At 38.7% G+C, this 72089-nt stretch overlaps 1 protein-coding gene and 1 long non-coding RNA gene across 3 annotated transcripts in view; both read right to left on the bottom strand.

Moving 5' to 3' along the window:
* Window positions 1-26802: 26802 nt before the first annotated feature.
* On the bottom strand, window positions 26803-39762 carry LOC108037931 (transcriptional activator cubitus interruptus). Of its 2 annotated transcripts, none has more exons than XM_017114603.2 (6): window positions 39255-39761; window positions 31139-31515; window positions 30421-31073; window positions 29849-30361; window positions 29617-29781; window positions 26803-29561 (listed from the first exon to the last, which is right to left on the bottom strand). In XM_017114603.2, the coding sequence occupies exons 1-6, from the start codon at window positions 39290-39292 to the stop codon at window positions 27126-27128; spliced, it is 4182 nt and encodes a 1393-aa protein (XP_016970092.1). In that variant the 5' UTR covers window positions 39293-39761; the 3' UTR covers window positions 26803-27125. The 2 variants fall into 2 exon arrangements, with proteins under 2 accessions (XP_016970092.1, XP_016970093.1); XM_017114604.2 differs by having other exon boundaries at window positions 29381-29561; window positions 29617-29714; window positions 39255-39762.
* A 31473-nt stretch (window positions 39763-71235) lies between these two features.
* Window positions 71236-72089, bottom strand: part of LOC108037930 — a 2168-nt gene continuing 1314 nt past the window's right edge. Inside the window, exons 2-4 of the long non-coding RNA XR_001768911.2 lie at window positions 71999-72089; window positions 71581-71881; window positions 71236-71525 (exon numbers count right to left, since the gene is read on the bottom strand). The exon at window positions 71999-72089 is cut by the window's right edge and continues 100 nt beyond it. This is a non-coding gene — a long non-coding RNA (uncharacterized LOC108037930). The remainder of the gene's footprint in view (window positions 71526-71580; window positions 71882-71998) is intronic.

The raw sequence follows: 72089 nt of genomic DNA, 5'->3' as shown, positions 1-72089 counted from the left end.
GAAAGAGGATTTCGCCAAAATAGGAGCCAAGTTAGGCATCACTTTGGAGGGAAGAACGGATGACATGAGGAAAGCCCTCTCAGAGTACCTAACGAGGAAAAAGGATGACCCAGGAGTAGCAAAGATCTGGGCTGAGCTGGAAGAGAAATACGACGATAAGCCAGGCCCAACAATCAAGTTGCTGAACCCTGACGCCGAGGAGCTCATAGCAAGTCTTGGAGTGGACAGCATGAAGGAAGCTGGCAGGAGTCGAAACGCAAGCCAAGAAAGAAAATCAGGGCAGCAATGACCTAGCACACCAGATTACGCCAAAGTCGCAAAGCAAGTGAGAGAATGGTCGTTCAAATTCGATGGCACAGAGAAGCCACTGGAATTTCTAGAACAGGTGGAGTGGTCCGCGAACACGTACGGTCTGAACCTAAACATGATCCCACGTGCAATGCCAGAGCTGTTGCAAGGCAAAGCTCTGAAATGGTTTATTTCAAACAATAAACATTGGAGGACATGGGGAGATTTCAGCGAAAGTTTCCAGACGTACTTTCTACCGAGAGGGTTCTTCTCGAAGTTGGCAGACAAGGTGAAACAGCGGAAACAAGGTTTCAGGGAACCGTTCAAAGATTACATGGTGGACATGCAGACTTTGATGAGGCCACTCGGGTACTCGCCAAAGGAGACCCTAGAAATAATCAAGGACAACTGCACACCAGACCTGAGAATTTCACTAAGAACGTACAAAGTGGATGATCTGGATACATTAATGATCCTGGCTGACGAGTACGAAGAACTGGACAAAGAGCGAGAAGAATTCGTTCACGAACACAAGTTCTCTCGAAACAAAATCGCAGCACCACCACAAACTACATGCAGGAGATGCGAAGACAGCACGGTAAACCAAACACCGTCCTACGGCCAGTGGACACCGGCCAATTTAACACAACAAAGGCAGCCAACGAACACATTATGGAGGCCACCAAACACCACTCAGGTAGCACGCAACCCAATGCCAAGACCCACCAACGCACAGACCCACATAATAAACCCACAGGAGGCATGTCGCCGTTGTGGAGGACACGACCACTGGGCACGAGGATGCAGAAACCAAAGAGTACTGTTCTGCTGAGTGTGCGGCAAGGTTGGCATCAGGAGCGTAGAGTGCTGCCAAGAAGCGGGAAATGGGCAGCGATCCCAGTCGCAGAGAGGCGCACAGGGGTCGCAAAGTGCCTCCTCTCCAAACTAGCTGGCAATTTGATCGAGGAAGAGCAGCAGTTATCCGCGTACGTTGAAATTGAAGGCGTCGCATACAATGCCACAGTTGACACGGGAGCTACGTCAAGTTTCATCAACGAGGAGCTAGCGGATAGACTGGCTGACAAAGGAAGGATCACAAGGACAAGACGGCAAGTTAGGTTGGCAGACGGCAGGTGCAGCAGAATAAGCTCACAGCTTGAGATCACGGTGGAATTTGGAAACAAACAATTGGAGATGAATCTGCTAATACTTCCAGGAGTAGTGGATGAACTAGTGCTGGGGTGGAATTTCCTCACGGGAGTCGGGGCGGAAATAAAATGTGCCGGGCATGAATTGCGAATACCGGCAAGAAAACGGCATAACGGATGTCTGGCGGCGGTAGATTCAGACGTAAGTGATGAAGAGGACATTGAAAAATTCCTCGACGAACAGTTAGCAGAATTCAGAACATCTACAGTGGCCGAGCACCAAATCACCATGAAAGACGACAAGCCAATCAAACAGAGGTATTATCCTAAGAACCCAAGAGTCCAAGGAGAGATCAACGCAAAGGTGGACGACTTCTTACAAATGGGCTTCATAGAACATTCAAGAAGTCCATACAGCTCGCCCATCGTAATGGTGAAAAAGAAGACGGGCAAGTGGAGGCTATGCGTTGATTTCAGACAAAGTCTATAAAAGATGCCTACCCGATGCCGCGGATTAATTATATCCTGGACCAACTCAGAGAGGCGAAATACATAAGCAGTCTAGACTTGAAAGACGGATATTGGCAAGTCCCTTTGGAGGTAAATAGTCGGCAATGGAAAGTAATGCCTTTCGGTCTACATTCAGCTTCGGCCACGTTCCAAAGGGCTCTGGATCAGGTAATCGGCCCGGAGATGTCACCATACGCGTTTGCATACCAAGATGACATCATTGTGATCGGACGCACGATGAAAGAACACGTGGAGAATCTTAAGGAAGTGTTTAGGCGCCTCAAGGAAGCAAACCTAGGACACCGCGTTACTAACGAAGGGATAGGCACAGATCCCGAGAAGGTAGCAGCCATAGCCGAACAGAGCCACCGTCGACAGTACACGAACTACGGCAATACCTAGGCGTAGCTTTATGGTATCGACGATTTGTGCCAGATTTTGCGCGGATAGTAAAGCCACTGAATGATCTTCTACGCAAAGGCACAAAGTGGATATGGACGCCGGAAGACCAACAGGCCTTCGAAGAGGTAAAGGCACGACTAGTAGCCTATCCAGTGCTGGCGTGCCCAGATTTCAAGAAAAAGTTCATCCTTCAGACGGACGCCAGTGACTATGGATTAGGTGTAATCCTGACGCAAGAGACAGAGGACGGCGAAAGGGTCATTTCATACTCAAGCCGGACTCTAAACGGCGCGGAGAAAAATTACTCCACAACAGAGAAAGAGTGCTTGGCAATCGTGTGGGCAATCAGGAAGCTGAAGCCGTACTTGGAGGGCTACCATTTTAAAGTGGTTACAGACCACATGGCTTTAAAGTGGTTAAACAGCATAGAAAGCCCGTCTGGAAGGATAGCAAGATGGGCTCTGGAGTTGCAGCAGTATGACTTCGAGATAGCGTACAGGAAAGGACAGCGTAGTGGCAGACGCCCTATCCCGACAACCGTTGCCGGAGACACTCATGGCCATAAAAGACGCATCGAAAAAACCGATCAATAGCTGCAGCTGGATCAGGAGTATGTGCGAGAAAATAAAAGCCCAACCTCAAAAGTATCCAGATTATGTAATGGAAGGCGAGTCTCTCTATAGGCACATTCCACACAGAGCAGGAAATAAAGATGTCGTGGCTTGGAAACTGTGCGTTCCGCAGGGTTTAAGACTAGCCGTACTGGAAGAAAACCATGACTCCCCATCTGCTGGTCATGTTGGGAGTAGAAGAACTATAGCACGCCTGGCAGCCCGGTACTAATGGCCAGGGATGCACAGGGACGCCAGGACCCACGTACGCAAGTGTGAAGTTTGCCTGAAATACAAGCCCAATCAGCTGCAGGCTGCAGGGAAAATGCTCACTGAGGTACCAGAGGAACCATGGGCAACAGTATGTGCGGACTTCGTCGGGCCATTGCCAAGATCAAAGCATGGAAACCAGATGATACTGGTGTTAATCGATCGGTTTTCCAAATGGACGGAAATTGTACCGCTACGAACAGCGACAGCGGAGACCCTACAGAAGGCGTTCAGAGAACGAATAATATCAAGATTCGGGGCTCCAAAGATAGTGATAACCGATAACGGGGTACAGTTCGCCAGTCGATCCTTCAAGAGATGACCGCATAGACTTAAGGCTTTTTACTATTTTTAACACCCGTTCTAAAATTACAATTTAGCCAAAAATATCTTCAAACGTCGAAAAATGGCACTTCTAAACTAAGTATCAAAAATTCCTTCGGTAAAGTTTTTCCTTAAGCTTTAACGATTAATTTGATGGTTTCACCAAAGCTCCAGCTATCTTCTAAACAAAGAAACTTAGCAAAAAGTCGATATATTATCGAATTTAAGTGTCTATAAGCATCATACGTTTTCTGCCTGCATATTGCTATCTCTCTCTGCATTTTCATACAAATTGTCAACAAATGATTCCGTCTCCCTCCCTCTCCCTCTGCCTTGAATTTCCCTCAGCTTCGTTAAAAATATGTATGGAAATTATATAAATAATATTTATACAAGCTCCAGGAACACACCAGCCGGATTTGCCAAATAGTAAAAACACTTTTATTGTAGTTATACCCGTAAAAGGGTATATTGTATTCGTGCAAAAGTATGTAGCAGCTAGAAGGAAGCGTTTCCGACCCTATAAAGTATATATATTCTTGATCAGGATCACTAGCCGAGTCGATCTAGCCATGTCCGTCTGTCCGTCTGTCTGTCCGTCTGTCTGTCCGTCTGTCTGTCCGTCTGTCTGTCCGTATGAACGCTGAGATCTCGGAAACTATAAAAGCTAGAAGATTGGCATTTTGCATGTAGATTTTAGAAGTTCCTACGCAGCGCAAGTTTGTTTCAAAATGGTGCCACGCCCCCTTTAACGCCCACAATCGCTTATATACGATTTTAAAAATTTAAATATTTCGGAAACGTAAAAATGCAGTTTTGTTGTGTTTATCTATACCTGTCGAAATGTAGAAGAAATTTTTCAAGCGGACCATTCGTTAAAAAGTTATGCGTGATCAAAGTTTCTATCTCCATCTCCATCTCCCTCGCACTCCCTTTACCTGAGTAACGGGTATCTGATAGTCGGGGCACCCGACTATAGCGTTCTCTCTTGTTTTAGTTAATTTTATTTTTCACAACCGCACGCTCTCGTTGTCTGCAAGCAAGTAAGCTACGCATGTGCAAAACAGAAAAAGGAAACAAAAATCGTTCTTAGACAGAGAGGAAGAGAACAAAGAGAAAAGAGAGCTTTGCTTCTCCCTGGGATCTTCATTGTTCATCCCCTTCCCATAAACACACAATGTGTATGCGTACAAGTGTGACTTTTGGTATTCTCAACAAGCCACCTCAAAAGTTACACTGATACAAATTAAGATATAACAAAATATAATAATAAAAGATAACGAGTATGCATATTTAAATGGTTGTAATATTTTTTTTTTTTCTTTCTTTCTTTACTCTGGGGTCTTTTTCTTTTATGATCCAGCATTTGCTGGAAAGAATTGGGGAAACCCAGTAAAACCCAATCAGATCAATCAAAACATAAATTAACAAGATTCGCTTATATAAACAGTAATGGTTAGACTAGAAATTATTTTGGTTTGATTATTGTTAAATATATATATAGTGACATATCCATAGCACCACAAACCTCTATGTACATGTCTACACACCCACTCATACATACACACCCACACATTACTTTAAGACACCCTCAGAGAAATCGAAACCTAATTGTCAACAAACCATGGAAAATTTCCATGTTATTAAAAACTCCAGACCAATAGACTAAACAATTTAAATGAGCCGCTGATCTGACTATCGGCCCTTTCCCACGACTCAGGATACTCAGATTTCGGGACCGAAGTCATAAACAAGATGAGAACAAAGAACGGTCCAAAGTACAATTATGAATGTCACTCAATAAACACTAAAGCCACTCATTAGAAAGCTCCAAAACTCAGAACCGAGGTTTAATCGTAGAAGAAGTAGGAGTTAGAGAACGAGTTCAGTTTGAGTCTTAAAACAGTTAGGACGGTGTTCTTCCAAATAACCATTGTACTAGTTGATAAATAAAAAAATTAAATAAAGTTTTTTTTTATGTAAAACTTATGGTGCAAACATTTAATTGGCGCAGTCGGTAGGATTTCAAGTGAAAGTTAAACGTCGGTTTTAAACTGGTCTTAGGGATTGTACTACACAACTAGTATATCCTGACTAGTAAGAAAATAAATCGTCGAACACACAAGTGAAATCCGCCAAAGAACTTATGTGCGAATCGTCGTGTGTAGACCAGTGAAAAATCCAATTCGGTCAATACCACTAAAAATTAAATAATTTAAAGTGAAATATTGAGAGACACATAAAACATAAAAAAAAAATCCAATTCGGTCAATACCACGAAAAAATTAAATAATTTAAAAGTGAAATATTGAAACTTTGACAAAACCAAAAATGGCAACCCCAATCCAATTATCGGAACTTCATTTGAATCAATTAATTGGTCAAGTAAAAGAGTTGCCCTATTTTGATGGCAATCCCGCCGACCTAGGTGGTTACATCGGGCGTGTCGAATACCTGTTACAATTATACCCGACCCAAGATGCCCGGCAAATACATATCATCTATGGAGCCATCGAAAGGACCATCGTAGACGGCGCCAAAGCCGTAATTTCAGAAGAAAAAAACTATGAATTGGCCATCTACAAAAGCAGCCCTAATCCGAGCGTTCAAGGACCACAGACCATACGAGGACCTTATAGCACTCATCTACAGGACAAATTATAGAGGAAGCATCAGTAAGTTTGTAGATGAACTAAGAAAGAAATCATCAACTATTATAAATAAGTTAGATTTAGAAATTGACCAAACAGATAAAACCATTTATACAGCATCATTAAACAAAACCATTACGAAATGCATAGAAAAAAACCTTCCTGATAGATTGTATAATGCTTTATCAAAAAGAGATATTTCCACAATTAACAATTTAAAAGAAACAGCAATGGTATTAGGACACTGGGATGCGGATCCCTTTGAGAACTATAGATCGGTGCGTTACGATAATCGCAGGAATTCGGGAAATACCCACCAAAATTATTATCATCAAAAGAATAATTCAAATTATTTTAAACAAATTTTAACAGTCATTCAAATTCAAATTCGTATTCAAATCCAAATCCAAATTTAAATAATTCAACAGTTCCTCAGTCCTCAGCGAATCAAAATCGCTATTATCAAGAATTTAGAAATTCTCTAGCTCAAGGCAGATCCCAAAATCCATTAAATTACCAAGCGTCAACATCAAATAATTCCCCAAATGCTCCTGTAAAAAGACAAAGAGAAAGTGAGAGCACACAGAATAGGATGGACGTAAATTTTCAGCAAATAGCCTCGGAGCCAGAAAATTCTACCCATATATCAGAGTAATCATTAAAGGTAAACTTCTTAAAGCCATGGTTGACACGGGTTCATCTATTAATATAATGAAAGAAAATTTTGGGAACTTTGAAGTCAATGATGAAAATTTAAAAGTTTATACTATAAACGGATCGATAAAATTAAATAAAAGCGTAATGATAAAACCAAGTAAAATTTGCCCAATAGAACAAAAATTTTATTTACATAAATTTTCAGACAATTATGATGTTCTAATGGGAAGAGATTATCTTAAAAACTGCAAAGCTAAAATTAATTTTGAAGATGGAACGGTAACTTTAGGTGAAGATAAACTTATAATTATGTATGGTGATGATGATAAAAAGGATAAGACCGCAGTAAAATGCCTTAATCCTATATCATCAGAGAAGAAAGGTGAAAAGGATAAGACCGCTGTAAAACGCCTTAATCCCAAATCACCAAAGAAAGAAAGGAAAAGGATAAGACCGCCTAAAAGCCTTAATCCCAAATCACCAAAGAAAAGAAAAAAACCAAAAGCCAACCCAAACAAAAGAAAAGATTGAAGAGGATGAGACCGCAATAAAATGCCTCAATCCACCCTCATCTGAGGATCAATCTTTTAACTTCGCTGTCGAAAATGAAATTCGTGAATGCAACGAATTCAGATTAGAACATTTAAACGAAGAGGAAAAAGAATGCTTGAAAAGGGTTTTATTTGAATACAAAGATATTCAGTACAAAGAAGGCGAAAATTTGACTTTCACAAGTACTATCAAGCATTCTATCCAAACCAAACATGAGGACCCTATTTATAAGAAACCTTATAAGTACCCTCAATCATTTGAAGAGGAAGTCAACAAACAAATGAACGAAATGATAGAACAGGGAATAATTCGTAAATCGAAATCTCCTTACTGTTCACCTATCTGGATGGTTCCCAAAAAAGCTGACGCTTCGGGAAAATCAAAGTTCAGGGTAGAAATAGACTACAGAAGTATGAATGAAATAACCATCAATGACAAATTTCCAATACCCAGAATGGATGAAATATTAGACAAATTGGGAAGATGTCAATATTTCACGACAATTGATTTAGCTAAAGGATTCCATCAAATTCAAATGGACCCTAAATCAATTGCCAAAACAGCATTTTCTACAAAGAATGGTCATTACGAATACACACGTATGCCGTTCGGACTTAAAAACGCCCCTGCTACTTTCCAAAGATGTATGAACAATTTACTAGAAGAATTAATTTATACAGATTGTTTAGTTTACTTAGATGATATAATAATTTTTTCCACTTCATTGGAAGAACATATTTTATCATTGAGAAAAGTATTTGGAAAGCTACGCGACGCAAATTTAAAATTACAATTAGATAAATGCGAATTCATGAAAAAAGAAACAGAATTTCTAGGTCATGTAGTTACCACCACAGGTATAAAACCAAACCCAAAAAAGATTAGTGCCATTATAAATTTTCCGATACCAAAAACTCCAAAGGAGATAAAATCATTTTTAGGACTATGTGGATTTTATAGGAAATTTATACCAAACTTTGCAAATGTAGTTAAACCTATGACCATGAAATTGAAAAAAGGTGCCACGATAAACATTAAAGAAAGATCATACATTGATGCATTTGAAAAAATGAAAGTCTTAATTACTTCCGACCCTATATTAGTTTATCCTGATTTTGATAAAACATTCTCTTTAACCACAGATGCTAGCAACATAGCTATAGGAGCAATCCTATCACAAAACCATAAACCAATATGCTATGCTAGCCGGACATTAAATGAACATGAAATTAATTATTCAACAATAGAAAAAGAACTTTTAGCAATTGTATGGGCTACTATATATTTCAGATCATATCTCTACGGCAGACCTTTTGAGATCTTAAGTGATCATAAACCTTTAGTTTGGCTAAACAATATCAAAGAACCAAATATGAAACTACAAAGATGGAAAATTAAATTAAATGAATTTGACTATCAAATAAAATATTTACCAGGAAAAGAAAACTATGTTGCCGACGCATTATCGCGGGTTAAAATAGAAGAAAACATGTTCGAAGACATCCCCGAAGAAAATTTATTAGGAAAAGATGCCAATAGTATAGATGCAACGGTGCATAGCGCAAATGAAGACAATCAGAATTATATTTCAATAACAGAACGACCAATCAATTATTATTCCCGACAAATAGAATTTATCAAAGGAAATGAAGAAACCAGAGACGTACAACACTATTTTCATAAATTAAAAATCAAAATTACTTATACAGATATGACAAATACTTTTGCGAAAGATATCATCAGAGAATATTTGTGTACAAAAAAGAGCGCAGTATATTTTCATAATGACTCAGATTTTCTTATATTCCAACAAGCTTATCTAGAAATAATAAGTCCCAATCATTTAACAAAAGTAGTGAGATGTACCAAAAGACTAGAAGACATCCTCACGTATGCAAACTTCAAAGAAAAAATATTAAAGAAACACAAAGAATTGCTACATCCAGGAATCGAGAAAACTATTAATTGGTTTAGAGAAGAATATTATTTCCCAGACTATCAGAAACTAATACAAAATATTATTAACGAATGTGAAATCTGTAACATCGCCAAAACGGAACATAGGAACACGAATTTATCTTTCGAAACTACCCCAGAAATACAAAATATAAGAGAAAAATTTGTCATAGATTTTTATATGGTAGGAAACCAGCAATTCTTGTCATGCATTGATATATACTCAAAGTTCGCCACTCTTGTTGAAGTTACAAGTAAAGATTGGTTAGAAGCTAAAAGGGCCATAATAAAAGTATTCAATGAAATGGGAAAACCACAAGAAATTAAAGCAGATAAAGATTCGACATTTATGTGTGTAGCTCTACATAATTGGTTAAATTCAGAAGGCGTCCAAATTCAAGTTACTACAAGTAAAAACGGTATATCAGATATAGAAAGGTTTCACAAAACAGTTAATGAAAAATTAAGAATAATAGGAAGCGACACAGACATCGAAAATAGGTATACTAAATTTGAATTAATTCTTTATACTTATAACCATAAAACTAAACATAATACAACAAATAGAATACCAGCTGACATATTTTTGTATGCAGGAAGTCCCGAGTATAACACACAAGAAAGAAAAGCGAAGAGGATCGACAGACTAAATGAGAAACGACATGATTTTGAAATAGACACACGATTTAAACAATCACCACTAGTAAAATCAAAAACTACAAACCCATTTAAGAAAACAGGGAATTTGAGACAGGTAGATGAAAAACATTTTGAGGAAACAAATAGAGGCAGGAAAATAACACATTATAAATCTAAATTTAAGAAGATGAAGAAAAATAATAAAAGCAAATATGACAATTCCAGGGAAGCTGAACGGAATCAACAATCTGTTTAAGATCATAATTTTCGCAATTACACTAATAACCATAACTAAAATGGCAGTGGGACAAAGCATCGAAATAAACCCGATTAAGGCTCAAAATGGATACCTCGTATTCAAAACCGGATCTATTGATATTCCAACAAATTTCGAATATCATTATTTAAGCATAAACGTAACAAAAACAGAACAAATATTTGAAAGTCTTATAAAGGAAGCCAACGAATTTAATAACATTATACAAATTCGGTATTTAGCTGTGAAACTCAAAAGAGAAATAAATGGCATTAAATTGGCCAAACATAATAAACGAGGATTATTTAACATTATTGGCAAAACTGACAAATATTTGTTTGGAACATTAGATCAAGATGATAGGGAAGAGTTAGAAATAGATAACTTATCAGAAAATGGTATACAAAATACAGATTTAAACATGATTATTGATGTAATAAATAATGGTATCGAAGTAATTAATAAGTTAAAAGAAGATGACGAAAGAGAAGAACAAGCTAGTGTCGTAATATTTAATTTACAACACTTTACAGAATATATAGAAGATATTGAGCTAGGAATGCAGTTGACACGACTTGGTATATTTAATCCGAAATTATTAAAACATGATGATTTAACTAAATTAAGTTCTGAGAAATTGTTGAAAATTAAAACTTCTACTTGGCTTAAAACAGACACAAATGAAATTTTAATAATTTCCCACATTCCTACAGATATCATTAAGGCACCACTTTTTGAAATAATTCCGTATCCAGATGATAATAATACCATTCTGACAGAAAACATATTTGAAAAATATTACCTTCACGAAGAAAAAGTATTTAATAAAGAAACAGGAAAAGTAGTATTTGACGAATGTATAAATGGCATAATAAAACAAGAATCCACAAGTTGCAAATATACTAAAACACATAAAAATTTCCAAATTAATTACGTTGAACCAAATATATTATTGACGTGGAATATCCCTAAAACACTTTTAAATCAAAATTGTATTAATAAAGAAATTTCTATCTTTGGTAATAATTTTATTAAAATTCTTAATTGTTCAGTACAACTAGATGAATTCATACTTTCAAATACTATGCTAGAATATACACAGAGCATTTATGTAAGCAACAATGTAACTAAATTAGAACCGCTATCATATATTCAAACAAAAGAAATTATAGAAACGCACACAAAATATAATAATGTATTCCAAATAATAACTGCAACCACATTTGTAATTACAATTATAAGCATTTTATTGTATCTATTCTATAAGTTCAAAAATATACCAAGAAAATTAATTGTAAAATATGTAAAACCAAAAGAAGAAACACCGAAAAACCCAGAAAATGTAAACGATCAACCTACTGTAAACATAGAGGAAAATATTTCATTATATCCAAATTTATCGTCCTGAGGACAGGCCAAATTCAAAGGTTGGGGGAGTGACATATCCATAGCACCACAAACCTCTATGTACATGTCTACACACCCACACATACATACACACCCACACATTACTTTAAGACACCCTCAGAGAAATCGAAACCTAATTGTCAACAAACCATGGAAAATTTCCATGTTATTAAAAACTCCAGACCAATAGACTAAACAATTTAAATGAGCCGCTGATCTGACTATCGGCCCTTTCCCACGACTCAGGATACTCAGATTTCGGGACCGAAGTCATAAACAAGATGAGAACAAAGAACGGTCCAAAGTACAATTATGAATGTCACTCAATAAACACTAAAGCCACTCATTAGAAAGCTCCAAAGCTCAGAACCGAGGTTTAATCGTAGAAGAAGTAGGAGTTAGAGAACGAGTTCAGTTTGAGTCTTAAAACAGTTAGGACGGTGTTCTTCCAAATAACCATTGTACTAGTTGATAAATAAAAAAAATTAAATAAAGTTTTTTTTTATGTAAAACTTATGGTGCAAACATTTAATTATATATATAATTATTTTCGTGGCTTATATAAAAATAAATTAAAAATGAGTCCAGATAAGCCAGAACTTCTTGCGGATCTTAAAAATAAGCTCAAAAAACCAGTGATGAGCATCCGCCGATTTAATGATCGAATAGAAGCCGGCCAGATTCCGATTTAAGAAGTATAACTTAATTGTCGGCGAGAGATTTTAAGTGCTTCAATTATTAAGGCAAATCAATTACAAGAACAGATCGAAGATTTAGATGATGGCGATGAGTTCGGAGAAGAGTTGAAAGAGCTTTCAATAATAACCAAGCAAAAATAATGTCGCTGTTGAATCATCTTCTGTAGCCCCAACTCGAGCTCGACTTCCGAATTTGGCATTGCCGAAATTCAGCGGCAAATATTCGCAGTTTAAGAATTTCATTAGTCTTTTCGAAACTCTTGTTCATCAAGACGACAGCATTTCCGTTATTGATAAATTCAATCACTTAATTTCTTGTCTTTCTGGTGAAGCTTTGGGAGCTATTAAGGCCTACCAAGTCACCGAGAGCAATTATGAAAAGGCTATGATCAGCCTGAAAAAAGTGTATGATAACGAATGTTTAATTTTTATGAATAATATTTCAACATTGTTTAGTCTTCCGAAAATAACGCAACAGTCAGCGTCGTCTTTAAGAAATATTATCGACACCGTAGCATATATATACGGTTCTTTGTTATCGATAGGAGACGACACCAAGATTTCGAATGCAATGTTAATCTATCTTGTTTTGAACAGAGTAGGTTCAGTGACCAACCAAAAATGGGAAGAACAATTAGATTATGAAAGGTTACCGCTTTGGTCCGAATGTTAAACCGCCGATACCAGCATTTATCCGCTGAAGAATCGACGAAACCAAAGCAAGATAAAGTTACGTCGTGCAAGCCCCATAATCGTAGCTCATTTTCTTGTTCTTCGTCCAACAGTAAATCCCAGCAAAGTTGTAGCTATTGCAATGCAGTAGACCATATCCTAGCGAACTGTGGTCCGTTTGATCGCCTTTCGGTAATGCAAAGATTTGACTTTGTAAAATCTGCTTCCTTATGCATCAATTGTATGCGAAAGGGTCACACTGTTTCGAAATGCAAATTTAATAAATGTCGAGTTTGTGACCGCTCGCATCACGTTTTACTGCATAGATATACAGTATCCGAAAATAGTTTAGTGTTTGCCACCACCCCAAGAGATTCTTTTTCCCCCATTAAATCAAGATCAGCCTTCCACGTCACATGTTATGCGTGCGACATCATTGGATAGAGTGATTTTAGCCACGTCGTCGTAAGTGTAAGAACTAAAAACGGAGAATATATTTGCCCGAGCACTTCTTGACTCTGGGTCCCAAACGAATTTTATAATAGAGGACCTTGCTCACCGCTTACAGATCCGTAAAGAGGAGTCGGGTATAAAATTTCTTGGTATTGCCGAGTCCAGTTCTCAAGTTAAGAAAAAGGTACACAATGGTGATCCGTAAAGAGGAGTCGGGTATAAAATTTCTTGGTATTGCCGAGTCCAGTTCTCAAGTTAAGAAAAAGGTACACACAATGGTGATGTCGCGTATAAATGGTAGTGAGTTCTCTTTTGGTTTTTGGATTTTGAAATCAATATCAGGATATCATCCTGACCAGTCGGTCAATATCAATGACTGGAAAATTCCAAAGAACCTACCACTAGCAGACCCCTATTTCTACAAGCCACAAAGAATAGATATCTTAATATTAGCAGAATCATTCTTCGAAATATTAGCTGTTGGACAAATTAGACAAGGTCCTGACTTTCCAACTCTGCAGAAAACACTCTTCGGCTGGGTTGTATCGGGTAGATATAAGGCATCTTCCCCTACAGAAGTTGTGAAATGTTTCAGTTGTAGTGAATAGGTTTTAGTATCTATTGACAGCACACTACAGAAGTCTTGGTCACTGGAAGAAATGCCATCTCTAAAGAAAATTCTGTCAATTCTGTATCACTTCAATGTGTTCTGAGACCACAAAGTACGTCAACCAAGTGTCCAATGTCTCTAAATGACATTTTAATGGTTGGGCCGACAATCCAAGATGAGTTGTACTCAACGTTACTGCGCTTCCGGCTGCATAGGTTCGCCCTGACCGCCGATGTAAAGAAAATGTATCGCCAAGTGATGGTGAATGAAGCAGATAGGCAGTTTCAACTTATAGTGTGAAGAAGAGACCCCTCTGAGTCCTTGAGATTATACACCATAACATATGGTACTGGACCAGCCCCGTTTTTGGCTATTCCGTGTTTAAAAAGGTTAAGTGAGTCCGTTAAACTTTCTTTTCCTAGAGCTGCTAAGGTTATTGGATCCGACTTTTATGTCGATGATATGATGACTGGTGCTGCATGCGTAGAGGAGTTTAAGACTATTAAGTCTGAAGTATCTCAGGTTCTTCAAACTGCAGGTTTTGAATTGACAAAGTGGTTTTCAAACTCACCTGACGTTACCGCATCTGAGAGCACAGTTAAATCCATACCCATCTCGGACTCAGAGTCAACTAAGGCGTTATATCGTGGTTGCCTAACGAAGATGCCTTCAAGTTCCAAATGGACACTGCTGTCATGGGTCTCCGAGCGACAAAACGGAACATACTATCGGTGACATCGAAGCTATTTGACCCCCTCGGCTTATTAAGTCCAATTGTAATTAGAGGAAAGATCCTATTTGGAAACAGCGTGGAATATGATAAAAATGACATTGTCTAAATTAGAGGAAATATCTATTCCCCGGTTTGTGCATACCGATCCGATGTCACCGGTCCAATTACATGCTTTTGCCGACGCATCCTTGAGAGCTTATGGAGCTTGCCATTACATTCGTAGCAAAACTGCAGAAGTTTATAAAATATCGCTGTTGACTTCAAAGTCTTAAGTAGCGCCGCTCAAGACTAAGACACTCCCAAGGCTTGAGTTATGTGCCGCTCACCTTCTCGCAGATCTCTGCCACAGAATCAAGCCCCTATTACGAACGAATTGTTTATTGGTCGGATTTTGAAGTTACGCTTTATTGGATCCGGTCTCATCCATCTTCATTATCCACATTCGTATCGAATAGAGTTGCGGAGATTCAAGAGTGGTCAGGTGAAGATACCTGGCGGCATGCTAAAACGAAACAGAACCCAGCAGATATTGTATCAAAACGTTGTGACGTCGACGAAATCATACAGTCAATACGGAAGATGCAAACTGGCCCCAGAATGCACACTTTGACCTAGATGCAGAAGTCCTACTACAAGAATCGAGGAAGACTGCGGTCGGACTGACCGCTGCTGTAAGAAATTTGGATTTGGTAGATGTCATCGAGGGATTTTTGTCACACCTTAAACTGCTTCGGGTATTCGTTTATATGTTCCGCTTCATAAGAAAATGCAAAGACGAAAGTATGGTATTTGAATAAACTTTGTCACCGACTGAATATAATGAAGTGTGAGAAGTTAAATAACTCCTCACAAATAAATGAGAGTTTGGAGAGTACAGCTGGTGAGAGTTTGGAGAATACAGCTGATGGGAGTTTGGAGAATACAGCTGGTGAGAGTTTGGAGAATACAACTGGTGAGAGTTTGGAGAATACCTCTGGAGAGAGTTTGGAGAGAAACGAGAAGAGAGTTTGGAGAGAACGTGTAACGGTAGAAGGCGAGTATGGTGCCGTGCGCAAAACCTAAAAAGGAGAAGCCGAGAATTAACGGGATACGCCGGCCTATATAAGCGGGCCGAGCGCAGGAAGCGGGATCAGTCGATCACAAGGAGTCAATCCAGCAAGATCAGTAGATAAGCAGAAAAACAGTGAACAAAACAAGTCAAGTCAACAGCAGGAGGAAGCAGAGCCGCGCCGAGTCAACAGGAGCAAGATCGATACATCAAGACGTTCGGGACTTAGAGTTGAAGTCTCCGAGCTGAGAAACGGGTAGCTGAGGTTCTTAAGGCATCACGCGGCTAAGTCTAGGCGCTTTGTTCTAATTCTGGTCAAGATTTGAGCTTGGCGTATTGCTCGGCAAATCCGACAGAAGTGAATAAAAAGAGTCCTTCGACAAAGAACCGTGGGCTCGGAAGGGAAGTTGTCCAGAACCAGCTGCCGTGCGAAAACAATTGCCTTGTCGAATTCCGGCGTACGCCTGAACCGGCAGGCGAAAATTGTGCAGGCCTTGGTGCGACTAGCCACGAAGGACGCGCGTCCGAACCACGGGTGTCTCGAGAGGCGTATGCGTCGAGAGCACAGTAGTTCACCACCAGAGTCCTAGACAGGCAACTAACCGAATCCCGAGAGCCAAAGACCCGCTGCACCTAGTCTCACAAGAGCACGCGGACAACGGAGCAAGAAACGACGAGCAGTCATCTCAGGCCCAGCAGTAAGCAAGCCATACTCCAACGTATCCAGTCCGCGGCTAAGAGGCGAGGGCGGAAGCGTTCGTCTTAAACCTAGCGTCCTGCCACAGGAACTGCATTGGCGGCCTTCCGGCGTATGCTTGAACCGTCGGGTAGAAACTGTGTAGGCGTCTGGTGTGACCGGCCGGGACAGATCCAGGGACAGGAGGCTGTGGCTTCGAAAGGCGTACGCTTTGAGAACCCAGTGCCTGTTCACCCTAGTCTGGGAACGGTGACGCATCCCTAGACCCTCATAGCCCCGAGGCCAAAGACAACGGAGGCGTTCCGGACCAGAGCGAAGCGAGGCAGCGGAGAGCGACGGTGGAGCAGCCATTCCCAAGTTCATCAGGAAGGCGTTGAGACAATCATCTGTCACCATTAGTCCTAGGCCGAGGGACAAGTCGGCGAATAAAGATCCTAGCATAAATATCCCAACATTCTGTGCGTTCTCACTAGACAATCGGGCGGTCACATTTATATAAATTTGGTGGGACGAACAACACACATCTACTGAGCTAGCCCCACGATACTCGTAGCGAGCAGACATACAAAATCAGTTCGTTACATCTGGCGCCCAAAACGTGATTGTCCGGTCGGTGAGAATCAGCAAATAAACAGAAAATATGGAAAGGATGGATATATCTCCTCAAGAAAGAGGATTTTGCCGAAATAGGAGCCAAGTTAGGCATCACTTTGGAGGGAAGAACGGATGACATGAGGAAAGCCCTCTCAGAGTACCTAACGAGGAAAAAGGATGACCCAGGAGTAGCAAAGATCTGGGCTGAGCTGGAAGAGAAATACGACGATAAGCCAGGCCCAACAATCAAGTTGCTGAACCCTGACGCCGAGGAGCTCATAGCAAGTCTTGGAGTGGACAGCATGAAGGAAGCTGGCAGGAGTGGAAACGCAAGCCAAGAAAGAAAATCAGGGCAGCAAAGACCTAGCACACCAGATTACGCCAAAGTCGCAAAGCAAGTGAGAGAATGGTCGTTCAAATTCGATGGCACAGAGAAGCCACTGGAATTTCTAGAACAGGTGGAGTGGTCCGCGAACGCGTACGGTCTGAACCTAAACATGATCCCACGTGCAATGCCAGAGCTGTTGCAAGGCAAAGCTCTGAAATGGTTTATTTCAAACAATAAACATTGGAGGACATGGGGAGATTTCAGCGAAAGTTTCCAGACGTACTTTCTGCCGAGAGGGTTCTTCTCGAAGTTGGCAGATAAGGTGAAACAGCGGAAACAAGGTTTCAGGGAACCGTTCAAAGATTACATGGTGGACATCCAGACTTTGATGAGGCCACTCGGGTACTCGCCAAAGGAGACCCTAGAAATAATCAAGGACAACTGCACACCAGACCTGAGAATTTCACTAAGAACGTACAAAGTGGATGATCTGGACACATTAATGATCCTGGCTGACGAGTACGAAGAACTGGACAAAGAGCGAGAAGAATTCGTTCACGAACACAAGTTCTCTCGAAACAAAATCGCAGCACCACCACAAACTACATGCAGGAGATGCGAAGACAGCACGGTAAACCAAACACCGTCCTACGGCCAGTGGACACCGGCCAATTTAACACAACAAAGGCAGCCAACGAACACATTATGGAGGCCACCAAACACCACTCAGGTAGCACGCAACCCAATGCCAAGACCCACCAACGCACAGACCCACATAATAAACCCACAGGAGGCATGTCGCCGTTGTGGAAGACATGACCACTGGGCACGAGGACGCAGAAACCAAAGAGTACTGTTCTGCTGGGTGTGCGGCAAGGTTGGCATCAGGAGCGTAGAGTGCTGCCAAGAAGCGGGAAATGGGCAGCGATCCCAGTCGCAGAGAGGCGCACAGGGGTCGCAAAGTGCCTCCTCTCCAAACTAGCTGGCAATTTGATCGAGGAAGAGCAGCAGTTATCCGCGTACGTTGAAATTGAAGGCGTCGCATACAATGCCACAGTTGACACGGGAGCTACGTCAAGTTTCATCAACGAGGAGCTAGCGGATAGACTGGCTGACAAAGGAAGGATCACAAGGACAAGACGGCAAGTTAGGTTGGCAGACGGCAGGTGCAGCAGAATAAGCTCACAGCTTGAGATCACGGTGGAATTTGGAAACAAACAATTGGAGATGAATCTGCTAATACTTCCAGGAGTAGTGGATGAACTAGTGCTGGGGTGGAATTTCCTCACGGGAGTCGGGGCGGAAATAAAATGTGCCGGGCATGAATTGCGAATACCGGCAAGAAAACGGCATAACGGATGTCTGGCGGCGGTAGATTCAGACGTAAGTGATGAAGAGGACATTGAAAAATTCCTCGACGAACAGTTAGCAGAATTCAGCACCATGTCAGGAACATCTACAGTGGCCGAGCACCAAATCACCATGAAAGACGACAAGCCAATCAAACAGAGGTATTATCCTAAGAACCCAAGAGTCCAAGGAGAGATCAACGCAAAGGTGGACGAGTTGTTACAAATGGGCTTCATAGAACATTCAAGAAGTCCATACAGCTCGCCCATCGTAATGGTGAAAAAGAAGACGGGCAAGTGGAGGCTATGCGTTGATTTCAGACAAAGTCCATAAAAGATGCCTACCCGATGCCGCGGATTAATTATATCCTGGACCAACTCAGAGAGGCGAAATACATAAGCAGTCTAGACTTGAAAGACGGATATTGGCAAGTCCCTTTGGAGGTAAATAGTCGGCAATGGAAAGTAATGCCTTTCGGTCTACATTCAGCTTCGGCCACGTTCCAAAGGGCTCTGGATCAGGTAATCGGCCCGGAGATGTCACCATACGCGTTTGCATACCAAGATGACATCATTGTGATCGGACGCACGCTGAAAGAACACGTGGAGAATCTAAAGGAAGTGTTTAGGCGCCTCAAGGAAGCAAACCTAGGACACCGCGTTACTAACGAAAGGATAGGCACAGATCCCGAGAAGGTAGCAGCCATAGCCGAACAGAGCCACCGTCGACAGTACGCGAACTACGGCAATACCTAGGCGTAGCTTCATGGTATCGACGATTTGTGCCAGATTTTGCGCGGATAGTAAAGCCACTGAATGATCTTCTACGCAAAGGCACAAAGTGGATATGGACGCCGGAAGACCAACAGGCCTTCGAAGAGGTAAAGGCACGACTAGTAGCCTATCCAGTGCTGGCGTGCCCAGATTTCAAGAAAAAGTTCATCCTTCAGACGGACGCCAGCGACTATGGATTAGGTGCAATCCTGACGCAAGAGACAGAGGACGGCGAAAGGGTCATTTCATACTCAAGTCGGACTCTAAACGGCGCGGAGAAAAATTACTCCACAACAGAAAAAGAGTGCTTGGCAATCGTGTGGGCAATCAGGAAGCTGAAGCCGTACGTGGCCATAAAAGACGCATCGAAAAAACCGATCAATAGCTGCAGCTGGATCAGGAGTATGTGCGAGAAAATAAAAGCCCAACCTCAAAAGTATCCAGATTATGTAATGGAAGGCGAGTCTCTCTATAGGGACATTCCACACAGAGCGGGAAATGAAGATGTCGTGGCTTGGAAACTGTGCGTTCCGCAGGGTTTAAGACAAGCCGTACTGGAAGAAAACCATGACTCCCCATCTGCTGGTCATGTTGGGAGTAGAAGAATAGCACGCCTGGCAGCCCGGTACTACTGGCCAGGGTTGCACAGGGACGCCAGGACCCACGTACGCAAGTGTGAAGTTTGCCTGAAATACAAGCCCAATCAGCTGCAGGCTGCAGGGAAAATGCTCACTCAGGTACCAGAGGAACCATGGGCAACAGTATGTGCGGACTTCGTCGGGCCATTGCCAAGATCAAAGCATGGAAACCAGATGATACTGGTGTTAATCGATCGGTTTTCCAAATGGACGGAAATTGTACCGCTACGAACAGCGACAGCGGAGACCCACAGAAGGCGTTCAGAGAACGAATAATATCAAGATTCGGGGCTCCAAAGATAGTAATAACCGATAACGGGGTACAGTTCGCCAATCGATCCTTCAAGAGATTTCTTAGCGAAATGGGAATAAAGCAGCAATTCACAGCGCCGTATACACCACAGGAAAACCCAACAGAACGAGCTTACCGTACGGTAAAGACTATGATAGCTCAATTCGCAGGAAAGGACCAGTAAACTCAAGCGTATCTGAGTCAACCGGGTACTCCCCAGCGTTTCTCACTCAAGGCCGAGAACCCCGTTTGCCAAACGCACTATACGACAGGGAAACGCTAGACTCGGGGAAAAGCACAGAGACCCCAGACGAGAATGCAGCTAAACTGCAAGAGATTTTCGAAGTCGTGCGCCGTAACATGGAAAAGGCATCCCAGGACCAAGCCAGACACTACAATCTGAGGAGGAGGCAGTGGACGCCGGAGGTGGGCAGCATAGTATGGGCAAAAGAACACCACCTATCCAAAGCAGCCGAGGGTTTCGCAGCGAAATTAGCCCCGAGGTACGATGGTCCGTACCAGGTTGTAGATTTCGTCTCGCCGGTAATCTGCAAAATACGCCACATACTTGCGAAGAAAGAGCGGACGGTTCACATTGGCGAGCTCAAGCAGCAACAAACAGAAACGGCAGACGGCGGACACATCGGAGGACTAGGACAAGGATTTCACATTGGTACAGAGGCAACAGTATTAGGCTTCAGGCCGAAGCAAGAGTCATCAATACGCCACGCAGAAATGACAGTCACAAGGATAAGACACAGAATATAAATGGAAAACGATGCTAGGGACCCCGACTACGAGGCAAACGGATTCAGCGTCAGGCATACGCCCGAGTCATCCATCGATACGCCGCGTAGATAAGGTGTAACAAAAAAAAAGGGGACCCGAGTCATCCGCCTAATAGGTTTACAATACGAGCAGCAAATGCAAATCCGTAGCGTCGTTAGACTCTATACGGATTAGCGGAGAGCTGCCGAAGAAAGGGGAGAGACGGCACAGCAGAGCTGCACCGTAGGTCCAGATGCGATGCGATTAATTAAAAAAAAAATAATAATAATAATAGTACATAAGAGAACAAAAACATAAAATATATAAACAAAAAACAAGAGAGAACGCTATAGTCGAGTGCCTCGACTATTAGATACCCGTTACTCAGCTAAACAACTTAAAGTAAATATGCCTTCTTGTATGTTTTTCGCCGCTCGAATTAGCACCTTGGCCAGCTGTTCCAAAGTCATCCGTTAGATGGGTTTTTGGGCGTTAGAGTGGACGTGGCAAACTTTTATTAGGCCAATCGATAGGTATTGACGAAACAAATACATATCAATTAAAATTTTCATAATAGCATCAAAACTGTGGTCACAGCTTGTGGCTTGTGGGCGTCAGAGAGGGCGTGGCACCATTTTGAAAGAAACTTGCGCTGCGTAGGAACTCCTAAAATCTACATGCAAAATGCCAATCTTCTAGCTTTTATAGTTTCCGAGATCTCAGCGTTCATACGGACAGACAGACAGACGGACAGACGGACATGGCTAGATCGACTCGGCTAGTGATTCTAAACAAGAATATATATACTTTATAGGGTCGGAAACGCTTCCTTTTACCTGTTACATACTTTTGCACGAATACAATATACTCTTTTACTCTACGAGTAACGGGTATAAAAAGGAACCCTAGCACAGGGAACACAGAAAACACGTGCACATCAAACATAACAAACGCGCACAATACAAACAAATAAATGACACAAAATAACACAAGCGGCATCGGTCCTCCCGTATACAACATCGATGCCCTTCGGCCAAGGGCGACTGGCTAAAAGAGAGAGTATAAAGTGAGAAGGGTGAAAGTGGAGAAAGAAAGGAAAAAAAAACTTACCATTCAAACTTTCTTGTCATGTCGCTCATGTAAAGGGAGTGGGCGCTTCGATTTATAAGCGGTCGATTGGCACTAGACGATAGTGTCGATCGATGGGCACAGAACACTGGAGATGACGGCACAGGAAGGGTCACACTAAAAAAATATCGCCACCCCCGAATGGCAACGCTGCACTAATTCAAGTTATCGAGATCGGCTGGAAACCCATCGGGAAGGCGGTAGTGTGACCAGACAATGAAAGAAAGGAGATGCTTAGAACGCGAAGTATATGGGCGAAACATCTTGGGCGGGACATTCAAAGGAGATACGAAGGCGAACACGAGACGTCTATGGGGAAACATCTTGGGCGGGAAAAGGAATGGAGCATCGGCGCTGTGGAACTCAAGTACGAGCTGTGAGCGTTTAGGGAACCATTTGGAGGAGCAAGAAGACTCGTAGGCTACAAGGATTTACAAGAAAGACAGCCGGAGAGAAGAAAGTCAAGTCTATGGGGGAAACATCTTGGGCGGGAAAAGGAATGGAGCATCGGCGCTGTGGAACGCAGGTACGAGCTGTGAGCGTCGAGGGAACCATTTTGAAAGGAGCAAGAGGACTCGAAGGCTACAAGAATTTACAAGGAAGACAGCCGGAGAGGAAAATCAAGTCTATGGGGGAAACATCTTGGGGCGGGAAATACATAGAACGAGAAGGAGCGACGTCGAGGGAAGGAGGACCAACATCAGCGATCCAGAACAGCGGATCCAAGAAGAACTCCAAGATAGCAGCCGGTGAAGAGGTGCAAGTCTAATTTTGTTGCCGAGGAAAGGGGAGAATGTGAGAAGTTAAATAACTCTTCACAAATAAATGAGAGTTTGTAGAGTACATCTGGTGAGAGTTTGGAGAATACAGCTGGTGAGAGTTTGGAGAATACAGCTGGTGAGAGTTTGGAGAATACAACTGGTGAGAGTTTGGAGAATACAGCTGGAGAGAGTTTGGAGAGAAACGAGAAGAGAGTTTGGAGAGAACGTGTAACGGTAGAAGGCGGCGGACTTTGGACCGAGTATGGTGCCGTGCGCAAAACCGAAAAAGGAGAAGCCGAGAATTAACGGGATACGCCGGCCTATATAAGCGGGCCGAGCGCAGGAAGCGGGATCAGTCGATCACAAGGAGTCAATCCAGCAAGATCAGTAGACAAGCAGAAAAACAGTGAACAAAACAAGTCAAGTCAACAGCAGGAGGAAGCAGAGCCGCGCCGAGTCAACAAGAGCAAGATCGATACTTCAACACGTTCGGGACTTAGAGTTGAAGTCTCCGAGCTGAGAAACGGGTAGCTGAGGTCCTTAAGGCATCACGCGGCTAAGTCTAGGCGCTTTGTTCTAATTCTGGTCAAGATTTGAGCTTGGCGTATTGCTCGGCGAATCCGACAGAAGTGAATAAAAAGAGTCCTTCGACAAAGAACCGTGGGCTCGGAAGGGAAGTTGTCCAGAACCAGCTGCCGTGCGAAAACAATTGCCTTGTCGAATTCCGGCGTACGCCTGAACCGGCAGGCGAAAATTGTGCAGGCCTTAGTGCGACTAGCCACGAAGGACGCGCGTCCGAACCACGGGTGTCTCGAGAGGCGTATGCGTCGAGAGCACAGTAGTTCACCACCAGAGTCCTAGACAGGCAACTAACCGAATCCCGAGAGCCAAAGACCCGCTGCACCTAGTCTCACAAGAGCACGCGGACAACGGAGCCAGGATCCGCGCCGTGAGCAGAGCAAGGACATCGAAGACCCAAGAAACGACGAGCAGTCATCGCAGGCCCAGCAGCAAGCAAGCCATAATTTTCATCCCATTTTTATTGTTATGCTCGTGCCTTTCATCATGTTTGTACGTTTATAATTATTTATTGCTTTTTGGACGTTAATGCACATTTATCAGAACAAACAAGTGACCCTTGCGACACCAAGCAGTGCTTGTGATGCGCGAAAAAACTGACAGGCCAATACTAAAAGAGTTGGTAGTAACAAAAAATGAAATAAGCTATTATAGTCATTATATACATAAATATTATTATCAGATCTACAATGATCTAAATTAAGAGAAATATAGTTCCAGGTAATTTTAGTATTAGCCAAAAAGGATAAAAATACTTACTGAGTCCATATCTATGACTTATTAATTTATTTTTTAATAAGGTCAGCTTAATAGAAGGTATCTTATAGCAGTGGCACTCCTTGTTTCTTCTTGTTTTATACCTGGGAATTCGAAATTCTTCGAAAGTTTTTAATTCGGACCAATCAAGACTCCAACTCCCCGTCTGGACTGACGATCAAGCCAATAAATTGTGTACCTACCAATGAAATTTTGGGAGCTTTCCTTAACTCCTGATGTCTTCTCTAGTTTATCAAGCTCCGCGATACCCCCTTTTCTACTAATTTAATATTTTAATTTGAATTGAAATTGTTCCGCTCTGTTTACATATTAAGTCTAAGCATCATTATATTATTAATTAAAATAATAATAAAATATAGAAAAGTATTTAAATACGGTCATGGGCAGCCAGATAATACTGAAATTAGTAACACAAGGTTAGCTTCTCTATGCCGTCGACAAAGTGAGGTATTTGAATACCTAAGAAGTGTGCTAAAAGACTACGAGACAGCAAAACGGCAACCAAAAAAAGTGAGAAAACACCAATGTGCTGCTACCAAGAATCAACATCCCAAAGTTTGATCAAGAATTGTTAAAATGGAGAAAATCGTTTGATATATTTTCATGCACGGCAAATAGGACTTAATCAAATAAATGCAAGCATGGCAACCATCATCAACGAATCCCACGATGATACATGAACATGTAGTCCCTTTTTTAAGGCGAGGGATTAAATTGTGGTGAAGTGGTAGTGGTGCTGTCCTGGATTGATGCCACTCCATCTACCACAAATTAAGGCAATAACAAGCCAGATGGAGTGACACAACGTACCATCGGCCAAAAATGCTGCGGATATTCTCTCCAAACCACCCCTCATACCAAGAAATCTGGAAAGAAGTTAACACCAAGACGAAACATACAACTGCAAACACAGCATTTCATTTTACAAGCTGCAACGTATAGTAGCACTGTCCTCAAACCATTAAAGCGTTATCAGACAAAAGAAACAATATCCTCCCATATTGGTAAAAGACTCGGAGTCGGAGGGAGACTAGAAAAATCAGCTTCGGGAAATTAACGAAGTCGCTTAGAGCTATTGGTGGATTATAGTGGATTCTCAACGATAAAACCATGACGAGGAACATTATTCACATCTGCGTACCAGAGCTAGGCCAAGGTTGATACAAAAGATCATAGGAAGATTAATGTTGCCCCTTTTGGATCCTTTACGAAATCTACCTAAATTCTATCATCAATAAGAAACAATAAAGCAAACAGTGCAGCAAACGGAAATATGATTTTAATTTTATCGCATCATCATTTGGAGGCCTATATCAGCATCGCTGATATTTGAGGAGCTTTAAAAAAGTAGAAATTGACCTATCACGCCCATGTCGAACGATCTGGATACCGGGACCGTAAACGCCTGAAAACGCAATTATTCCGATTTTTAGCAAGTTGTGAGTCGTAACAAACTAGTAGTGACGGTACTCTCCCTATGAACTATTTTATAAGCATCTTGGCACCTCACAAATGCCATGATATGGCATCAGCTAGAGCTATGTATATTATTTTGATTTGAAGTACTTAACTTATGGTAAGGCCTATATAATAGCTTCAATTCCGTCATGGGATTCTAAAGGTTGAAGTAACTTCGAGCTTAAGACTTCTATAATAACCGTAAAGTACGCACAAAGAGACCAATTTATGGTTCCCAAGGTGGTCAAATTTGGACTTGGATGAAAGAAACCAAATAAAAACAACATTTGTTTCAATCATCAGGCGTCCACTTTGAAAATGGGCCTGAATATCAATACAGTGTTTGTAAGGGATATTCATTCTGGAAATTCTGAATCCGCACGAAGGCAAACAATGTGTTATCTCATCCGACTCCTATTTCATGCCATTTTAATTCGCTGTAAACGATGGTTTACAGGTGTCAACAGCTTGTATAATTAATGGCGCATCGACCTATATTATTAATTTATTATGTCAGACACAGAAGTAAACAAAGAATATCACATTTGCTGCCCGGGTAGTCATGCGGCCACACCGTCAGTGAATTTAGCTGACACGACGATATTTATTATTACAAATTTTACCCGTTCCGAAAATTTTAAAATAAAGTAAGCAAAGTAAGCTTTTAAAGTTTTAAGTTTCAACACTATTCAGTACTGCTAAATATTCTTATATAAAAGTTGACAAGCCAATAAATTTTTAAAATCACTAACCCCATTTAGTTCAATACGTAGGTATTGTGAAAAATATTTATTTTAATTACTTAGACACATAGGATTTTTTAATTATTATAGTTCGGAAGACATTTGTATTGCAAAAATCTCAAAATGACGACATATATATTATATTTTAAATTAGTTGCTTTCAATCTTGTGTAGGGCTTTTGAGAATGTTTTAATTTTTAAATACAAACATACTATATGAATGCGAGTTTATCTCTATCGTATGTTAGAGAACTTTGACTTTGTTAACAATTTTATAGTTGTTATAATAAAAATAAGTTTATTTTATTGGGGCTGACTTTCATTTTAACATATTGTTAGGCCTTGTGGAATTGTCTACTGCATCATTTGTAGATATCTATTCTCCTCCAACAAGGACGTCAGGGATGTTGTCATATCGTTGATCACCATATTTGTACCATGATACGGGTGTGTAGAACTACTGACATCGGGCCACAGTGTATTGTTTGATTGGATTGTAGACATGTTTCGAATGTGATCGGTTGAAGTATTATTTGTCTCCATCCAGTCTTGGCAACTTTGTACATATTGTAGAGTACGCTGGTATGTATCAGACTGCATTGAGCTAACATTATTCACATGAGTGTCACAGATTAATGTGTTAGGTTGACAAACAAATTTTGAAACGGTTGAGGGTTGTATTCTTAAGGTGGGAATCTGACCATCGTTATTTATATTTATGGAAGGAGACATTTGAGACTGGCTTATAATGCCGCATTGGATCTCATTTTCATGGTCTGTATTAAGCTTGGAAACTTTTTCTGTGTCAATTAGAGAAAAAATTGGAACTGCATTAAGTTCTGGTAAACTTGTCATTGATGAGTCAATGATTTGATTCTGAGTTAACTTTGTTAGTTGGGGCTGATATAGCGATGGCGTTGGTGGCTGTTGTCTTATTTGTTCCGTCTCAGCCACGATACTTGATTGACTCTGACTGTACAAGCCACCAATTTTTGTCATGGTAAATTGTTCTTTCAATGGCTGTACATCGACTGAGACATCAAAGTTAGAGGTCGGTTGTGAAACTTGTTTTTTTAAAGGATTTAAATTGGTCAGTGCACGTACTCGAATGTCGTTTGATGTTATGGTTTCAGAAACAATAGAGCTGATACCAGCATTCTCTTCCCGTTTCTCCGTATGATTTTTATCGTCTCTAACCAAGTTTAGGTACTGGAGCATTTCATCTGGAAGTATAAGCTCTTCAACTTCATCCAGATTTATTCTTTCATTTGGATGTTGCTCGCTAGTCATGGCCTGGTTAGCCTTTACTTCAACATTACCTTTTCCCGTCTTTAAATCATTCTCGTTATTTAAAGAAGATGGAATTTTACTGTTTTTACCCTTTCCAACAGGAGTATGAAAATTTTCCAGTGGGGTATCTATACAAGAAACATTTATTACCGGGCTAAAATTTATGTTTGGCACTGGCTCAGATTGCCGGCGAAATACATTATTCGGGGTTGCTCTATCAAATTCGATCTCTCCAGCAGGTCTGCTGTTGTTTAAATGTGTTTGCAGTGATTGCATACAATTTGGAATTGAAAATCGACCTCCAGTAGAATTCTGATAACAGCTCCCAGAATCTGTCCCCTGCAAACGCTTTAAATTGGTGTCAATCAAATGAGACGACGGTGGCGGAGGAAAACTGCTATTATAAAATCCAAAGCACTGAACATCAAGGTCCGGATTATTAATATAAGCATTTGGGCTTCTGTTTGGATTCGACTCTTTATTTGTTGGAGTCAATGCTGATGTTGAAGTTAGAGCATAGCAGTTGGCTCCATTTGACAATTGGCTAGAGCGACGTGAGCATCCTGGTGAAATAGGATCATAGAAGGAAGCTGTGTTCGTGTTGTACGAAGGGTTTGGTCGCATTGTAGATATAGAAGACACCTGTGATGATTGACTACTTCGGCGACTTTGCATACTACCATAATACGTGCTGGCAGTAGAATTCTGACTGTCACGACGAAACTGTGCTTGCAGCGATCCGGAAAAGCTTTGCTTATTCAATATTGTATTACGACAATTTATTTGGGATTGTGATAAATCTTCTGGAAACTTTTCTAGTCCCGTATACGGCGGCACTACAACTTTTATGTCACCAGAGGTACCTGGCTCCATCTTAAGTTCTGTAATACGCTGGTTAAGTTCACTAATTCCAATGATGCGATTGCTTTCCGGAATGTTGCATAGCATAGCGGTACTTGAGTTAATACCTTTAGTTTGCAGACGACTTCTAAACCGTTGCCTAGCCACAACACCACCTCCAATAGTTGTGGCAGTCGCACTTCCGCTGCCAATATTTACCATAGCACGCAAAACAATCGGTAGGTCGGCCACGTCTACGTCATCGTCACAATTCCATCCGTCATCCAAAGTTAGATTCTCGACAACGTCATCTGGAGAATATGTTAACAAACAGTCTGAAGCTCGGACTCCATTTGCCAACTGATGATGTGGAGAGTTTCCATCTGATTCAGATTTAATGCTAGGACTAGACATGCCTAAAATATTTCCCATCTGCAGGTCTTCGCTGCAAGGGCTTGAGTCAATATTATGCTCCTGAAGATTATGCCGAACCTGGCCACTGTCCCTTTGCAACCGAGAGTTGGCATTATTTAGGGGCAACCCCTTATGTTTTTTATTTGCATAGAACTCGGCTCCGTGGACTGTTTTTACATGTTTTCGTAATGAACTTGGGTCGGTATAACGCTTCGTGCAGCCAGGCGCTTTACAAATGTACGGTTTCTAAAAAAAATCATAAAGTTACAATTCGATTATTGGATCAGGTGTGCGCTTTTACCTCATTACTGTGAGTACGGTTTTGATGCTTTGCCCGATCGCTAGCATTACTAAACGCTTTGCTACATCCTGGATATTCACAGGTGTATGGTTTTTCGCCTGTATGTGACCGTAAATGAGTTTTTAGGTTTTCCAAGCGTGAGTATGCCTTAAAACAGCCTTCAAACTATAAAAAAATTAAAAATAGGAAATTAAGGAAAGTCATATATATTAAATTATAAACTTTATCTTACTGTACACTTGTGTGGCTTTTCACCGGTATGACGACGCATGTGCACAACGAGCATATACTGCGCTTTAAATGGTTTTTCGCCGCGTGTACAATCTTCCCATCGGCAAACAAATGCTTTTTTATTGGTTTGGATGTGGTCATTATTTATATGTTTAACAAGTTCATCTTGCGTAATGAACTCAATACAACAGCTACGCCAGTGACAATTGGTTTCTATAAAATCTCCGGGTTCGTCCTTGATATCCGTCGTATCAGCGTTAGCACATTCATATTCATTTAATGGAGTGGATGCTGATCCACAATTAATAAACTCTTCACAGCGGTGAATTATTTTAGCATCACCAGGAATACTTTTGGCGTTGTTCGATACTTTGTTATAACAGGAATCCGTCAAATGTGATGAGGCACTGTCTGCTTCTACTTGAACCACATTGCCAGAAGTGGAGGAAGGCTGCTCAGTGACAATATTTTTATACTGTCGATTTTTTAAATTTTCATCATCGAAATTCTTTAGCTAAACGAATTAAATAATTTAATTATTAACACCATTAATTCGAAACCATTTAAAATTACCGAAAGTGCAGCCACTTGACCATGTTTATCAGTAAGTAGCCTTGCAGTTGAAGATGTTGTGATTTGGCCAGGTAAATCGTTTATATTAGCATGAACATCATTGAGGCTTAAGGCAGTAGCGCCAGCAGCGTGGCTTATAGAAAACCCGGCGGCAGCTGCTTGTTGTGAAGTCATGGGATTTAAAAGTCCTGCACTCGCTCGCAACAAATGAGCTTGTATTTGCTGTAAACGCGGTCCCAATGTTGAATGTGCATGAGACATGGGATTAATGGCACTAGCTGAAATGTGACCGTAGGAACCACTTGCCACGCTGCTTCCTCGAGAGCCGTTCATAATTGTAGCTAAAGAGTTTGGTGAAAATCTAATCATTGAATTTATGTCAAATGAATCAGAATAAGGCGATGAGGAAAGGGCTCGTTTACGGCTAATGCTTGCACGAATACTTCCACCCTGCGGTCGAGGGCTACTTAACCTTCCATTGCCATCGATGCTAAAGTGAAAATCGGTACTTGCTAGAGATCCTGCTGCTGCTGCTGCTACAGCGGCATGATGCAGGTCACCTAGAGAACCCATACCACGAGTACCCAAAAAATCACCTGATCCCAAACCAAGTCCGGCAAGGTGAAAAGCTGACGCACAGTTCACATAGGGATCTATAATATTAAAAATAAATATTACATTTTCATAAGTTTTTTGTATAATGTTATAATGGCAATACCGTGAAATGATGTGGTTGAACTACTTCTTTGAAGAGAATACAATTGTTCCATATATCCGGGAATTCTATAAGCTGGGTGAAATTCGTGAGCATGAGACTGTCCGTTAACATTTAAACTATGAATATGTTGATGCTGGTGATTGTGATGAAGCCCAGAAGTATTTGAAATAATTGTGTTTCCGTTATTTATAGGTGATTGAATTGAAGTTGCTGTTTTAATTGAATCTGACGCTTCTGAAATCATTGTTGGAACTGGAACCGAGCTTGAAACATTTGTTGTATGTGCGTGGTTAATGCAAGGGGTGCCTGGTAAAGCTGTTGCCGCGGCAGCCACTGCAGCAGCGCGTCTAGACGCTAAGAACTGCAGCTCAGAATATCTACAGAAAAAAAATGTATTTTACACTTATTAATATCACAATAAAAAGTTTTTGGTTATTTAAGTTTGCGGTCGTACTAGGCCCGCAGCTTTTGTTTAGTACAAAAATGAATACAGCAGATCTGTAAAATAAATGTATCCAAATGTTTCCAATTTGGTATTGGGTTGTAGATAACACGCTACAACGACATTTAGTAAGGATAGGATGTGTTTCTTGTTTTGAACCTTTGAACTACACTGGTGGTGTCCCAGAAATTTCAGAAGACATCTCCCTATAAAGTATATATATTCTTGATCAGGATCACCTCCTGAGTTGATATAGCCATGTCCGTCTGTCCGTCTGTCTGTTTCTACGGAAACTAGTGTCTCAGTTTTAAAGCTATCGAGTTGAAACTTTGCACACAGCCTTCTTTCCTTTGCACGCAGTATATATGTCGGAACGGCCGGGATCGGCCGACTATATCCTATAGCTGCCATATAACTGATTGATCGGAAATGCCATAACTTTGGTGTTTGTAAAGTTAGGAAGTTGGAATTTTCTATGGGTTTTATATTTGGCCAATCAATCCGACCTACCAAATTTCATAAGGATCGGCCGACTATATCCTATAGCCGCCATATAACTGATTGATCTGAAATGCCATTACTTTGGTGTTTGTTAAGTTAGGAAGTTGGGACTTTCTATGGGTTTTATTTTTGGCCAATCAATCCGACCTACCAAAGTTCATAGGGATCGGCCGACTATATCTTATAGCTGCCATATAACTGAATGATTGGAATGCTATAACTTTGGTGTTTTTAAAATTAAGAAGTTGGGATTTTTATGAGTACTAAGAATGCATCATATGAATAATTTTGGAGAATATAATTTACAGATTCTGCAAGGGTATATCAACTTCGGCTCCGCCCGAAGTTAGCTTTCCTTTCTTTTTATTTTGTAATATAAAAAAAAATTCAATTTCTTACATGTTGCGTGGTTTGAACCATATTTGACTTACATTTTTTTAAAATAAAAATTATAGTTACTGATATTAATTAATAATAACCATTAATAATACTTATCCTACAAAAAATAATAAAAGTTGATTCTAAAGTCGAGTGCTTCGACACCCGTCACTTAGATAATTTTAGAATAGCTGATGGCGCATTTCGACAATGGTACCCTTATTTCTTAATAGTTGTGAAAATTTTTGGTGTATCGATAGATATTGACCAAATAGAAAATCTGAAATATATTTAGCTTGAACTCCGATTTCATTCGGCGGTATTGAGTTAAGAATTTGAGTAAATACACATTCTTCTGCAACGCAGTGAAAGGCAAGTTCACACGCAAGCTAGTACTTTGCAAAAAGTTTTATTGTCTTACTATTCCAGTTAGTATACAGTGACAAACTTAATTATTGGCACAGCAAGCATGTTAAACTTTAAGTCGATTTTTCTTTTTCTAATATGCTAATATTAAAATAAAAGAAAATATTTTTAGATAGAATCTTTAATTTTTTGTTAAATACAAGTGACATTACTAATTTATCTTTTATAAATAATTTATTAAAAATAAAAAACCAAAATTATTGGCACACTTGGGTTTTAATTAACTATTTTGTTAAAACTTTATCGATTTGGCCATTTTTTTTTAATTACCACATTTGCCTCTATAATTTTAATGGTATAATGATTAATTATACCCTTGCAGAGGGTATTATAATATCTTGTAAGAACTTATGATATTTCGCGCAGTGTAAAAGCTATTGACATTAATCTTTACAAATCGTATTTTTTTATGCATACCTTGATCAGGGTAAAAGCGCGTGACGATCGGATGTCTATATCCTATAGCTCCCATAGGAACAAAAGGGTAAAATCGGTTAATATTTAATGATTTTTAGGATATTTCGCGCAGTATACAAGCTATTGACATGAATCTTTCCAAATTGTATTTTTTTATGCATACATTGATCAAGGTGAAGGCGCGTGCCGATCGGACGTCTATATCCTATAGCCCCCATAGGAACAATAGGGTGAAATCGGTCCAAATTTGATGATTATCAGAATATTTCGCGAAGTGTGTAAGCTACTATCATAAATTTTTCCAATTCTTATTTATTTACGCATATCTTGATTAGGGTAAAAGCGCTTGCCGCTCGGAAGTCTATATCTTAAAGGAGATAGGAAAAATTAATTAATTAATTTTAAGGCTGCGAAAGTATCCCTTTTTTTCTATTTGTATATGACATTTTTGCAGTATAAAAGCAATTAACTTGAAACGATGCAAATCTAGTTTACTTATGTATACCTTATTCCTTTCACTACTTTTTCACTTTTAGCAATTTCGGCAAAGTCTGCAAGGGTATTAAAACTTCGGCTTGCCGAAGTTAGCTTCCGTCCTCGTTTTATAGCTAAAATTGTTTTAGTGCCCTAAAATAAAGGAAAAGTTGATTGACTTTACAAGGTAAAAATAAAATCAACCGCATGTGTCCAAAAAATTAAATGTAATTAGCAGGATCATTTGGGTGAACGTTCGTCAGGCCCTAGCGAAAAGATGTTACTTAGGTCAAATACAGACGGAAAAACAAAACAAAATCCCTGAAAAATCGACGGCAAGAACTTAGGGCAGCTATGATCCCTAAAGTACTAAATAATTATAAGTAATTAAAAAAAAACAACTATTAAATTTAAATAATATTGTTTTCTAATTTCTTTTTATAGAGGCAGACATGTTTTGCCAAAGTAGTTAAGAATATCCTTTGAAGGCTCTTTACCGCAAATAAGATTTTTTAATTTTAACTGCTTGTTAACAAGCCCAGCTGATTGACAGTACGACCGTAGCACGCTCAATACTGATGAACTTTCAAATATGTTTTCACACTGAATATCGTGATCGTTTTTCGATCTGAGTACTGGGCTTAAGCATTGAAACCGAAAATAGAATATTTAATTTTTTAATATCTGCAAGGCTATATAAACATCGGCTCGCCGCAGTTTTCTTTTTTGTTTTTTTATTTAAAATACTTTAATATTCGACCCGCCGAACACACCAGTTTTAAGAAATAATAAGATCTGCGCTTTTTTTTAACAGAAATGTATGCTTTTAAGATTTTTACCAATCTGTTAGTCGGCAAATTTTAAATTAAAACACTCCATTTATCAACAAATGTCTATAAATTACATTTTCAACTTAATATGAGTCCTTCATACGATTTTTTTTAACTGCCTCTTAATGTTACATTCACTTCTTTTGGATCTTCTTTACTACCGAGTTGGAATCAAATCCCTTAGTTTTTCCTATTTAAGATAATTTCATTTATACCAAATATCAGTCTGTTTTTATAACGCTTAAAAGCTCAGTTGAAACTTTTTATTTTAATGTTCTGGCAGATCAGGTTTGAACCCTACCAGATACCATTTAAGCAATCGGTGCTGTTTTAAAAATTACCAAATCCCAAAGAACAAAAAAATTAAAGACAACAAAGTTATACTTAAAAAAAAATTTCCGATTGTTCCTATGGGAGCTTTATGATATAATCGTCCGTTCCGACATATATACTACTTGCAATAGAAAGACAACTTTTGGGAAAGTTTTAAGCAGATAGCTTTAATACTAAGGGACTAGTTTGCATAGAAATGGACGGACGGACATGGCTAGATCGACTCTCTTGGTGATGCTGATGAAGAATAAATATTCTTTATAGGGTCAGAAATGTCTCCTTAACTGTGTTGCAAACTTTTGTCTGAAATTATAATATCTTCTGCAAGGGTATACAAATGTAGATTTGGTAAGTTGAGATTTACCTAAGTAAGTACAAGGCTAACAAGCTATTATTGTGTATACTCATAATAATCGTTTCCTAGTTTTCAAAATGTTCTACCTGAAAGCGGACTAAATTACCCATAACGGTGACAACACTTTATTAGGGGTACATGTTTTTAATCGTGAAATTGTTCTTTGAGATGGATTTATACAAAGAAATCAAAGGACCTGGAATGTGACGGTTGACATTGTAAGTCTTTGCCAAGCTATGGAGGAAGAAGGTCGCAACAAGAGTCTGACAGTTGCTGTCAGACTTAAAAAAACAATAAAGAAAAACTAACTTCGGGCGGAGCCGAAGTTGATATACCCTTTCAGAATATTCTGTAAATTATATTCTCGAAAACTATTCTTTTAATGTATTCTTAATACTCATAAAAATCACAACTTCCTAACTTTAAAAACACCAAAGTTATGGCATTTCCAATCGTTCATTTATAAGGCAGCTGTAAGATATAGTCGGCTGATATTTGGTAGGTCGAATTGATTGGCTAAAAATAAAACCCATAGAAAATCCCAACTTCCTAATTTAAAAAACACCAAAGTTATGGCATTTCCGATCAATCAGTTATATGGCGGCTATAGGATAAAGTCGGCCGATCTTTATGAAATTTGGTAGGTCGGATTGATTGGCCGATTGCGACTTATATACTGCGTGCAAAGGAAAGAAGGGTGTGTGCAAAGTTTCAATTCGATATCTTTAAAACTGAGAGACTAGTTTGGGTAGAAACAGACAGACGGACATGCTTATATCAACTCAGGAGGCGATCCTGATCAAGAATATATATACTTTATAGAGTCGGAGATGACTCCTTCACTGTGTTGCATACTTTTGACCAAAATTATAATACCCTCTGCAAGGTTATAAAAATGTATTTGTAAATGAAAACCGAATTACTCCGAATTGTGTTACAAAGTTAGTGAAAAATTGGTTTCGTTAAGGCTTTATTAAAATTAGAGCACCTTATATATATATGGTGATGTAGGTTACAGCGTTTATAAACGGATTTCTATACAAATGCCAGAAAAATATTTATAATAAATAATATTTATAAAATTAAAACTGTATATCTAAAATTGTTGAAAACCTATATTTAAAGTATATCCGGATATTTGGCCTATTAACTACCTGTAGCAAAGTAGTCTTAAGGAAAGTTTCATTCAGATAGATCTTAAACTGAAAGAGTAGTCTTGACTAGAGACATGGCTAGATCGATTTTCCTGGTGGTTAATTGTTACTTATACTCTATGTGTGAATGAAAATGAAAAAACTTGGGAGAATTTTTGCTAGTCACTAGTACAAAATTTAAAAAATTAAAATACTCATCGATGATTCTTTGAAAATACATTTACCATACAAAAACTAACTTTTTATTATTTTTAGCCAAACTTCCAATGGAACCTTCCCCTTCTTTGGTCATAGTTCATTGTAAACCTGTAAACTGTTAACTTTGAAATCATGTATATAAAATGGGGTTATTTACTTTCTAAGTAAAGCCACAATGAAAAGATTAAACTTTTTCAGAAAATCAGATAGAACAGGAAAGGAAAGCTAACTTCGGGCGCAGCCGAAGTTGAAATACCCTTGCAGAATATTCTGCAAATTATATTCTCCAAAATTATTCATATGATGCATTCTTAATACTCATAAAAAATCCCAACTTCCTAACTTTGAAAACACCAAAGTTATGGCATTTCCAATCGTTCAGTTATATGGCAGCTATAGAATATAGTCGGCCGATCCTTATGAAATTTGATATGTCGGATTGATTGGGCAAAAATAAAACCCATAGAAAGTCCCAACTTCCTAACTTAACAAACACCAAAGTTATGGCATTCCCGATCAATAAGTTATATGGCAGCTATAAGATATAGTCGGAAATCCTTATGAAATTTGGTAGGTCGGATTAATTGGCCAAATATAAAACTTATAGAAAATCCCAACTTTCTAACTTTACAAACACCAAAGTTATGGCATTTCCGATCAATCAGTTATATGGCAGCTATAAGATATAGTCGGCCGATCCTTATGAAATTTGCTAGGTCGGATTTATTGGCCAAATATAAAACCCATAGAAAATCCCAACTTTCTAACTTTACAAACACCAAAGTTATGGCATTTCCGATCAATCAGTTATATAGCAGCTATAGGATATAGTCGGCCGATCCTTATGAAATTTGGTACGTCGTATTGATTGGCCAAATATAAAACCCATAGAAAGTCCCAACATCCTAACTTAACAAACAGCAGAGTTATGGCATTTCCGATTAATCAGTTATATGGCAGCTATAGGATATAGTCGGCCGATCCCGGCCGTTCCGATTTATATACTGCGTGCAAAGGAAAGAAGGGTGTGTGCAAAGTTTGAATTCGATATCTTTAAAACTGAGAGACTAGTTCGCGTAGAAACAGACAGACGGACAGACGGACATGCTTATATCAACTCAGGAGGTGATCCTGATCAAGAATATATATACTTTATAGGGTCGGAGATGTCTCCTTCACTGCGTTGCACACTTTTGACCAAAATTATAATACCCTCTGCAAGAGTATAAAAATCTTTAGAAGCTATTGGCTAAACAGCTAAAGTTACAAACATATTGTTCGACCTAATTTTTATACCCTTGCAGAGGGTATTATAATTTTGGTCAAAAGTCTGCAACGCAGTGAAGGAGACATCTCCAACCCTATAAAGTATATATATTCTTGATCAGGATCACCTCCTGAGTTGATATAAGCATGTCCGTCTGTCCGTCTGTCTGTTTCTACGCAAGCTAGTCTATCACTTTTAAAGATATCGAATTGAAACTTTGCACACACCCTTCTTTCCTTTGCACGCAGTATATAAGTCGGAACGGCCGGGATCGCCGACTATATCCTATAACTGCCATATAACTGATTGATCGGAAATGCCATAACATTAGTGTTTGTAAAGTTAGGAAGCTGGGATTTTCTATGGGTTTTATTTTTGGCCAATCAATTCGACCTACCACATTTCATAAGGATCGGCCGACTATATCTTATAGCTGCCATATAATTGAACGATTGGAAATGCCATAACTTTGGTGTTTTTTTATGTTAGAAAGTGCGGATTTTTATGAGTGCTAAGAATGCATCATATGAATAATTTTGGAGAATATAATTTACAGAATATTCTGCAAGGGTATTTCAACTTCGGCTCCGCCCGAAGTTAGCTTTCCTTTCTTGTTCTTAATATAATTGTTTAAAAATTTATGGGAAATAGTTTTGAAAACAAGGAATGAGGCAAAAACTCTTTTCTGTACTTTATTAAACATTCGACTTAGTAAATACACTTTTGGAAATATTATCTTTCGGCACGCTGCAATAGAAAAGCTTAAACACTTCGCTGAGACGGTCCGAATGAGATTTAAAAAAGTTATTTGTTTGGTAACAACATTTGAAGTCAGAAATTTTTTTATGTTGAAGGTGCGATCATCACGTGTTTTTTACATCGTTAGAAGGTGTTTTTATTTGATACTAAGTAATAAGCCATATAAATCAAAAGATCGTTGTATTGGCAGGCAATATTTATAATCACATTGTTCGTAACTTTCTTAAATATATAAAATATATCATAATTTTTTAAATCTGATCAATACTTTAATTCGCTTATGATTTTTTCTGAATTATAATATTGATTCTGCGAAAAATAAAATAAGACCAAACTTCTTAACAAATTTATAATACTTTCTACAAGTAAAATCATGGACATTGCGGATTTGAAAATATTACCCAAATCGTAAACAAATGGTATACATAGTTCAATTTCGACTAGTGATGGTGCATATGGTATTGGTAAAAAAAAAAACAACTAAATAATGATTATTTTCGTTCTATGAATTTAAGTCTGATACACATTTATTTAGTTTTAAATCTTGTTGCTAACACATTCAACCAAAAATGAATAACTTACGCAAGTGGAAAATATGTCGGTAAAGCGTAGGCGTCCATTTTATTAGAGTTAGTCCCCAAATATTGAAGACCACTTAGTTTTCATGAACTCAACTTAAGTAGCAAATTTAATTGTTTTATTTGGAATTCACCGTCGGCACTTATCGATGTTGTCGGACATTTTTTTGGGTTCGTTTAAAAGCACTGCCACAAATATTATTTGTTAAAAATAAGTTGCCGTTTCGTGTAGAAAATTCGTGCAGTTATGCTAGTAACCCTTGTTGCAATATTGCATTATTTATAAACAAACTTTTTACAGCTCAACTTTCTAAATCACAAAGATTATTATAAGCTCTCACAGTTGATGTCATAAGATTAAAAGTCGCGAAATGTTATATGTATATTTATCGCTTAATTACAAGTAGCGAATAATAAAACAAATTATGAATGACAAACTCAATAACGTGTGTATGCTGCGTCTTATTGCTGTGTTTCTCGCGAGTGGACTGAGTGATATTAACACTAGCTCTTTCAATGCTTCGTTAGTTTAGATGAAGCAGTTCGGATCTCCTCTTCTCTCACAAATACCTTTGTCAGAGCACAGATACTAGTACAGATGCTTACATAGATACATTTTTAAATGCAAACACAGGCATAACAACAATACAGTAACAAGTGCAACGCTGATTCGATTGTCTGTGTGTAGCTACAGATCACGAACAGTCGGCGAAGGCGGGCAGATCGAAGATGGCTTCCCAATACATACACATAAAACCAAGATACTTTTTGGTTATAGTGGTGACGATTCGGCTATTTTACCTCTTACGCACATAAAACGAAACTTATACTTTTATTGTTTGTGTAGATCTAACTGCCAAGTAGGTAGTTGGTTTTTGGCCTTGATGTCACTACTCAATAATTTGTTTATATGCAGAAAACGTTCAAACGTTCAAATTCTACTTGCCTATGCATGTACAAATGTACGTTTATGTATTGTACATTGGATCAACACTTACTCTCACAGTCATTTCAGTCCTTTTCTCTCACTAGATTTTAGCTCTCACTTGTTATATCATTTCTCTCCCTCCTCGGCTGTTGTTTTTGAGAGGGTTTGTGGGCTTTACTTTTTATATATACATATGTATATACATATGTACTCAACTTCTTTTTTATATATGTAGTTCGTTGGATTTCTTAATTATAAACTTGTAGAGTAATACCCTCTATCAAATTCAACAGCTTGCAAGGGCCTTTCTCAATCCCCACCGATGTAAGCAGCTACATAAGTAGTTATGTACTTATGTTTTTAGAATCTCAGTTATATCTAGTTAAGCTAGTTTTCTTTTTGTTGCATGTATTACACAGGAATCGATCGGCATCGAAAAACTATATCCTGTAGCACAATGTTATAGTTTGTAAATATAGTTGCACTATAGCCACCGTTATGTTTTTGTTATGGCTGCTATTTGCTTATTATAATCGGGTTGGCAAAGTTAGCTTCCTTGATTTTTTGATAAAAAAATCTTTGCTTATAATAATCGGCTTGGCAAAGTTAGCTTCCTTGATTTTTTGATTAAAAAATCTTAAATTCAAAGTAGTTACGTCGTTTATGTTAACGTTAATTTAAAGAAATTATTGTTTTACGTTAATTTATTTATAGAACTCATATTTTTGAAGAAAAAAAATTGATAAAATAATTTTTACAATGGTCCATAGTCTTTACAAAGAAAATACAAAAAAGTCCATGTAAATATATATAAGCTCTATATAATGTGTTTATGTATTCTTGGCAAACATACGTGGAACAAATAATTGAAACGACATTTAAATTAGTTAAATATGTACATATAAAAGCTCTAGCCTTACAACCAACTATACTTGTAGCACTGATAGCGGTACTTTATTAAGTAATTCTTTTTAAGTCGGTTTCGGTTTTATTACTTGAAGTGATTGGTCTGGAAAATATTATAGAAACGCGATCGATTTACAACTAAAATTTAGCTTTACTCCAAATATTTTGAAATCAAAGTTTTAGTGTTAATACATCATGGTAAATTTAGCACAAACCATGGCTATATCGACTCTCCTGGTGATGCTGATCAAGAATATAAATACTTTATAGGGTCGGAAATGTCTCCTTCGCTGCGTTGACCGAAATTATAATATCCTCTGCAAGGGTATACTAATAAATTGTAAAAGACGTCGTCCATCTATTAAAATAACATATGTTGGGTCTTTATGTGAGTTATGCTGCGTCAGTAGATTGCTGGGCAGGAGTAGAAAAGGTGGCCAGCTTATGGCCGTCCGTCTGTCCGTCCGTCCGTTTCTACGCAAACTAGTCCCTCAGTTTTAAAGCTATCTGCTTGAAAGTTTCCCAAAAGTTGTCTTTCTATTGCAGGTAGTATATAAGTCGGAACGAGCCGGATCGGGCAACTATATCATATAGCTGCCACATAACTGAACGATCGGAAAAGCCATAACTAAGGTGTTTTTAAAGTTAGGAAGTTCGGATTTTCTATGAGCTTTATTTTTGGCCAATCATTCCGAACTACCGAATTTCAGGATCGGACTACTATATCCTATAGCCGCCATATAACTGATTGATCGGAAGTGCCATAACTTTGGTGTTTGTAAAGTTAAGAAGATTTTCTATGGGTTTTATTTTTTGCCAATTAATTCGACCTACCACATTTCATAAGGATCGGCCGACTATATCTTATAGCTGCCATACAACTGAACGATTGGTAATGCCATAACTTCGGTGTTTTTAAAATTAGGAAGTTGGGACTTTTTATGAGTATTAAGAATGCATCATATGAATAATTTTGAAGAATATAATTTACAGAATAATCTGCAAGGGTATATCAACTTCGGCTCCGTCCGAAGTTAGCTTTCCTTTCTTGTATTTATATACATTGTGTTCCAAGATGGATTGACCTTTAAAGATTTAACACTAACTTAACTTTTTAAGGGATATTTTACGATAGGCATAGTGTATAATAATTTCAGTCAAAAGTTTGCAATGCAGTGAAGTCGCTCTCGCTCTTGTCCGTCAAACTGTCCGCTGCTACTTTTAAAACCATACAAATCATTATTTGCAAACATATAACTTTAAAAATGTGTCAAAACTTGACACTTGATTAAAATGCAACCGTTCTTGTGTTATAGTATGTATATGCAAAAGGACCAAGCGTAAAAAGCCTAGTATTCAGATCGACGAAAACTGAACGCCAGTCATGAGAGAGAGCGAGAGGCAAACAGCTGGCGTTCACTTTTCGTCAACGTTTTTTCTCACCTCGGTCCTCAGATCGACGAAAAAAATACCAGAAAATTGCATAGCGTTGCCAGTCTGCGGAAATGAACTTTGGGTGACCCTAGCGAAAAGAATAAAAAATTTAATCGTTTGGCGTGCACTTCTTACTAAACAATTTAAGAAATGGAGGGAAAACACAAAAAACCCGCAAAAGTCGATTGCAGGAGTTTACATGTGAGGACAAAATAGCATTAATACTATCTGGGGTGCCTCGTCAGAGCAAAATGCTTTTTAAGTCATGAATGTACGAAAAAACACAAAAAAAGTGCAACTATAAACTTTAAATTAGCAAATAATTATCAGAAAATTAAAAAAACAACTGTTAAATTTAAATTATATTGTTTTTTAATTTCTTTGTACTGCGGCAGACTTGTCTTGCCAAGGTATTTGATAATATCTTTTAAAGGCTCTTTCCTGTAAATACGATATTTGAATATTAACTGCTTGTCAACAAACCCAGCTGATCGACCGTATCACGCTCAAATCTGATGAACTCTCGAAATTTTGGTCACACTGAAAAGATTAAAGTTTTTACGCTAGCATACTCGTTTGTCGATCTGAATACTAGGCTAAAGGGAACAATATTTGAGTATTTTCTTAATTTTTGAAATCGTAGGTCGGATTGATTGGTCAAATATAAAACCCATAGAAAATCCCAGCTTCCTAACTTTACAAACACCATAGTTATGGCATTTTCGATCAATCAGTTATATGGCAGTTATAGGATATAGTCGGCCGATTCTTATGAAATAGGTAGGTTGGATTGATTAACCAAATATAAAACCCATAGAAAATCCCAGCTTCCTAACTTTACAAACATCAAAGTTATGGCATTTCCGATCAATCAGTTATATGGCAGCTATAGGATATAGTCGGCCGATCCCGGCCGTTCATATATACTGCGTGCAAAGGGGTGTGTGCAAAGTTTGAATTCGATATCTTTAAAACTGAGAGACTAGTTTGCGTAGAAACAGAGAGAAGGACAGACAGACGGGCAGACGGACATGCTTATATCAACTCAGGAGGTGATCCTGATCAAGAATATATATACCTTATAGGGTCGGAGATGTCTCGTTCACTGCGTCAAAATTACAATACCCTCTGCAGGGGTATAGATATCATTTGAAAAAAATTTTGAAAAAAAATCATGACCCCCAAATGACAAGGCCAAAATCCGAAAAAAAATCAGCTCGATTTTTTGGTTTTTATACCCGTTACTCGTAGAGTAAAAGGGTATATTGTATTCGTGCAAAAGTATGTAACAGCTAGAAGGAAGCGTTTCCGACCCTATAAAGTATATATATTCTTGATCAAGGTCACTAGCCGAGTCGATATAGCCATGTCCGTCTGTCCGTCTGTCTGTCTGTCCGTCTGTCCGTCTGTCTGTCCGTCCGTATGAACGCTGAGATCTCGGAAACTATAAAAGCTAGAAGATTGGCATTTTGCATGCAGATTCTAGGAGTTCCTACGCAGCGCAAGTTTGTTTCAAAAAGGTGCCACGCCCCCTTTAACGCCCACAATCGCTTATATACGATTTTAAAAATTTAAATATTTCGGAAAAGTAAAAATGCAGTTTTATTGTGTTTATCAATACCTATCGAAATGTATTTGGTGTTTGTAAAGTTAAGAAGATTTTCTATGGGTTTTATTTTTTGCCAATTAATTCGACCTACCACATTTCATAAGGATCGGCCGACTATATCTTATAGCTGCCATACAACTGAACGATTGGTAATGCCATAACTTCGGTGTTTTTAAAATTAGGAAGTTGGGACTTTTTATGAGTATTAAGAATGCATCATATGAATAATTTTGAAGAATATAATTTACAGAATAATCTGCAAGGGTATATCAACTTCGGCTCCGTCCGAAGTTAGCTTTCCTTTCTTGTATTTATATACATTGTGTTCCAAGATGGATTGACCTTTAAAGATTTAACACTAACTTAACTTTTAAAGGGATATTTTACGATAGGCATAGGGTATAATAATTTCAGTCAAAAGTTTGCAATGCAGTGAAGTCGCTCTCGCTCTTGTCCGTCAAACTGTCCGCTGCTACTTTTAAAACCATACAAATCATTATTTGCAAACATATAACTTTAAAAATGTGTCAAAACTTGACACTTGATTAAAATGCAACCGTTCTTGTGTTATAGTATGTATATGCAATAGGACCAAGCGTAAAAAGCCTAGTATTCAGATCGACGAAAACTGAACGCCAGTCATGAGAGAGAGCGAGAGGCAAACAGCTGGCGTTCACTTTTCGTCAACGTTTTTTCTCACCTCGGTCCTCAGATCGACGAAAAAAATACCAGAAAATTGCATAGCGTTGCCAGTCTGCGGAAATGAACTTTGGGTGACCCTAGCGAAAAGAATAAAAAATTTAATCGTTTGGCGTGCACTTCTTACTAAACAATTTAAGAAATGGAGGGAAAACACAAAAAACCCGCAAAAGTCGATTGCAGGAGTTTACATGTGAGGACAAAATAGCATTAATACTATCTGGGGTGCCTCGTCAGAGCAAAATGCTTTTTAAGTCATGAATGTACGAAAAAACACAATAAAAGTGCAGCTATAAACTTTAAATTAGCAAATAATTATCAGAAAATTAAAAAAACAACTGTTAAATTTAAATTATATTGTTTTTTAATTTCTTTGTACTGCGGCAGACTTGTCTTGCCAAGGTATTTGATAATATCTTTTAAAGGCTCTTTCCTGTAAATACGATATTTGAATATTAACTGCTTGTCAACAAACCCAGCTGATCGACCGTATCACGCTCAAATCTGATGAACTCTCGAAATTTTGGTCACACTGAAAAGATTAAAGTTTTTACGCTAGCATACTCGTTTGTCGATCTGAATACTAGGCTAAAGGGAACAATATTTGAGTATTTTCTTAATTTTTGAAATCGTAGGTCGGATTGATTGGTCAAATATAAAACCCATAGAAAATCCCAGCTTCCTAACTTTACAAACACCATAGTTATGGCATTTTCGATCAATCAGTTATATGGCAGTTATAGGATATAGTCGGCCGATTCTTATGAAATAGGTAGGTTGGATTGATTAACCAAATATAAAACCCATAGAAAATCCCAGCTTCCTAACTTTACAAACATCAAAGTTATGGCATTTCCGATCAATCAGTTATATGGCAGCTATAGGATATAGTCGGCCGATCCCGGCCGTTCATATATACTGCGTGCAAAGGGGTGTGTGCAAAGTTTGAATTCGATATCTTTAAAACTGAGAGACTAGTTTGCGTAGAAACAGAGAGAAGGACAGACAGACGGGCAGACGGACATGCTTATATCAACTCAGGAGGTGATCCTGATCAAGAATATATATACCTTATAGGGTCGGAGATGTCTCCTTCACTGCGTTGCACACTTTTGACCAAAATTACAATACCCTCTGCAGGGGTATAGATATCATTTGAAAAAAATTTTGAAAAAAAATCATGACCCCCAAATGACAAGGCCAAAATCCGAAAAAAAATCAGCTCGATTTTTTGGTTTTTATACCCGTTACTCGTAGAGTAAAAGGGTATATTGTATTCGTGCAAAAGTATGTAACAGCTAGAAGGAAGCGTTTCCGACCCTATAAAGTATATACATTCTTGATCAAGGTCACTAGCCGAGTCGATATAGCCATGTCCGTCTGTCCGTCTGTCTGTCTGTCCGTCTGTCCGTCTGTCTGTCCGTCCGTATGAACGCTGAGATCTCGGAAACTATAAAAGCTAGAAGATTGGCATTTTGCATGCAGATTCTAGGAGTTCCTACGCAGCGCAAGTTTGTTTCAAAAAGGTGCCACGCCCCCTTTAACGCCCACAATCGCTTATATACGATTTTAAAAATTTAAATATTTCGGAAAAGTAAAAATGCAGTTTTATTGTGTTTATCAATACCTATCGAAATGTAGAAGAAATTTTTCAAATCGGACCATTCGTTAAAAAGTTATGCGTGGTCAAAGTTTCTATCTCCATCTCCCTCGCACTCCCTTTACCTGAGTAACGGGTATCTAATAGTCGGGGCACCCGACTATAGCGATCTCTCTTGTTTTTTTATTAAAACCCTGGGATATAGAAAATAAATATCATTTGAAAATTGTTTTCGAAAAAAGATCATGACCGCTACCCTAATGACAAAGCTGAAATCCGGAAGGAGAAGTTTCCGACCCCATAAAGTATATATACTCTTGATCAGGATCAATAGAGGATTCGATATAGCCATGTCCGTCTGTCCATCTGTTTCAATACCGTTTGCAAGCTCAGTTTAAGAGCTAGCGATCTGAAACTTTCACAGTCGTCCTAAAACATGTGTACGCAGATCAAGTTTGAAAACCGCCCCGATCGGATGTCTATATCCTATAGCTCCCATAGGAACAATCGGATATAACTTGCAAGAATGGAAGATATTTCGCGCAGTGTAAAAGCTATTAACATAAATCTTTTCAAATCAGGGTAAATGCGCTTGGCGATCGGACGTCTATATCCTATAGCTCCCATAGAAATAATAGTGTTAAATCGGTTAAAATTTAATGATTTTTAGGATATTTCGCGCAGTATATAAAGCTATTGACATGAATCTTTTCAAATCGTATTTTTTTATGCATACCTTGATTAGGGTAAAAGCGCGTGACGATCGGACTTCTATATCCTATAGCTTCCATAGGAACAATATACCTTATTCCTTTCGCTACTTTTTCATTTTTAGCAATTTCGGCAAAGTCTGCAAGGATATTTAAACTTCGGCTGGCCGAAGTTAGCTTCCGTCCTCGTTTTAATTAAAACCCTGGGATATAGTGGTCCGATGTTGAAATGGCATATCTCGTTGAATTTGTTACAAAATTTGCAACAAAGTGGCACTTACAGAAAAAAAATCATTTGAAAAAATGTTTCGAAAAGAAATCATGACCCCCACCCTTATGACAAGGCCAGAATCCGAATAAAATCAGCTCGATTTTTGGTTGTTTAATCAAAACCATGGGAAATAGTGGTCCGATGTTGGAATGGCATACTTCGTTAAATTGAGGAGGTACACTTTGTTGTACAAACGTTTGGTCAGATGATAATAAATTTAACGTTCTTCGTTTATCTCTGTATCGTTTACAATAATCTTTTTTCGCATTTTTCGCCAAGTCTGACTTATGTGGGTGTTTCTCTCTGTATTGATTATCATAATCTTTTATCATAATCTATTTACGTCCCTAGTGAAATTCTCTACTAATTGTATATATTTTCGATGTTTCGGGTTTTCCTACTTTTCCGGCTTTCCCATAATTTTTAGCGATTTTCCGACGTCCCTAGTGAAAATCTCTAATAAAATGAGTATATTTTCGATTTTTTAGGTTTTCCTACTTTTTTGGATTTCCGATCATTTTTAATTCATAGCTAAAATAAGCATAGAGTTAATTTTCCTAATTTCCATAATTTCGAGGTTTTTTTGTAATTTTGTAAAAATGTATCAACTTCAAACTTAAAATGCCAAACTTGTACTCTTGTAATGTTGTAACTGTTGGTAAAACAGGAAGTTGTCTTCCTAGCCGAAGAAAGAGACAGCTGATAAATACCTATGCGTATACTATTAGTATTGTACACTATTGTAAACATATATGTACCCGACGTGTTACTCATTATTCCCTTGCAGAGGGTATTATAATGTTGGTCAAAAGTGTGCATCGCAGTGAAGGAGACATCTCCGACCCTATAAAGTAGATATATTCTTGATCAGGATCGCTTCCTGAGTTGATATAAGCATGTCCGTCTGTCCGTCAGGCTGTTTCTACGCAAACTAGTCTCTCAGTTAAAAGATATCGAATTGAAACTTTGCACACACCCTTCGATCCTTTGCACGTAGTATATAGGTCGGAACGGCCGAGATCGGCCGACTATATCCTATAGCTGCCATATAACTGATTGATCGAAAATGCCATAACTTTGGTGTTTTTAAAGTTAGGAAGTTGGGATTATCTATGGGTTTTATATGGCCATCAATCCGACCTACCAAACTTCATAAGGATCGGCCGCCTACATCCTATAGCTGCCATATAACTGAACGATTGGAAATGCCATAACATTGGTGTTTTTAAAGTTTTTTATAAGTTTAAGAATGCATCATATGAATAATTTTGGAGAATGAAATTTACAGAATATTTTGCAAGGGATATCAACTTCGGCTCCGCCCGGATTTAGCTTTCCTTTCTTGTTTTCTCTTCAATGTTCCCGACTTTAATGTCAACATATTTGTAACTATTTCTAAGGAGCTCCACGATTTTTTTCATAAATTTGTAAATACATTTTTTCCATATCATATTTATACCCGTTACTCGTAGAGTAAAAGGGTATATTGTATTCGTGCAAAAGTATGTAACAGGTAAAGTATATATATTCTTGTTCAGGATCACTAGTCGAGTCGATCTAGCCATGTCCGTCTGTCCGTCTGTCTGTCTGTCCGTATGAACGCTGAGATCTCGGAAACTATAAAAGCTACAAGATTGGCATTTTGCATGTAGATTTTAGGAGTTCCTACGCAGCGCAAGTTTGTTTCAAAATGGTGCCACGCCCCCTCTGAGGCCCACAAGACACAAGCTGTGGCCACAGTTTTGATGCTATTATGAACATTTTAATTGATATGTATTTGTTTCGTCAATACCTATCGATTTTTTTTTGCCACGCCCACTCTAACGCCCAAAAACCTATTAAACGCTTAAGCCTGGCTAGCGCCTACATTTCCGCCTTTCATGGCCCGTGGTGGCGCCATCTAACGGATAACAGCTGGCCAAGGTGCTCAACAGAGTCAACGTTAATTCTCGATAAGGATTTCTATTAAAGGAAATTGCGATGGTTTTCATTTGTCAATACCAAACTATATCCCAAGAACTATGCAAATCAAATCAAGTTAGCCAAATTGGAGGTCTGAGTCAAACAATGGCGTATGTGTGTATGTATGTAAGCATATACATATTGTACACAGTTGCAATTGCCCGGCAAAGATAACTCCTTTCACAGAAAGCTATTCGCTATACCCGTTACTCGTGATGTGCAAACATTTATACATAATACTATTTAAGAATGTATGTGTTTAGCCAATATAAATATGTATGTTTAATATTTCTAGTCAATTTATTGCACTCAAAAACATAAACATAAACACAGCTGCTGGTGCAGGACAAAAGCTGCATGCGCTAAAGCAGCGCTGGTGCTGATGCTCGTGCTATAAAGCTGCCAGCTCTAAGAGATCGCCGAATTCAAATTGATAATTTGAACTTTTTTAACTGAGTAACGGGTATCTAATAGTCGAGGCACTCGACTATAGCGGGCTCTCTTGTTTTATTTATTTTCAGGGCTTAAGTCTATTGATACTTTACTTGATTTCCTAAACGCTTTGGTGTTTCCATCGGTTTTCCCCTGTCAGCCCGTCCGCTGGATATTTGTGTTTTGCGACTCGAATATAGGCCAGCTCCCCGTGCTCTGCTAGTCTTGCGAAATTTTAACCACTCAATATATAAGAAGAATTCAATCAAGAATAATACTCAATTATTTTACGCTTTATTCATGTCGACAGCTCGTGGTCAGGAGAAAGACAGAGAGAGAGGGAGAGATATAAAAATCGTGAGCCCAGACCATCTCAAGAAGGAATATCTCACATGCTATTGAATATACCAAATTATTGTAATTTATTATGAGGTTTCTCAACATCCCGGCCCACCCTGAGATTTTAGAAATGGGTCTAACAAGTTTTTCAGCCTTACGGCGCGTACCACCCCGTCTTTGCCTTGATAGACTTCGATTATGCGCGCCAAAGTCCAAGCGGCGGGGGGTGTGTTTGAATCCTTGATGATCACTTGTAGTATTACCTGTACATTTTGCCAGTAATCCAGTCGGTTAACTGCTATGTGGCCAAGATCGCCCTCTGGAACTGATGTATAGGGGGGTCCGATCAGCAGGGTGACAAGTAGGAAACCTCGATGTCTGACGTAGCGAAGAGTGGGCGTGAATTGACGACGACTCAATTTGGGCCAGAAGGGTGTGCATTTGCTCAAATGTGAGAATGGAATTCCCATTTTCCGCCCTAGTGGGGTGCGTGCGGTGGTATAAAACTCCATTTGATACCCTCTCTGGCCAACTTGGGTTACTTGAGTGTTGTGATGCTGCGACAGGATGAGCTTATACATATCGTCTAACACCTTCTTTGCTCCCACAAAGTTGTAGCTGAAGTTGTGGGTACACTTTCCTCGACGGGAGATAAAACGACGAAGTGCAGCGAGAAATGTCTCCGTGCTGAGATCTGTAGCCAACTCCAAGTGAATTGCGGAGGTCACTAGGCAGACGAATAGACAAATGTATCCCTTTTCCTTTCGTGGATTCCGTCCCTTGTGCACTTTGAGTAGAAGCGGTCTGGCCGGTCTACCCGAACAGCTGGCAAGTCCGCCATGTATTGATCAGTTGTTTTGTGGCGTTGGCGAAAACATTTGTGAGTAGCTTGTGTAAGCTTGCGAATCATGTTGCGTGCGCCAACAATCCAATATTGTTGGCGAACGATGAAGAAAAGTGCTGTCAAACCTGGGTAAAGATGTATCCTGTGCTCGTGTTCCTAAATAAGCAGAGAAATGCTATGATGTTTTGCCAGAATAAATGGATGCTTGACTTCCTCCGGTAGTAGCGAGTTTGAGAGGCGCCCACCTACACGAAGCAGGCCGTTCTTGCAAACCATGGGTGAAAGTGTTCGAAGTGTTGACGAATTTCCCACAGCTGTTCCCTTTTGCAACAGGTGTAGATCGGATGAGAAGCTTCCTTGAACCTGCCTTAGACAATAAATGCGGGCCTCGCTGATTTCCTCAAACGTGAGTGTGAGGTTTGATGGAATCCGTTTCTTCATTCTTCGATGCACAAAGCGTAAAACATAAGCAGTGCAGCGAATCAACTCGAAGCAATAGACACTCAATCGGAGACGCTTCAGGATCGGATTCAATACGGCTGGATAGTGAATGACGCTGCTGTTAGACACCCATTTGCCAAGCTCAAGCTTAGCCTTGGACATCAGCTGGATGAGTTCTTTGCGGCGGCTAAGTAATTCGTCTTCAGTTTCAGCGCCGGTGAGGACATCGTGTATGTAACAGTCCTTAAGCACAATTTTTGAGGATGTGTGAAACTCATCCTGGTGGTCTCGCCTAGTTGTTCCAGTACTCTGACAGCAAGAAACGGTGCACAGCTTGTTCCATAGGTGACTGTACAGAGTTGAAAGTGTTGAAGGAGCATCATTCGGGGCATCTCTCCATACGATCCGTTGAAAGTTGCGGTGCTTAGGGGCAACCCAAATCTGGCTAAACATTTTTACTATGTCCGCCGAAAACACAAACTTGTGCATTCGAAAGCGAATGCATACATGTTACGTTGAATGCTGGGTCTGATGTGTAAGGCGTCATTTAGAGCGTGGCCGTTTACGTCTTCAAATGACCCGTCAAATACCAAGCGCAGCTTCTTTCCTAGAACTGGGTGGTGTGGCATGTAAAACGTTTTGTCTGATGTATGCATTCTTCAGTGGCCAGCTTACGCATATGACCTAGGCTTAGATATTCGTTCATAAATTTTAAATATTGCTTGCTTAGCTCCATATCATGCTGCAGGCGACGTTCCACAGCATAGATGCGTTATACAGCGCCCTACAGGCTGTCTCCGAACTCTTGGCATTCGTGTTTGAAAGGCAATTCAACGATGTATTTGCCGTCTGGGTCTCGGGAATGTGTCAGAAAGTGCTGCTCCACCTTTTCGTGCGAAGGGTCTCGTTGTGTATGCTCAGTGTTATCCTCGATCTCCCAAAAGCGTTGAAGAGAGGCGTTTATGTGAACAGTAGTCATGAGAGTGTTGGCGGTTGATGGATGCGGCATTGCAACGGAAGTGATTATCCATCCAAAGATTGATCTGATGGCAATAATATTTCCATCGGTGTCATATTTTTTATCACATACCAAAACGGACAAAATTTGTTTATTTCCCAGTAAAATGTCTACAGGTGAAGATGTGTTAAAAGAAGTATCGGCTAACTGGAATCCATCGTAGATCCTTAAAGCATTTTCGTCAGTGTCGTCCCGTTGAAGTGATGATGTGATTTTGCCCAGCACATGGGCAGCGACAACAATCGTATGCAGTGACACCATTGACTTGATATGCATCGTTGCCAATAGTAGTTTCGACCTGGACGGAAGATATTCCGGAAACTAGTATTCTTGAGGGTGAACGTGCAAGCCCAAGTGCGTTGACGAATCGTTCAGAAACGTAGGATAGCTCAGAGCCGCTATCAAGCACACGGCAAATTGTGTAAGTCCCTACACCAAAGCTGTGGGCAATGTGCTTCTTTTGAGTCCCGGTGACTGTGTTAATGAGGTGCTGTTTTGCGTCTGGGCGACCAAAGTTGAGCTACATCCAGAAGTTTGAGGACTGGCCTGTGCAGTGTCCGCAGGAGCAACTGTCATGGATACCACGTTTTCAGGATGTATAAGAGAATGATGACGGCCTTTGCAGTGCTTGCACGAATGTTTCGATTGACATTGTGAAGATCGGTGGCCAGAAGGTAGGCATTAGAAGCAAAGCGACTTTCCTTTCACAAAGGAGCGCCGATGTTCAGTGTTCAGATTTTGAAATTGAGAGCATCTATACAGCTGATGGTCAGCAGAGCCACACTTACCACAATTGCCACGGTTCACTGCAATAAAAGCGCACTTCGCTTTGGCAGGCTTGTCCGTGTGGCTGCCAGGATCGAGTTTGATTGCCGATGTAGCTTGGCTTAATTCAAAATCCTCGCAACGATCATCAAGGAATTTAAACAAGTATGTAACGGTTGGTGTCGCAGCGCCTCTGGTGTCCTCTATCCACTTCTAGAGTCGGGATCATCAAGGAATTTAAACAAGTATGTAACGGTTGGTGTCGCAGCGCCTCTGGTGTCCTCTATCCACTTCTAGAGTCGGGATCAGTTTTAGCCAGTACAAGATGAATCACCCAGCAGTCACGGCTGGTCTTCCAAATTGCATCTAGCCTACGAATGATTTCATTGGCGCCATCAGTATATTTTCGTTGGGGGCAGCAGCCAGTTCACGATATGCCTTGGACGATCATAGTATTCATTGAGCCGTTCCCATGAATTATAAGCTGATTCCGTAATGGACATGTGACTGAGAAGATTGGCCGCTTCACCAACTATGAAAGATTTAAGGTAGTGAAACTTTTGAATCTTTCCCAGGTGGGTCTTGCTGTGGACGGTGCTCTCGTAAATGTCCTTAAAGGCTGGCCATTCCTTGTAGTCTCCACCAAAGGGTTTGATGTGGATTTTCGGCAACGGGTTTTCAGTTAAACAAACAGCACCAGGCGGCGGCGTGGCTAAGGTAGGTGCTCCGTTCTCAGATAGTCGCTGAAAGAACTCACTTAGCCGTTGCAGCAATTTGGCCATGTTGTGATCCGCTTGAGGTATGTTGCTTGGCTGAAGGTCGCTCTTTAACGACGCGAATAAGGTAAGCGCGCGCAGATACTTCTCCTCATACGCGTTGAAGTCTTCGGTAGGATCCTCGAAACCCTGAACGTTATCTAACAAGTGCATTTCGTCAGTGATCTCCTCAAGGCTTCTAAGGCTTGATTTAGCCGTGCCAGCAAGACAATGATGGTGAATAGATCACGCTAAATGGTTTGTAAGACCACTTTCGAATTGGGTTGATAGAATAATACTCAATTATTTCACAATAAGAATTTACGCTTTATTAATGTCGACAGCTCGTGGTCAGGAGGAAGAGAGAGAGAGAGAGAGATATAAAAATCGTAAGACCAGACCATTTCAAGAAGGAATATCTTACATGCTATTGAATATACCAAATTATTGTAATTAGTTATTAGGTTCCTCAACAGTTAGGTTCCTTAACTTATATCTCAGAGATTCAGTCCTGTACGAGATTCCTTGAATTAAATCAAATCCTGCTGTGCTTGATAATAATAATAATTAATTCAATAATGGTATTACATACGCTAGCACAGCTGGTCACTTTTCTAGTGTAACTACGACTCCAAAAATTTATTAGTCAAACAATGGCTGCTCATTTTTTTTTTAAGTAGAGAACCAAGCTTAACATCCAAATAAATGAGGAATCGCTTTATCAACTGACTCGTTTGTCCCGATTGTTAAGCGATATTATACTTCGCCGTATAATTACGAGGGCAGTCCGATAAGTACTTAGCCTCACCGCCCGATGGCGTCAATATCGCAAGAGAAATTTACTATCGTGTAGTACATTCTCGTGTCGAAATTTCAGCCGAATCGGATTCTTAGTTTTGTTTTTACTGCGTGTGGAATCCGACGTGTCCGCGAATTCTAGAAAAATGGAGAAAGAGCAATATCGGTCTGTAATTCGATTCTTGTTTTTGGAAAGGAAATCGCTTAGCGAAATCAAAGATGCTGCGCTTGGATGCTGTGTACGGTGACTCTTCTCCTTCGATGGCGACCGTCAAAAATTGGTTTAACGAGTTTCAACGTGGTCGCACTTCGGTTTTTGATGAGCCACGCCCATGTGGCCCGAAAACGGCTACCACGGAGGATAACGTGACAAAAATCCACGATCTCGTATTGGCATTGGCAGACCGCCGATTGAAGATTCGCGAGATAGCTCAGACAGTAGGCATGTCAAAAGACCGCGTGGGTCAAAGCTGTCGGCGCGATGGGTGCCGCGTTTGCTCACTCCGGACCACAAACGCAACCGTGAGACCACTTCAGAACAGTGTTTGACGCTGTTTAAGTGCAATCCGAAGAAGTTTCTGCGTCGTTTCGTGACCGTCGACGAAACATGGATCCACTGGTACACACCAGAGACCAAGGAACAATCACCCGGCGAACCTGCTCCGAAGAAGGCGAAGACTGTCCCATCGGCCGGAAAGGTGAAGACCACCGTTTTTTGGGATTTACAAGGTGTGATCTACATCGACTAACAGGAGAAGGTCACAAACGGTCACAGGGATGTACTACGCCGAATTATTGGGCCGATTCGCCGCCGAATTGCAGAAAATACGGCCTCATTTGGCGAAGAAAAAAGTTCTTTTCCATCATGACAACGCACCGGCTCACACTTCCGCCCTCGCCAAGGCCAAATTCAAGGCCGCCACAGAGGCCTATTTTGCAGACCTCGAGAAAACGTATTATTCAGACGGGTTAAAGAAGTTGGAGCATCGCTGGGTCTAGTGTATTGAGCTAAAAGGAGACTATGTTGAGATATAAATCGCCACTTTTCCAAAATGTTTGTTTTTCTTTTGGAGGCTAAGTACTTATCGGACCACCCTCTTACTATTGAGGAGTTATATGAGAGGGTTTGGACTCTCCTAAACAAAAATTAACAGGTTACGGTCACAGCTTTCTGGTGATAAAAATCTTTTTTCATAATTTTCCTACAAGCTCCCGATATGCAGTGGAATCAGGCGAATATACCCGTTAAAAATTCTTCCCCTTTGTGATTTAGGGTGCTCCAAATATTATGAATCTTATGATGTTATAGTTCCCAAGAATTTTGACATAATGGGCGCGAGCACACAAAAACAAAAACAGTTTAAAAAATTGCTTTATTCCCGTATGCCCAATTTGTTTTGACTTACAAAAGCATATCCGTCTATGCAAAATTTTTACATTGTTAAATTCCATCCATTTCTAAAAGAACGATTATAACAAATGTTATTTTTAAGAAGAACTCCTATACAATAATATAATTAATAAGTATAGACGACGACGTGGTCTGTATGATGAAATAGTAATGAATTCCAGTAGTGATGAATTTCGGAAATGCAGGAAGATTCCTTGCAGGGAAAAGACTCCCAACCTATCCAATGCTATCCCTCCACCAAAAGTGCCGTCAAATTTGTAATTTGAGCCAACATCTATTCGGCTGTACGTTTCATACGGTACAGGGATCACTAAAATCACACTTTCCCGGAAAAAACAAAAACTTTAAAGCATTCTTTTTACGAAAATCTGTAGACGAATCTGTAGGCTCCCAGCCACAGAGAATAGAAACCAATGGAAATCAACCCGCAGCTATATGATATCACCGGCCGATCTAGTCCGATCCGACTAACACATCTTTGAAAAATATTAATTAATAAAGCTTTACAAATCATTTTTACAACTTAAAACTTTAACATTTTTAAATTATTTTTTAATTTACTTCAAATATCTTCTGAGTTTATGTCAGATTCCTCCATAGACTGATAGCGTTTGTAAAGAATGAAATATTTGATCTCAGCGACTTGTATTTTGGGCAAACCAAGTAATTTGTGTTATTGATGATTATTTTGTTTTGCGAATAATTTAGCTAATCTACGAGGTCAGGTTTCAGTCAAGAATTTGTTGCGCCAAATGCGATACGTGGTCTTGTCACTTTTGCTATTTAAATCATAGTTTATCTTTTATTATACAACTTTTTTTCCGTTAATCTAGACTGCTGGTTACAGAAAATTACCATAGCTGAAAGGTGACTAAGATTATCTATACCCTCAGCGTAAGATTCAATTTTTAGAATTCCCTTCCACCTCAGACTCATCAGCTATCTGCGGGGTGCTTTATTGTGTCAGCAACTCCTCTATGTTAAGATCAGAAAAGCTTTTGCAATTCGGACAAACTCTATTGGATTTAGTTAAATAGATGGAATTCTGTCGTTAAAGCTTAAATGCAGACAAGTTGAAAATACAACAACAGTGACGATTGTTAAATTGCTAAATATTTAGGGCGTGCTTTCTCTCGCCCCCTTAGGTTAGCATACACCTGAAAGGGTAGTCAGTGTGAAATCGAATTCAATCGAAGCAACTCCTTATCGTCATCGCTCAATAACACATTTTCGCCGTCAAATAAAATTCGTAGCTCCTGCATCACAAGTACACGTTTTGTTTAATACAAAGGAGTATTACAATTTTCATGGTGACCCCGACGTGACAACAACCAAACAAAACCCTCGTCGGTATGGCCAACCATTTTTAAACAATTGCCAGGTATAGAGTGCTTAAAGTTAAACTTAATCTGTGGCGTTTTGTTAATTGTGCTATGGCCTATCTTTCAACTTTTTCCAATCGTGTAACAATCGGTAGATAGTGAGCATTCTAACCAAGAAAATTAAATTGCATGTACTAACAATTATAATTGTGCCATACATACATAAAGATTTTGAACTATACGTACATAAGTGAATCGCTTTACAAACAAATATTCGTCGTCGACCCAATTAGTGCAAGTTTAATTCCCCATTTTCGTCGTAGTGAGCACCAATTTAGGGTATTACTAAAAATGCTGGAAAAAGTGTCAACTTTAAAATTGTCAACCCGAGAAAATCGATGCAAAAATCTTTGTCGAAGAATTATTCCAGCATCAAGCTTATATTAGGTTATCAAAAAAGTACTGCGTTATTTTTATTGAATTTTCAAATGTTCCCAATAATGCGATTCAAGTAAAATATGCCCCGTTTTGTTCGATGACGCGTACCCAACGAGTTTCCAACTTCATAATGGCCCACTTTTAGAAGCTCGCTTCCCTATTGGCAACTCGGAGAGCCAGGACTCTCTTGTGCCCAACTTCAGACTACCAAGCACGTTCGCCATGGACAGAAACAGGTAATCACTTGGCGCGAGATCTGGGAGATACGGTGGATGCAAAAGAACCTCACATCCGAGCTCCGGAAGCTTCTGGCGCGTCACCAAAGATGTGTGTGATCTGGCGTTATCCTGATGGAAGACAATTCGGCCTCTGATCAAAGATGGTCTCTTCAGCATGAGTGCTGCCTTCAAGCGGTCCAGTTATTGGCAGTACAGGTCCGAACTGAGCGTTTGGCCATAGGGCAGCAGCTCATAGTGGACGGTTTCCTGCCAATCTCACCAAACACTCCGAAGAACTTGCCTGACTGCTACTATGCCGGTCTCTTTCGACCAACTCAGCGATTTTATCTCAATTTTCGACGACATGCCTTCAGGAGCGTGGCTCATCTTCGACACCTTTACACCAGAACGAAAACGCACAAACCATCGTTGTGAGGTGGAAATGGAAACTGTATCGGGTCCATAAACTGCACAAATTTTATTGGTGGCTTGAGACGCATTTTTGCTTTTATCGTAGTAGTACTGTAAAATATGCCGTATTTTCTCTTTATTTTGCTCCATGTTTGCGACGCTTTAACTCACGAACGACTAAAAATAAAGAAGACTACGCGCTTGCAGCGACAACTAATATATTCGTTGCCGTTAGTTATCGGTCATCATTCTCCGTTTGCACGCACACCGACACCTCTGCCGCGATTTCGTGTTAAATTTGTCGTTTTCGTTCTCGATCGCGGGAGCAGTGCAATTGTTGGTTTGCTTTAACGCTTGTTCGTTGGTTTTCGGTACGCTTGAGCGTTGGCGTGTGCTTCCCTGCAGTGCGTGCGTTCGGCATAGTTTCAATTCGATATCTTTAAAACTGAGAGACTAGTTTGCGTAGAAACAGACAGACGGACAGACAGACGGATTTTCTATCGGTTTTATTTTTGGCCAATCAATCCGACCTACCAAAATTCATAAAGATCGGCCGACTATATCCTATAGCTGCCATATAACTGAACGATTGAAAATGCCATAACTTTGGTGTTTTTAATGTTAGGAAGTTGCGATTTTTTATGAGTATTAAAAATGCATCATATGAATAATTTTGAAGAATATAATTTAGAGAGTATTCTGCAAGGGTATATCAACATCGGCTCCGCCCGAAGTAGCTTTCCATTCTTGTTGTTTGTTAATCCGTTTAGAAATCCTTAATACGCATATTGAAAACGCTTCACTTCTTTAAAACTAAATAGAAGTGAGAGATGCAAAAGATGTCTTTCGCGAAGAGTTGGAATAGAGTATAGTTTTAATAAAATCATTACTGATTTCAATTTTAAATGAGGCAAAACGAAATACAGTCGAAAAATCCGCGCTGCAGGCAATTCGCCCGCCTTAATGCAGCCTGCCGAGCGACGCCAACATTTAGCGGAAAACCCTCCGCATTTAAAAATTTTATAATCTTGTTGAAACTTTTGTTGACAAAGATGCTACGCTTCAAGACATTGAGATATTCACTCATTTAATATCGTGTTTAGCTGGAGACGCTTTAGGAACAGTCAGGGCACTTCAAGTCACTGCTGAGAATTCTCCCAAAGCCCTTGCTAGCCTGAAGCGGGTGTACGGTAATGATTGCCTCATTTTTTTCGACAACATATCGACACTTTTTAATTGCAAAAAATTTCACAGCCGTCAGCTACAGCCTTGACAACCCTCATCGAAACAGTCACAGCCCATTATGAGTCCTTGCTGTCTTTCGGGGATGATAGACGCATTACCAATGCTATTTTAATACATTTTGTAATGATCAAGGTCGACGCTGAAACTAAAATAAAATGGGAAGAACGGATATATTATACTTCGCTTCCTCTTTGGAGCGAATGTGAGGCGGTACCAACACATGGTCCAATCTAATCCTAAGAATGGAAATAGGAGTTTTTCGTTTGATGCTGCCAGGAACGACCATGTACAATGCGTGCATTGCAGCTGAACATCAAATTGAACACAGCATTTCCTTCGCAGCTCTAACAGTTTAAAGATTCGATTTCTCTAAAAAGGCACCGTTGTACATTAACTGCCTCCGAAAGGACACATTGTCAAAAAATGCAATTCCTTACAATATCTTCTCAGCATGAGCGGGGCATGCAGGAGACTCCATCCGCTTTGCATGATGGAAATCCATGCGCCAAAAACGTTAATCAAGAATATTGGAACATCTTCCATCTTTTTCTCCTGAAACAAACGACCTATTGATGAGTACTTAGGAAATATTGGAGCTTTTGTGAACATAATTTTTCGACTAGCCTAACGCCGTAAGGACTCACGAGTTCATAAAATAGATAGACTTTGCACAGATCCCCCACCTCTTACAGAGAAAGAAGAAGCCTGTAAAGAGCATTTTGAATCTCACGTGATTGATTAAGACGCGTTCAGGTGTGGTTACCATTCAGGTACACTAGGAATTTGTGCGCACTTCAAGTGGAAAATTCTCGAGGAAACGTCTAAAAGAGCACGCCGTGGAGGGAAGCAATGACAATATCTAGAATGTGTCAGTGGTCATAGCCTGGAAATTCGTAAAGGAATGTTTTTTCATGTCCATCAAGTCTAAAGTACAATTAATGAAGTCCAACAGCTTAGGTTTTGTTGTTTTGGAAAGCAGAGAAAACAAAATTGCAGCGTTAAGAAATGTTGCACACTGAGACTAACAGCGACATCCTTTGCCTAAAAGTTCAAATCTAAGCCAGTCTGTTCAAGTGTTTCCGCTAAAACTCATCCAGAAATAAATTATGCGCTAAAAGGAGTACGCCCTACTAGCAATTTGGATCTCCCACTGCAAAGGATCGATGATGCGACTCTCAAGAATCATCGGCCTTTGAGAACCGTTCCTGCTCCGCCATACAAAGATGTTAAGGCTCAAATTATCATCGGAATGGACAAAATAAAAATCAGCGTACCGTGAAGTGAGTGAAGCTGAAAGTAGCGATCTTATTACGGTACTATACAAATTGAGATGGTAAGTTTACGATCGCTACGAATGACATGGTATCTCGTTTACTGCATTTCTGCCAGAGCACAAGTTCGCGGAAGCTTGGTGAAGATATGAAGGCGTTCTTTTTGTTGGGATCTTTCGGCATCAGCATTTCTGTAAAATCTTAGTAACAGTCTCTAAGGATTTTGGAAGCAAAAACAAAATATATCACAAACGAGAGTCGTTTGAAGAATGAACTGTAATGGATGTACGAAAAAGTCGAGCTCTAAAACATCTTAAGTGCCTTGAGAAAAAAATGTCTGATACCATGTGGCACTACGAGGAGAAGGAATACATTCGCAAGCTGTAAAGTGTGATTTGTAAAACAGTCTACGTTCTTGGTATCTTCCTGTCTTTACAGTTACAACAAAAAGAATACACGTTAAGTTTGAGACGGCGATGTCATTTCTTTTGATGACAAACTTTTAAAAGGACCAGCTATGTTGGTGTCGTTGTTGCTTGTGCTTATGCGATTTAGAGAACGACCAATAGCGATATAGTGGAAATGTTCCACCAGGATCGCGATCTCAACCAATCATCTCGATGTTTTTATGGCGAGATGGAGAAATTGATCACCCACCAGATACATTCGTACGAGACTGATGACTTTTGGCGCCTTGTCTTCTTTAAGACGTAGTGCAGAGCGATTTGGCGACTGATTTTCTGAGGCAATAAGAACGATTTGTCAAAACCATTTTGTCGACGATTAGCTGTAGTGGGTTAATTCGGAAAATAAATTGGTGCGCCGAGCGAACAACTTTAAATAAACTAAATAATAAACTGCCCTAATACAGCCAGCGAACAAACAGGGGCATCTAGTAACAACAGATTCGCCCTTTTATGATGAAAAAAATCAATCCGAACCTGGACAAGTGGTCTAAAAGAAGTCAAAGCCCCCACCAATTTACATAAGGGAACAGAACTCAAATGCCCTAGTAAAAAAAATTGAGCAGCAAGGGCGTGTAATAGTGCTAAAGTTATTTTCGCCAAAAATATTATCAACGTAATCAACAGAAATAAAAGCCGCAATCACTCTTAAGAACATTCACGAGAAGGGAGAATTCGAAATTAAAAACTAAAGCGCGTCGTAAATCCATTAATGAGGCAGCAAGAGCGATTTGTCAAAACACTTTCGTCGACGATTGGCTGGAGTGGGTCGATTCGGAAAGACACCCAGGACTGTTCTAAAAGCTGGGTTTAATGTGGTTTGTAATTTATTTAGTGTATTTTTCGTGGTGTAACCGTTTGTGTGGAGTGCGTAGTCAATTTTAGATATAAGTATGGCTTTTGCTATGTTTAGTAATGTGTTGGTGTTGCCGTTAAATTTTGAGCTGGCCAGGCATTTTATGATACTTAGTTTGTTGGAGAGAGATGGTATGAGAGAGTTAATACGTGAGTTTTAGTTGTATTTGTTGTTAACGGTTAGTCCGAGTACTTAAGTGATGTTACTTTTTATACCCCTACAGAGGGTATTATAATTCAAAAGTGTGCAACGCAGTGAAAGAGACATCTGCGACCCTATAAAGTATATATATTCTTAATCAGGATCGCCTCCTAAGTTGATATAAGCATGTCCGTCTGTCCGTCTGTCTGTTTCTACGCAAAGTAGTCTTTCAGTTTTAAACGCACGCAGTATATAAGTCGGAACGGCCGGGATCGGACGAGGATAGCTGCTATAGGATAGCTGCCATACAACTGATTGATCGGAAATGCCATAACTTTGGTGTTTGTAAAGTTAGAAAGTTGGAATTTTCTATGGGGTTTATTTTTGGCCAATCAATCCTAAATCAAAACAAGAAAGGAAAGCTAACTTCCGGCGGAGCCGAAGTTGATATACCCTTGCAGAATACTCTGTAAATTATATTCTCCAAAATTATTCATATGATGCATTCTTAATACTCATAAAAAATCCCAACTTCCTAACTTTAAAAACAACAAAGTTATAGCATTTCCAATCGTTCAGTTATATGGCAGCTATAAGATATAGTCGGCCGATCTTAATGAACTTTGGTAGGTCGGATTGATTGGCCAAAAATAAAACCCATAGAAAATCCCAACTTCCTAACTTAACAAACACCAAAGTTATGGCATTTCAGATCAATCAGTTATATGGCAGCTATAAGATATAGTCGGCCGATCCTTATGAAATTTGGTATGTCGGATTGATTGGCCAAATATAAAACCCATAGAAAATCCCAACTTCCTAACTTTACCAATACCAAAGTTATGGCATTTCCGATCAATCAGTTATATGGCAGCTATAAGATATAGTTGGCCGATCCTTATGAAATTTGGTAAGTCGGATCGATTGGCCAAATATAAAACCCATAGAAAATTCCAACTTCCTAACTTTACAAACACCAAAGTTATGGCATTTCCGATCAATCAGTTATATGGCAGCTATAGGATATAGTCGGCCGATCCCGGCCGTTCCGACATATATACTGCGTGCAAAGGAAAGAAGGCTGTGTGCAAAGTTTCAACTCGATAGCTTTAAAACTGAGAGACTAGTTTGCGTAGAAACAGACAGACGGACAGACGGACATGGCTATATCAACTCAGGAGGTGATCCTGATCAAGAATATATATACTTTATAGGGTCGGAGATGTCTCCTTCACTGCGTTGCACACTTTTGACCAAAATTATTATACCCTCTGCAAGGGTATAATAAAAGATAGGTACATGATAAAGGTTACATACATACGGGCATTTGCACGCGCCTTGATATAATCTTGGTCTGGCATAAAACAAATTATTATTACTGTAAACTACATAAAACCACTTAAACAAAAAGAAAAGTAAAGATTGTGACGTCAGGTAGGAATTGTCGACTTTGGCTTTATTGTCGGAAATTAGGCTGGTAGCCATTGTTTCAAGTTTTTTGAGGTTATTTTCTATGATATTCTTTTGCTTTGCTTGACGTTCGGTTCTGTATGATTTTGTATACTTGTTGACATTTTGTTATTATTTATTTGGCATAGATGGGTAGGTTCAGTTATACACTTATGATTTTTAAGTTAAGGCCATTCCAGGACCATTTTGTAGTCTACAAAAATGAACCACGAATCCGACACAGACTTTAAAATTGTACCCCACCAAGTCGCGATTGTGCTACCATTGCCCCGATTACTGTCTACAGGGCACTATGGGTCCAACGACCTCTTTTGTTGGCAAAATTAAAAACTCGCTGAATTTTAACGATATCGAGAGAAAACTTTTCCAATCGTTTTTTGGTAACTTTAGGAAACATATATATGAAAAAGAGGGGAATGAATCAAATTAGTATATATTTGCCCTACGATCAATTTATTCAACTTGGTTGTTTTTTAATTTTTTAAATTATATACCTATCATTTACACCTATTTACACATAGCTTGACGTTTTTCTATATTTGGTTGTGACTAAAATTCAAAATGCAAAACGAAATGTTCTTTGTTCCACAAAGTATTCTTATTGAATTAATAAGTATAAAAAAGGCACCTTCAACGAAACTGCTGTCAAGGTTGTAAAACTTTAGGTTAAACTTAAAAATTAAATTAAATTAACAATATACATTTTAACAAGTCCAAGTGGACAATATACCTTTTTACTAAACGAGTAACGGGTAAAAACATCTTGCGAAAATAAAGGCTTTCGTACCTCAACCAAGTTAATAGTGGTAACTTTTAAGAAAATAAAGCAAGTTACAAAAAAAAAAGGTTTTGGATCTGAAAAATATGAGTTTTTAGCCGTTTTGAACCTCCAATATCAAAAGAAAGGATTCGTATCAGGAAATATAACAACTTGCTGATCCCAACAAAATATGGCTCGGGGTGATGGCTTCATCGTCGTTTCTCTTCTGTATTAAGAATCGATCACTAACAACCCCTTAGGATCTTCATTTCTTTTTTTTTCCAAGACCGACCGAATCGTTTATTCAGAAAAGTTAATTTTGTACGATTAAAACAATGAACCTTCAAATAACATACATAATACATAACACTACATAATGTTTAAGGTAAATAAAACGACGAGGCTTAATTGCCCAAGCTTGTTTAAAAACGAATATAAGAAATTACATTCTATTTAATATAACATTCTAATATAATAAAATAACATTATATTTAATAATAATTAAAATATACATTTTTACCGATAACATAGCAGGCCAAAGGTGTTTTAACGTTTATATAAGCTTAGTCTAAATATTTTTTTGACCCTTAGAAAACAGCTCATTTTTAGTCTTACTTGTTGGACCATTGCTCAAACACAGGTAATGCGTATGCGAAGGGTTTGTTGTAAGAGAACTAAGCTGAGATCGACATCTTTGCCTGTCATCCTACAATAGCAGACTGCCTCTTTTGTATTCACAAATTTTGCAAAATCGAAAAACGTTCAATTTATTTTATTTAAATGTATTAATACCCAAGATGATTCTGGGTCTAGTAAAGCAATATTTACTCTCTCTTACACGACAGTGTCGAGCCATTTTTATACCCTTACAGAGGGTATTATAATTTCAATCAAAAGTTTGTAAAAGTTTGACTTCATTGTTATTAGTAATATAGGCATAGAAATCGAAATGTAGTCGTTTTGTAATAACTGCAAGTGTATAAAAACTTTGGCTCGTCGAAGTTTGTTTCCTTTCTTGTTTACATTAAATTTATTACACTCAAATTATGAATGGCTTAATAATCATTGTGGAAAACAATAAAACGGGCTACTCGAATTAAACTTTGTTGGCAAAGAGATACTTATAATATCTTTAAATGCTCTCCATTTTTGTTCGCTATCTAATACCATGCATTTATCTATCAACATTTTTGCACTAGAAATATTATTTATACCCTAACATAGGATATAGACTCAGTCAAAAGGGAACGTCTTCAACCCGATAAAGTGTATAAATTCTTGACCAACATCAGGCGAGTTTATCTACTTGTCCTTCAGTTTAAAGCAATTTGGATGAAACTTCGCAAAAAGTCGACTATTTATTGCAGATAGTATATAAATCGGATCGGGCCGGATCGACCTTATATATCATATAGCTCCCATATAAACAATCGGGTTTCTTAACATATAAACATATACACCGATAAATAGTATTTTAACGACTTTAAAATTACTGTTTTACTTTTGCATAGAATGGGACGATTATATATACCATCATATATACCATAACCTAATAGAAATTTCAGAAAGATTTTCGAAATATTTAAATTATAGGGTACAAAAGAGAGGCCTTACAAAAAATGCTGCACACACCTTTTATTTTGTTATGAAATATTTCTTAATACTAATATATTTGAACGTAGCTTAACTTAAGAAGTAAAATCAAATGGGAACATATAAAACATTCGTTTTGTCTATCAAAATAAAGCTGTGTTGTAACTAACTGTTTTTGTTACGCCAAAAAATGCTTCTTTTAGGCCAATTGGCAATCGGATTTTTTCGAGCGAATCCTGGAATTCTAATGATTCATTTGGAGTTTTGGTATTATTTATCTCTCTTCCATGCAAATAAATAATAATTAATAATGACAATTTTCTCAAACAAATTCTATGGCACATGGGTATCACAATGTGCTCTTATTAACCAACAAGTAAGGAAGCAATCTTCGGCAAGCTTTATAATACCCTCTGCAAGGGTATAAAAAATTACCTTCAAGAAAAATAGTCAAAATAATGAAGAATATAATTAGGTAGATACATAAATGGTATGCTTTTTTTAACTTAAGGGGGGAGCCTGCTTTAGAAGCTTCAAAAAATCGATTTTTCCAAAGACTTTCTGGGAAGAACGGAAATATTCAATTAAAACGAAGGTTTTAGGTTTTATTTGTCAACAGACTTCTGAAATTGTTTCATTAAAATATATGCAATATTATGCCTGGTACAAGCATTTCGGCAAGCCGCTTCGACCATGCATGTGTTATTGGATACTTTGGGTAGACATTTATGCAAATAAATAAATTCGATTTTTTAAGCATCTAAAGAGGGCTCTCTCCTTTACAGAAATCTATTAATTCCGAAAGTCACTTCTGCTGAAATTCATCACTATTTCATCAGTCTGCCGGCTACAATGCTGGCGGAGCCGTCGCTCGCAATCGATTATTGTAGCAAACGCAAACCATAACTATATCTACTTTGCTTCCTCTCTTTTTCCCAAAAATAAACAGGTGATTCATTTTTTATAGATTAGTTCATCAAGTTGTAAAAGTTAAATTGACCACAAAGTTGTATAGAAATTTATCAATCATAACAAGTGATGTTTATTTTTGCTTATGATTCACCGATGAAAAGGTGATGAACGGTACTAAAGGGGACTCACACAACATGTCATAGTCGGTGTATCGAAAACCGTTTTATGGGAATATGCAATAAAAATAAACACTGTATATAGGATGTTTATAAAAGGTGTTTAGAACAATTAGTTAAAAATTTATAGATAATACTCTTAAAAAATCAATTAAAAATCTCCTGATTGAACAAAGGGTTTTAAATTCTTTTAACTTGTTCAAGCAAACAAGAAGTATCCAAAACTTTTTTTCCTTTTTAAAATTTTTTATTTTTGTTAATACACTTACAGAACATATGATTTTATTTTTAAATCCGGATAAATCTGTAAACAGCTATGATATACCTACATATGTATATACATGTATTGGGTGACTTATTTAAGGTTTCGGAAAAACGGATCTTAATTGAAAAGATTTCGAAATATTCTACGATGTGCTAAGTTGGCATAACAAAATATTTGATTAAACATATACATACATACATATGTATGTATACATTTGAGTACGGATGAAGTGCGGATCCGTTTCGGATTTTACCCACTCAGCTTTTACAGGAAAGTAATGATGGAGTATTGTTTTAAATGTTAATAAGATTAAATGTTAAACTGTCCTTAATAACTGGCGAATGTGGGTAAATTAACAATTGCATAAAATATATGTATGTGAATGTATGCACATACAGTGACGCATGTTGAACTTAAAGGCTATTTTTATACCCTTGCAGAGGGAATTATAATTTTGGTCAAAAGTGTGCAACGCAGTGAAGGAGACATCTCCGACCCTATAAAGTATATATATTCTTGATCAGGATCACCTCCTGAGTTGATATAGCCATGTCCGTCTGTCTGTCCGTCTGTCTGTTTCTACGCGAACTAGTCTCTCAGTTTTAAAGATATCAAATTGAAACTTTGCACACACCCTTCTTTCCTTTGCACGCAGTATATAAGTCGGAACGGCCGGGATCGGCCGACTATATCCTATAGCTGCCATATAACTGATTGATCAGAAATGCCATAACTCTGCTGTTTGTTAAGTTAGGAAGTTGGGATTTTCTATGGGTTTTATATTTGGCCAATTTATCCGACCTACCAAATTTCATAAGGATCGGCCGACTATATCTTATAGCTGCCATATAACTGATTGATCGGAAATGCCATAACTTTGGTGTTAGTAAAGTTAGGAAGTTGGGATTTTCTATGGGTTTTATTTTTGCCCAATCAATCGGACATATCAAATTTCATAAGGATCGGCCGACTATATTCTATAGTTGCCATATACATAACTGAACGATTGGAAATGCCATAACTTTGGTGTTTTTAAAGTTAGGAAGTTGGGATTTTGTATGAGTATTAAGAATGCATCATATGAATATTTTTGGAGAATATAATTTGCAGAATATTCTGCAAGGGTATTTCAACTTCGGCTCCGCCCGAAGTTAGCTTTCCTTTCTTGTTCTTTATCTTATATGCTGATATTTTAATGAAGAAAAATATTTTTAGATATAATCATTAATTAACTGTTTAATACAAGTGACTTCATTAATTTATCTTTTATTAATAATTTAATAAAAATAAAAAACCAAAAAATGCACCAAATTGAAGTGAAGGAGACATTTCCGACTCTATAAAAAATATACATACATATGTACATATGTATATTATTTATCAGCATCACGAGGAGAGTCGATCTAGCCGTCCGTCTGTCCGTTTCTACGCAGACTAGTCCCTCAGTTTTAAAGCTTTCTGCTTAAAACTTTCTTAAAAGTTGTCTTTCTATTGCATGTAGTAGGTATACATATATGTATGTAAGTCGGAACGAGCCGGATCGGGCGACTATATCATATAGCTCCCATAGAAACAATCGGAAAAAAAATGTTGAGGAGATCTGGGGGTTGACATAATTCTTTCATTCGATCCTTATTCAAAATATACATATGTAGATAAATACTTACATATGTTTTACCTGCACTCCTAGTTTTTAAATTGATCAAAATAGGGACAGTCATGATTCGATGTGTAAAATACAAGACAACTTTTGGTATCCTAGAGCAGTACGATTTCAAAAGTCAGAAGTTGTTTGTTCGGAACTGGCCAAGGCAAATATCTTTTTTGCCTGCAAGTGCACAGCAGGATTGGGCCTGCGATCTCTCTTGCTGTGCGCATACCGTTTATATGTACGTATGTATGTATGTACATATGTATGTGCCCTTTGTAATTTAACGTCTTACTCAAGTCTTTTCGCTCTGAAAGGAGCAAGAGCAAGCTGTGCGGCAGTTGTTTATACATACATTCACATGGGTGTTTGTATGAATTTTAAATGTGCATTTGTGTGAACATATTCTCAGACTTTTATACATATACATAAACATATACTAACAAATGTATCACACGTACTCCTACAGATGTATTGAAGTAAATGTATGTGCATGTGCGCACATGGCTATGCTCATTCCTTTTTTTATGAGAAACGTTTTGTCGGTTCTCGGAAACAACAAAACCAGATATTTTATAATGCACATGAATATATATACATATGTACGCTCATAAAATACTTACTTACATATGTATATGCATTTGTGTACATACATATGTATGTATATTTCATCATACGTTCAAACATAATTGACTAAGAAGTTCGTGGATCAAGCAATTTTTGACAGATTAAAAATATTAACACATGTATGTACATATGTATGTACATATTTCATGTATGTATGTACATATGTATGTACATATTTCATGTATGTATGTACATATGTATATAAATTTGTAAGAATGTTGATTAACTCAGGGAACTCGACTAAAGTCCTTTTCTTATTTTTAACTACAATATTAAATTTCCTTTTAGTCCTTCCTGGACAAATCAACAGTTTATTTAAAAAGGAATATATTTTGGAATTGCGAACCTCTGGAAATAATTTTAATATGCGGTATCTTCTAAGCTACGAAGCAAAAAAAACTCAAGAACTGAAAATTCTAGAGAGTTTGAACTTAACCAGCATTTTATGATGGTGGCGAAGCGCAATTCTCTGCAAATCTCAGCAATTATGTGTCACCTACATTCTTTGGTCTAAAGGTAAATGTTTTGTGGCCTTGAAAAGATACCTATGTACATATGTACATATGTATGTATACATTTTAAAAATCGGACCGCTAATAATTACCTCCCGGATCGAATCAAAAATTTTGTCTGCTAATTTTATGTTTGCATTATATAGGGTAAACAGCCATTGGACATGAATAACTCTTAAAACTTCTTTGCTTAATAAATGAATCGTTGCTATGGAGCTTTGGCCTATTTTATGCCAAAAATTTCTTTAGACAACGATGATTTACAGTGCCTCCATCCTATAATCGGACAGTCATTTTCTTAAGATAAATATCCTCAAAAACAGTAAAAAACGTGATAAATTTGATTTTTTTTTGTTTTTATTTAACTAAAAATTCCTATATTTTAATAACATAAGCAAACATGAAAGAAAGCAAACTTCGGCAGTTATTACAAAACGACTACATTTCGATTTCTATGCCTATATGACTAAAAACAATGAAGCTGTGTCGACTTTGCGCTTTTGCATTTTGCCATCGTTTCTATGGCAGCTACATACATACATATGTACATACATATGTATATGATATTGTTGTCCGAGCATAATTCTGATATAGAATATAATTACCATATCAAAGAAATATTTTGATAAATAGAAAAACAGCAAGCTACATATTTTTTTCATTTTTATTTGTTTTAATTTTTTGATATTCCTATGGGATTTATATGATATATGTACATATGTAGATGTCCGATTTTAATTTAAGTCCGTAATTCCATAGTACTTAAAAATCACCAAGTCCCAAGAAAATTGTAAACAACAAAGCTATACATTGTTTTAAATGTTAAGGTAGCCAAAAATGATATAAAATAAATTGTTCCACTCCAGCATTAGACATGCAGCCCCAAAACCATCACAGAACATTCTCCATGTTTTACTGTGGCCTTTGTGTTTTTCGGCTCGAATTCGGAGTTTAGTTTGCGCTATACAAACATCTTTCTGTCTGAGCCATGTAAATTAAATTTACTTCCGTCGGTAAATAGAACCTTCAATTAACCAATTTAAAAAATGAATTTCTAAGTTTATTAAATATTATATTACCGTCTTCCAGAGCTCTCCTGTTTTCAGCAAATATTCCTTTGCAAATTAAACACTGCACTTTTTGTTCTTGGGGCTGATAAAAGGCTTTTTCCTGGCAACTCTGTCATGGTAATCCTATTTATGCGAAGTATTACGCAGTATTCAAGCAAACATCTTTACCAGTTTGGTTCTTGATAATGTGATGGACAGTAGACTTGCTTTTTCCGACCAATTCAGCAATTTCTCTCACAGTTTTGCCTTTAAAGTTCAGTTTTACTATTAACTGCCGGAGTTCTACAGAAAGTTGCATTCCATTTGGAGCCTAAAAGATACGGTCAAGCATGGCAGGGTCATGTTATGGTTTAGGCCTGTATGGCAGCTTCTGGCGGGGCAACCTCGTTTTTATTGATAGGATCAAGGATGGCCAAAATGTACTTACAAATTTTAAAGCAAAACCTGCTGCAGGTTCGCATACGCGATCGATTTCGGTATTACCAGGATAACGTTCCAAAACATTCAGCAGCAATTGT

This window comes from Drosophila rhopaloa, unplaced genomic scaffold, assembly GCF_018152115.1.
Source record: "Drosophila rhopaloa isolate 14029-0021.01 unplaced genomic scaffold, ASM1815211v1 contig_203, whole genome shotgun sequence".
NCBI classification, from domain to species: Eukaryota; Metazoa; Arthropoda; class Insecta; order Diptera; family Drosophilidae; genus Drosophila; species Drosophila rhopaloa.
The sequence above is the reverse complement of the archived record's forward strand: the minus strand, read 5'-3'. Positions and strand labels throughout refer to the sequence as shown.

Bases quoted from the DNA above. Each gene is read 5' to 3' on its own strand.
- LOC108037931 (XM_017114603.2), bottom strand. From the start codon at position 39,292: ATGGACGCCTACGCTTTACCGACATATTTTCCACTTGC. The intron at 31,516-39,254 runs GTAAGTTATTCA...TTTTTTCTGTAG, and splicing joins CCGACATATTTTCCACTTGC to ATATTCTGAGCTGCAGTTCT. The intron at 30,362-30,420 runs GTAATTTTAAAT...TAATTCGTTTAG, and splicing joins GTCAAGTGGCTGCACTTTCG to CTAAAGAATTTCGATGATGA.